The following is a 54,616-nucleotide window of genomic DNA, read 5'->3' on the forward strand; positions in this document are numbered from 1 at the left end:
ATAAGATCCAAAAAGTTTATCGATCCCAGGGTGTGCAGATCCATAATAGACATATAGAAATTATTGTGCGTCAAATAACATCAAAAGTGTTGGTTTCAGAAGATGGAATGTCTAATGTTTTTTTACCCGGAGAACTAATTGGATTGTTTCGAGCGGAACGAACGGGGCGTGCTTTGAAAGAAGCGATTTGTTACCAAGCTATATTATTGGGAATAACGAAAGCATCTCTAAATACTCAAAGTTTCATATCCGAAGCGAGTTTTCAAGAAACTGCTCGAGTTTTAGCAAAAGCCGCTCTACGCGGTCGTATCGATTGGTTGAAGGGTCTGAAAGAGAATGTTGTTCTAGGGGGGATGATACCCGTTGGTACCGGATTCAAAGGATTAGTGCACCGTTCAAAGCAGCATAATAACATTCCTTTGGAAACCAAAAAGAAGAATTTATTTGAGTGCGAAATGAGAGATATTTTGTTCCACCACAAAGAATTATTTGATTTTTGCATTTCAACCAATATACATGATACATCAGAACACTTATTTCTAGGATTTAATGATTCTTAAGAGCGGATTCATCCCCTTTTTTTCTATTTGTGTTGCAGTCATTTGATTTGGTAATAGTACTAAAGATAATAACGAATCGAAAAAATAAATAAAAAAATGACCGGCTTGGATCGTGTATCAACGGCCAATCTACGTTAGAAGAGAAGGTTCCGTGGGAACAATTATTTATTTCTATTTTCAGGTACCTCATCTCTTTTTTTTTTCAAAGAAAAAAAAGAGAAGACGTGTGGGGAGAAATGACAAGACGATACTGGAACATCAATTTGGAAGAGATGATGGACGCAGGAATTCATTTTGGTCATGGTACTAGGAAATGGAATCCTAAAATGGCACCTTATATCTCTGCAAAGCGTAAAGGTATTCATATTATAAATCTTACTAGAACGGCTCGGTTTTTATCAGAAGCTTGTGATTTAGTTTTTGATGCAGCAAGCAGGGGAAAACAATTCTTAATTGTTGGTACCAAAAATAAAGCAGCTGATTCAGTAGCACAGGCTGCAATAAAGGCTCGGTGTCATTATGTTAATAAAAAATGGCTTGGTGGTATGTTAACGAATTGGTATACTACAGAAACGAGACTTCATAAGTTCAGGGATTTGAGAACGGAACAAAAAACAGGCAGACTCAAACGCCTTCCGAAGAGAGATGCGGCTGTGTTGAAGAGACAAATATCTCACTTGCAAACATATCTGGGCGGGATTAAATATATGACAGGGTTACCTGATATTGTAATAATTGTTGATCAGCAAGAAGAATATACGGCTCTTCAAGAATGGAGAGATATTTTGTTCCACCACAAAGAATTATTTGATTTTTGCATTTCAACCAATATACATGATACATCAAAACACTTATTTCTAGGATTTAATGATTTTTAAGAGCGGATTCATCCCCCTTTTTTCTATTTGTGTTGCAGTCGATTTGGTAATAGTACTAAAGATAATAACGAATCGAAAAAATAAATAAAAAAATGACCGGCTTGGATCGTGTATCAACGGCCAATCTACGTTAGAAGAGAAGGTTCCGTGGGAACAATTATTTATTTCTATTTTCAGGTACCTCATCTCTTTTTTTTTTCAAAGAAAAAAAAGAGAAGACGTGTGGGGAGAAATGACAAGACGATACTGGAACATCAATTTGGAAGAGATGATGGACGCAGGAATTCATTTTGGTCATGGTACTAGGAAATGGAATCCTAAAATGGCACCTTATATCTCTGCAAAGCGTAAAGGTATTCATATTATAAATCTTACTAGAACGGCTCGGTTTTTATCAGAAGCTTGTGATTTAGTTTTTGATGCAGCAAGCAGGGGAAAACAATTCTTAATTGTTGGTACCAAAAATAAAGCAGCTGATTCAGTAGCACAGGCTGCAATAAAGGCTCGGTGTCATTATGTTAATAAAAAATGGCTTGGTGGTATGTTAACGAATTGGTATACTACAGAAACGAGACTTCATAAGTTCAGGGACTTGAGAACGGAACAAAAAACAGGCAGACTCAAACGCCTTCCGAAGAGAGATGCAGCTGTGTTGAAGAGACAAATATCTCACTTGCAAACATATCTGGACGGGATTAAATATATGACAGGGTTACCTGATATTGTAATAATTGTTGATCAGCAAGAAGAATATACGGCTCTTCAAGAATGTATCACTTTGCGAATTCCAACGATTTGTTTAATCGATACAAATTGTGACCCGGATCTAGCAGATATTTCTATTCCAGCGAATGATGACGCTATAGCTTCAATCCGATTAATTCTTAACAAATTAGTATTTGCAATTTGTGAGGGTCGTTCTAGCTATATACGAAATTCTTGATTAATAATAAGATAATAATAAGATAAGTAAATTATTTTTGGAACTCCATAGAATAGATTTATTGAATCGCACAAAAGAAATAAAAATAACTGAGGCTATTATGTGATTAGTTGATATTCAAAATATACAATTCAAGCGGGCAAGTAGAAAAAGGGATGGTTGAATCAAAATAATTCCTTTTAAATAAAGTTATATTTCTTTCAGAGGGTAATATGAATGTTTTATTATGTTCCATCAACACACTAAAAGGGTTATGCGATATATCCGGCGTGGAAGTAGGCCAACATCTCTATTGGAAAATAGGAGGTTTCCAAGTTCATGCCCAAGTACTTATTACTTCTTGGGTTGTAATTGCTATCTTATTAGGTTCATCCATTATAGCTGTTCGTAATCCACAAACAATTCCTACTGACGGTAAGAATTTCTTTGAATTTATCCTTGAATTCATTCGAGACGTGAGCAGAACCCAGATTGGAGAAGAATATGGTCCATGGGAATGGTAGCTTCAAGACGCGATAGAAAAATGGATGGAACATTGGAATATGTGGAGAAAGACGTTGGAGAGCTCAAATCGGATCGCGGAGAGCTCAAATCGGACGTCGGAGAACTCAAAGGAGTTGTCGGACAACTTTCGGTGGACATCGGAGCTGTGAAGGAATACATGAAGGAGCTTACTGATTGGATGAGATCGGGGAATGACGCGAATCCACCGACAGAGCAGGCTAGGGCTTCTGCTTTGAACGACAATGAAGGCAGCATCTCACCCCGGTTATGGATCAGCACCGAGTGGCAGAGAATCAAGATTTCGCCGAATGGAGATTCCTCTTTTCAACGGCGACGATCCGCTCGGCTGGTTGTTCCGGCTTGAGCGGTACTTCCAGGTCCAAGGTGTTGAGGAGGCGGAACGAGTGGTGGCGGCTGTTATCGGTCTCGAAAGGAAGGCGTTGAACTAGTTCCAGTGGATGGAATCCATATCTTGTCACATTTCATGGCCGAGATTCAAGGAGTCTGTGATACTGTGGAAAGTCGTTAGAATAGGCTGATTGTATAGCTGTAGTTTCCTATTTTGTAGGGATTTGATTTGTTTCCTGATTTCTCTAGATAAGAAGTTACCTAATATAGGGCTAAAATCAATGGATTTAAAACCGGCTGTGGTTATCCCTAATTGTATATAAATAGTGACTGTACATAATTGTTTTCTGGAATAATAAGAATTATTCTTTCTCCTAAAAACCTAAATCCGGCTCTAAGAATTCTTCATGGTATCAGAGCAAGGCTTCTGATCCGGTTTTTAGGATTTCTTTTCAAGCCATAACCCTAGTTTCGTTTCAGTCCTCAACCGGGAAAAACTAGTATTCCATAACCCTAGTTTTGTTTCAGTCATCAACCGGAAAAAACCCTAAACCTCATGGCATCAGAAACTGACAGCACTTCAAGAACCATGGCTGGTCAGGACAGTATTAATGCTGGCCGGTCAGAGGGGTCCCTTCTTCTCATCACTCAACACAAGTTGAATGGTCAGAATTATCTCCAATGGACCAAGTCAGTAATGATGTTTATCTCAGGCAAAGGGAAGGACGATTACCTCACGGGATTGGCTACAGCACCAAAACCGACTGACCCCCAGAACAAGATCTGGAAAGCAGAAAATAATATGGTGATGTCTTGGCTAGTCAACACCATGGACGCAGACATAGGGCAAAATTTCTTGTTCTACAACACTGCACATGAAATTTGGATGGCGGCTCAAGAGACTTATTTCGATAACGAAAACACTGCTGAATTATTCGAGATCAAAGGGGGCACTTCATGATCTACGGCAGGGTGAATCAAATGTCACTCAATACTATAATTGTCTCACTCATTATTGGAGACAACTAGACATGTTTGATAGTCCGGCTTGGGAATGTCCTGGAGATGAAACCCTCTACAAGAAAATTATAGAGAAAGAAAGAGTTTTCAAGTTTCTTCTAGGGCTTGACAAATCCCTCGATGAAGTAAGGGGGAGGATTCTTGGAACCAAGCCACTCCCATCCATTCGAGAAGCATTCTCGGAAGTCAGACGAGAAGAAAGTAGGAAGAAACTTATGCTAGGAAGGTTACTGCCCACAGGTAACGAAGCTTCAGCCCTTGCAGCAAGAGAGGAGTCAATGCAGCCCATGACACAAAACAAAAGAAAACTCGGCCTTGGTGTGATCACTGCAGGAAAACAGGTCACACTCGAGACACTTGCTGGAAAATCCATAGAAAGCCCACCTATTGGAAGCCAAGTCAAGAAAGAGAAGCCCGGAGTTTTGTTGCAGCCCCCGAAGACAAGGAAAAACCCACAAGCATGGAACCAAGTCTCTTTAGCAAGGAGCAAATCAAATGGCTGCAGCAAATGTTCAACTAGAATTCCAATCTTGGCCCAACTGTCTCCACGGGATCTGCTGCCCAGAAAGGTATTTTTTCAGCCGCTAATCATGTCAAAACAGAGGACTCCGCAAACTGGATTGTTGATTCAGGAGCCTCAGACCACATGATGCTTCATTATTTCAAGAATGTTGTCCTTGCCTTAAAGAGTATAAAGTCCGGATTGCTGATGGATCACTTTCTCCAGTAACAGGAATTGGAAAGTGGTCATCTCTAATACATTAACTCTTCAGTCCGTTCTTTTGGTTCCCAAATTAACATGCAATTTGCTATCTGTCAACAAACTTACTAAAGATTCTAAATGTGTTGCTAAGTTTTCACCCACTTCTTGTTTATTTCAGGATTTGGATTCGGGGAAGATGATTGGCAATGCTAAGAAAAATCAGGGACTCTACTGGATTAGGGACAAGGCTTATCCTCACTCTCGGGCCTATCACTCCATGACCTCCTCAGTTCAAAATTCGGATACTTCTATGTTTTTTTATTCAAATAAAGACAGTAGCATTAGGTTACTGCATTTCCGTTTACGACACTCAAATTTCATGTACTTGGCAAAAATGTTCCCTTCATTATTTATCAATAAAAATCCAAAATTTTTCTAATGTGAAGTTTGTCAACTTTCAAAGCATTGTCGTAGCACATACCTTATTCAAGGGTACAAATCTTCTCATCCTTTCTCTGTCATACACAGTGATATTTGGGGACCATCTCGGATTCCAAATATAACTGGTGCAAGATGGTTTGTATCCTTTATTGATTATCACACTCGAGCTATCTAGGTATTCCTTATGAAAGAAAAATCAGAGGCTGGACCCTTGTTTAGGACCTTCCACTCTATGATAAAAAATCAGTTTCAAGCCACTGTTCAAGTCTTTCGAACCGACAATGCTCGAGAATACTTCAATTCAATTCTAGGACCCTACCTTCTCGAGAATGGCATTATCCATCAAAGCTCATGTACATATACCCCTCAACAAAATGGAATCGCAGAAAGGAAGAACAGACATCTCCTTGAGTAGCCCGTTCTATCTTATTTTTCAGTAATTTACCAAAACGTTTTTAGGGGGAAGCAGTTTTAACTGCTACTTATCTAATTAATAGGATGCCATCTCGAATCTTGAAGTTTAGTACACCATGCCAAGTACTTCTCAAAATCTTCCCACAAAGCCGAGTGGTGAACACTATACCACTCAAGGTATTCGGATGTTCAGCCTATGTCCATATTCCCTCTCATCAACGCAGCAAACTTGATCCTAAGTCTCGTAAGTGTTTGTTCCTAGGGTACTTTCCTCATCAAAAAGGGTATAAGTGCTACTGTCCATCCACCAGAAAGACATACACCACTATGGATGTGACCTTCATGGAAAATGTTCCATTTTATTCCAAAACCGCTATTCAGGGGGAAAAAGTGCAAGAAGAATATCAGTTTTAGGATAGCATGATGTTAGATGAACCAATGAGTGATATCACCCATTTACATCCCGAGGCTGAGAAGGAACTCCTAGTCTACACCAGGAGGAAGAAGATCCCTAAACCAGTAGAACATCCGGAGATTCCTATGCCTTGCCAAGCAGACAACCCGAGTTCAACTTCAAATGAAGTAATACAAGGTAGCACTGAATCCGAGCCTTATTCTAATGATTTGTGCGTGCCTGATGATCTTACTAAGCCAATTGCTCAAAGAAAAGGGATTAGATCGTACACTCAACATCCTATCTCATACTTTGTGTCCTATGAGAAACTATCTCGAGTTACAGGGCCTTCACCACCAATCTAGACAGTATTCAGATACCAGGGAACATCCAAGAGGCGCTACTACATCCAGAATGGGAACAAGCTGTTAATGAGGAGTTAAGAGCCTTACAAAAGAATAGTACTTGGGAGCTTACACACCTTCCTCAGGGCAAACAAGCAGTAAGTTGTAAGTGGGTTTTCACTGTTAAATATAAAGCAGATGGAAGTATTGACAGGTACAAGGCAAGACTTGTGGCAAAGGGCTTCACACAGACTTATGGCATCGATTATCAGGAAACATTCGCTCCAGTGGCAAAGATGAATACCATTCGAGTACTACTTTCCTTAGCTGTCAACCTTGATTGGAACTTGCATCAATTTGATGTTAAAAATGCATTCCTCAATGATAACTTGGAAGAGGAAGTATATATGGAAATTCCACCTGGGCTCGAGCAATCACAAGGCGTCAAACAGGTGTGCAGACTTCGAAAATCACTATATGGTCTCAAGCAATCGCCAAGAGCCTGGTTTGACAGGTTTACCAAGGCAGTTAAGGAGCAGGGATATTTACAAGGACAATCAAATCACACGTTATTCATCAATAGAACTTCGGATGGTAGGATTACAATCCTTATTGTCTATGTTGATAACATAATTGTTACTAGGAACAATGAGGCAGAAATTGCTCAGCTAAAGGGAACCCTGAGTCGGGAATTTGAAATCAAAGACCTTGGAGCTCTAAGATACTTTCTTAGAATGGAAGTAGCACGGTCTAGCAAAGGAATTTCAGTCTCACGGAAGTGGTATACACTAGACTTACTAGAAGAAACAGGCATGCTTGGTTGCAAGCCTTTAGACACTCCTATGGATCCTTTCAACAAAATGGGGACTAAAGAAGATTCAGGTCCGGTAGATAAAGGAAGACATCAAAGGTTAGTGGGCAAACTAATCTACCTATCTCACACAAGACCAGACATCAACTTCGCTGTCAGTACGGTCAGTCAATTCATGAATAGTCCGAATGAAGAGCATCAAGAAGCAGTATACAAGATTTTGAGGTACTTAAAGATGTCTCCCGGCAAAGGTTTATTTTTCAAGAAAGGAACAAACAGGGGCATAGAGATCATGTCAGATGCAGATTGGGCGGGATCTTTGACTAATAGGCGATCAACCTCTAGATACTGTTCGTTTGTATGGGGAAACCTTGTCAGCTGGAGGAGCAAAAAGCAATCAATAGTCGCTCGGAGTAGTGCTGAAGCTGAGTTCAGGGCCCTAGCTCATGGAATTTGCGAAGGAATGTGGCTAAGAAGACTCCTAGAAGAACTACAACTCCCAATCAAGACTCCTATGGAACTGTTGTGTGACAATCAAGCAGCCATCAATATTTCGAAGAATCCAGTCCTTCATGATCGCACCAAGCACGTGGAAATAGACCGTCAAGTTATCAAAGTAAAGATAGAGGATGGAATTGTGGAAGTTGTCTACACGCCCACACGACAACAAACTGCAGACGTGTTCACCAAAGCCATTGCAAGAACTCACTTCGATACCCTACTATCCAAGCTGGGAATGATTGACATACATTCTCCAGCTTGAGGGGGAGTGTGGAAAGTCATTAGAATAGGCTAATTGTATAGCTGTAGTTTCCTATTTTGTAGGGATTTGATTTGTTTCCTGATTTTTCTAGATAAGGAGTTACCTAATATAGGGCTGAAATCAGGGGATTTAAAACCGGCTGTGGTTATCCCTAATTGTATATAAATAGTGGCTGTACAGAATTATTTTCTAGAATAATAAGAATTATTCTTTTTCCTAAAAACCTAAATCCGGCTCTAAGAATTCTTTAGATACAGTGGTTTCGGTCTTCGCAAACTGGCAACCATTACGAGGCTTTAATTGCTTTGCGACAAGACTCATCGGTGGCGGAGTTTCGTGAGAAATTTGAGCTGCTCTCATCCCCTTTGAGAGAAGCCAACGAAGAATCTCATGGGAGCCTTCTCGAATGGTCTGGCCGAGGAGATCAAGGCGGAAGTCAGAATGGTGAAGCCTGCCTCTCTCGTCCAGCTGATGGACTTGGCCCAAAAAGTTGAGGAAAAGAATTGGGCCCTTGAACGGGCTCACATGAAGCGGGCTTTAAGACCCAACCCGAGTAAGGAGGAAACTGGTTTTTTCAAAGATTATAATTGATTAAAGGGGTCTGTTGCGGGAGGTGGTCCTTCTGTGAGTGGTTCCAGCTGGACACCACCAAGACCGACTGAAGGAAAAAAGACAGCGCCGGTGATGACACGCAGCAACTCTCTTCAATCCAACGTGTCTGTCAACAAAGAACCTATTATTGCTCCATCTCAGTTTGTTAGGAAGAGTGAGAATTTCAGGAGGATGATTTCAGATGCCGAAATGCAGCAACGGCGGGAGCGGGGTTTATGCTTCCGATGTGAAGAAAAGTGGCGAGTCAGTCACGTTTGTAAAAATCCCCAGCTCCAAGTTCTTATTGCGGCCTAGGATGAAGAGGCCGTGGCTGAAGAGGACATCGAGCAACTGTTGACGCAGGAAGAAGAACCCTTGGAGCTCTCCATGAATTCAATTGTCGAGATTCCGTCCATTAATACCATGAAAGTGAAAGGTACGATCTTGAGCAGAGAAGCGGTTATTTTAATTGCTTCAAGGGCTTCTCATAATTTCATTTCTCGAGGAATTGTTGAGGAACTAAAACTTCCAATAGATGGTACACCTAGTTTCGGTATAATGGTTGGGAATGGCTACAAAGTGGCTGGGCAAGGGGTGTGCCGCCAAGTGGAGGTTAGTTTACAAGGGTTGCAGATAATACAAGATTTCTTCCCTATCGAGCTTGGTAGTGCCGATGTTATTTTAGGAATTAGTTGGCTTGGCATGTTAGGTGAAATACGTGCCAATTGGAAGAAATTAACTATGCAGTTCGACTGGCAAGGCAAACGAGTTTTACTTCAAGGCGACCCCTCCTTATCCAAAACATTAGTGTCTCTCAAAGCAATGCTTAAAGCAATTCAAGAAGAGGGCCAGGGGTTTTTGGTGGAATTTGGGCAAGTGTCCATTTTGGACCAGTCGGCTGGAAAAGTCGAGGATGCTGCTTTGGAGGAGTTGCTTACAGAATTTCATTCGGTTTTTGAACCTCCGGCAAGCCTTCCTCCTTCACGGTTTCATGATCATACAATTCCACTTAAGGAGGGGGCGGATCCTCCGAATTGCGACCATATCGTTTTCCTCAATTCTCAAAAGAATGAGATTGAACGAATTGTGAAAGAAATTATGGCAGCGAGAATCATTAAGCATAGTAACAGCCCGTTTTCTAGTCCGGTATTGTTGGTCAAGAAGAAATCCAGAGAGTGGCGCTTTTGCGTGGACTATCGCGCACTAAACAAACTTACCGTTCCTGATCGGTTTCCGATCCCCGCTATAGATGAATTGTTGGATGAGCTTGGGGGTCTTCTTTTCCAAGTTGGATTTGAAGTCCGGCTACCATCAAATTAGGGTGCGTGAGGAGGATACACCGAAAACAGCTTTTCAAATTCACGTCGGTCATTACGAGTTCCTGGTTATGCCTTTCGGCTTAACAAACACCCCGGCCACCTTTCAATCCTTAATGAACGAGGTTTTCCGACCTCACTTACGGCAGTTTGTCCTGATTTTCTTCGATGATATCCTTGTCTACAGTAAGGATTGGACTTCCCATATGCAGCACCTGCAATGTGTTTTTGCCTTGCTACAACAACACCAGTTGGTGGCCAACACGAAAAAGTGTGTTTTTGGGCAACGTCGGGTGGAATATTTAGGCCATATCATCACTGACACTGGTGTTCAAGCGGATCCGGCAAAAATTACCGCCATGGTTGATTGGCCCGTGCCCAAGACAGTTCGGGATCTACGGTTACAAACGTTTTGTGAAGGATTATGGGAAGGTGGCTAAGCCTCTAACACGTCTCCTTAAAAAAGATGCTTTTTTGTGGACTTCTGAAGCGCATGGCGCTTTTGAGGGGTTAAAACATCGGATGGTCACTATTCCAGTGCTCGCTTTACCGGATTTCACTAAAACCTTTATCATCGAGACTGATGCTTCGAGACACGGGTTGGAGGCCGTTTTGATGCAGGACAATAGGCCAATTGCTTTTATCAGCCAATCACTTTCTAATCGAGGTCGCGCCAAATCTGTGTATGAATGCGAGCTAATGACGGTCGTCTTGGCCACGAAAAAGTGGCGTCATTATCTTTAGGGAAGACACTTTATTGTGAGAATGGATCAATAGAACTTGCGGTTTCTTCTTGAACAGCAAGTTATGAATGAGGCTCAACAACGGTGGATTTGTAAACTCATTGGTTTGGATTTTGAAATTCAGTATAAACCGGGGAGGGATAACTGTGTAGCAGATGCCTTGTCCAGAAAGCATGAGGACCCCATTTGCAAGTGCTTTCAGTTGTGCACACACAGGAGTTGGAAGCTATTGAGGAGGTAGTGCAAAAGGATGATAAGTTGCGATTGATTATTCAAGGCCTCTTGGTCGACCCTCAATTCAAAGTCGATTATCAGCTCAAAGGGGGCCGCCTCTATTACAAAAACAAGTTGGTGTTACCACAGCATTCTCCCTTAATCCCAAAGTTTTTTCGAGAGTTTCACTCATCAGTTATGGGAAGACATTCTGGTTTCTTTCGCACTTATAAGCGTTTGGCGGATGTCTTATTTTGGGAGGGTATGAAGCGTGATATTTAGCGCTTGGTCGCAGAGTGCGACATCTACCAGCGGGTGAAGTATGATGCCCTTAAGCCGGCCGGATTGTTACAACCCTTGCCAATTCCGGAGCAAGTTTAGGATGATGTCTCTTTAGACTTTATTGGGGGCTTGCCTAAGGCCTTGGGACGTGATACAATCATGGTGGTGGTGGATCGTCTCACCAAATATGTGCATTTTTTCTCGCTATCTCATCCTTTTACAGCTAGGGAAGAAGCGGACGTTTTTGTGAACGAAGTAGTCCGTTTGCATGGTTTTCCGCGCTCCATTGTTTCGAACAGGGATCGAGTGTTCATCAGTCACTTTTGGAAGGAATTGTTCCGCCTGGCCGGTACCAAGCTTCGCATGAGCTCCGTTTATCATCCACAAACAGATGGCCAGACGGAGGTGGTTAACCGGAGTTTGGAGGATTATTTGAGGTGTTTTTGTGGGTAACAAACCACGTCTGTGGCCTAATTGGTTGGGGTGGGCCGAGATTTGGTTCAATACTACCTTCCATAGCTCGGCTGGCATGACGCCCTTTCGTGATTTGTATGGCCGTGAGGCACCTATTCTGTTCCGTTGGGAGGAGGATAGCTCAGTTGTGGAAGCTGTTAATCATCAGTTGCGTGATCGGAATGACATACTGCGGGAGTTGAAGGAGAAATTGACCATTGCCCAACATCGGATGAAGTTGTATGCTGACAAGAAGCGACAGGATGTCCAATTTAGGGTAGGGGATTGGGTTTTACCTGAAGCTCCAGCCCTACCGTCTACGGTCGCTGGCTCGTCAGCGCAATGAGAAGTTGAGGCCTCATTTTTACGGGCCATTTCAGGTGATGGAGCGGGTTGGCGAGGTTGCGTATCGTCTCTAGCTTCCTTCTTTTGCGCGCATTCATGATGTATTCCATGTGTCCCAGCTGCGGAAAGTGCTACAGTCATCTACTCCCGTGCAGCAGTTACCGGCTACTTTTACAGAGGACATGGGACTGGCAGTTGAACCCGCGGCACTGCTGCAATCTAGGAAGCTTTTGGATGGTTCGATTGAGCACCTGGTTCAATGGAAGGATCTTCCTGAATGTGACAGCACTTAGGAGTTGTGGGAGTTGTTGTCTGCTCAGTTTCCTCACTTGAACCTTGAGGACAAGGTTCTTGCGCATTGGGGGGGTGATGATGAGAATCGGGGATTGCTGGTCTATAGTAGAAGGAAGAACCGTTAGCTATTAGTGGCTGACATGGAGGTGGTTTACTGTGGAATCTTATTGAGAAAGCTTTCAGCAGTCTTGCTGGGGAAGCTTCTTTAGTAATAACTGAAATTGGTTAGTTGGTTAGATTTGTTAGTGTGTTAGCAGGGGAGCCTATAAATAAGTTCGGGCTCGAGAGTTTAGGGGCTTTTGGAATGTGTATAGTTTAGTGAGGACAGTAGGTGATCTCTCGGAAATCACCATTGTTGTAGGTATCGATTGCAGTTGAATGAAATTCATATTCTTTTGATTCTGTTCTTGCTGATTAGTAGAGGTTTCTATCACTTACCTGCTCTGCAATGAATGTGATGCCACCATGATTAACCATTTCATAGGTTTCACCAAGTATTGGATTAAATGGCTTCCATGGTCGTTCAAAGCAATAATAAACTGATATAAACCATGAAGCTGCAATCAACAATTTTTAGGTCAGTCACGGTAAATGCACGTTTAAACAGATATAGCAAGTGAGCAAAAGAGAGGTATTCTTACAAGCATACACCAATCTCATATAAGGATCCTCACATTCATCTGCCAGATCTAACAGGTAAGAGTACTCCATCACCTGTGGAAAAAAGTTTTATGAGATCATTGGGCAAAATAAGCTCAATAAAGAAAAGCTCACCTCCAATTACAACCAACACTAACCTCTGACATTCTCTGCAGCATAGACATTGGCTCGAAAATAAGTACCGGTAGAGTAACCATTGATGTGACATCAGATCCTATATACTTCTGCATCATCTTCCAGTAACTATCTCGATCCTAAGAAAACAAGAATAACTTGATAATTGAGTATGAAATAGATAACTAGCAAGTATTAAACTGAAAATTACAAGAACATAAAATAAGAAGTTAAGAATTTTGGTGATATACTAAAAAAAGTATTTGGATATCCTTGTATAAAATGTCTTTGTTTTAGCTGTGAAAAGAATTCGAATTAAAATTTAGAAAATCAATTAAATATTGGTAGGTATTGGACTAGGCCAGGTCTACTATGTAATAAACAATTTTAGTTTCTATCGCAAACCACAATAAGCATATCAAACTTCAAACCATAACTGTATAGTGTATAGTACTTCAAAAAAAATTCATTTTTTTTCCTGAGGAAATATATTTCGTATACAAGAAAAATGCGAAAGCAGGAAATCACCTCCTGTTTCCATCTTCCTTTCCTTGCTTCCTCTTCACCATCTTCTGTACCTCCTTCTGGGTTAATGACTTCAAGCCCTTCATAACCCAACAAACTGGGTATCAAAAGAAAAAAAAAAGAGCAGATCGTCAAAACACAATCTTGGACAAAACAACGTATACACCAGAATAGCCACGAAAATTAAACATCCTTCTACCTTAATTACTTGTGATTATCCCATTACTAAATTAAATGCTAGAATGACTAAAAAATAATTAAGACGCCCACTGGAAAATTAAATTTAAGAATACAACAATCTAAATTTGAAAACAAGAGCGTTCATTTCTCGGGCCTGATCAAAATTCACCAAACTTGTTGTTACTGAAATGAAGATTTTACAAATTACAATCTACAAGTGGAAAGAAAAGAGCTAGATTGAGATTCTCTTGATTCCAACTACAAAATTGGACCTCGGAATCATCGATCCAAACACCGTTTCGATCGGAAAACAAAATCTGAGCAAGAGAATCCAAAACCAAAACAAAAGCTCCAATTTTCCTGGGAACCAAACAGGAATAGAAAAGAAGAGAAAATGTGAATGAATACCCATTGACGGATTTGGTCATGGCGGAACCAAAATTGGATAAACTGGAAGCGATGGAGGCGAAGAAACCTCCATTTTTCTTCGGATCATTTGAAGCCATCTTCGATCGATCTTCGAGAAACAGAGAGAGAGAGAGGAGAACTGGAGAGAGAAACAAGGGATTGGGAAATTTGAATGAAAGAAATTGGGGATTTAGAATTAGAATATTTATTAATGAAGAGAACAGCGAATAAGAGCAGGAATTCACGTTGGCGGTACTTGGATTTGAAGTCAAAAAATATTAATATTTGGAAATTTTTCTTTTTGTTTAATTTTCTCTTTCTAGTCGACGCGTAAGCGCGTGAGGTCTAGAGTGGCGGCTAGCTAGCGAAGCTTCTTGCTTCGTGGATGACCTGGTTTCCTTTCCTTAGCCGACAATTATTTACAACAATAATAAGAACAGATATATATCGAAAACAAGAACGGCAAAATCGAATTGTAGGAGCTCTGAGGTTTGTGTTTCAGACGGTGTCCTTAAAATAAATTCGTCTCCTCACCACAGTGTATGCGGTTTTGCGACCTCTGTTTCTTAAGAAATCACCACTTCACTTTAAAATAGTGCTTCAAATAATGCCTAATTCCACTTTAAATGTCATTTCTCCAATAACACTTTTAATTTTTTAAGTTTATATATAAATGTTGGAAAAGTTCCATTAGAAACCCCATTGTGTAGGGTTGTACATATAACTGTCGAATCAAAATCAGCCCTCGGGAATTATCACTACTGACCAAGCAAAATTGACAGATTCAACCCCACGTTAGTACTGACGAACGTCCATTATCGAACCGTATCTGCCAAGTATTGGGAAACTTGATAGCAGTTAGTGTGGCATATGAGACTCAGTTAGGAACCAACCAAGTCCTCAGTTCTTCTTCCCATCTTTAAGACTCTGTTCTTTTCGCTGATTCAAATTTAGAATTTGAGTTTTGTTACAGTAAAAAGCTCTCAAAAACAGTCACATCTAACTTTTTTGCTACAGTAAAAAACTCTCACACAACATCACATCTCAACTCAAATTAAAAATTCGAATTAACAAACCGGACGGGCCTTAATTTTTTTAAGTTATTATTATTATTATTATTGCATTCTTTTGTATAAGTGAAACTAGTCATTTCACTTTTAGTTATATATACATATATGATATGTGAAATGACGATTGAAGAGACGACGACAGCGGTGATTGATAGAACAACAAAAGGCTAATGGCAGCGTCGAACTCAGAGAAGAAGGGCCAAAAGGGGAAGGGGTGGCACATGTAATATGTTAGGGATTAAGGTTTTCTAAAGCAATGCCAAACTGCTTTAACTTTGAGATTGTTTTCCCTCCAAACTCTATGCACTAAGGTGATGTTTGGTAGAGGGATTTGTTTCTTGATTCGAATCATGATTCGTGGTTCGATACAGTATTTTCTCTCACAAAAAATACACGTAAATAAAAAATGGTTCTAATCACGTGGTTCTAATCCATGAACCAAACGGACTCTAAACTTTGTAGTCGCTATAATAAAAGAAAATAAAAAACTAAATATGATTGAACCCAGGCAAAATAAGAGAGGTGGACTCAAAGAAAATGAATTGAGGATGAATTTTCTACTTCAGAGTTCTGAAAAACGAAGGATTTACAGCCACTTTCAATCACCCACCTTCAATGTTTAGCTCTTTTCAAACGAGTAGTCGACTGGGTTACTTGGTTACAATCTACTAGCGGCTAGTCTATTGAGTAACCGTTAAGAGTATGTTTGGTAGGAAAGAAAAGTAGAAGGAAGGAAGAAGGTGGAGAGATTTTGAGAGATAAAATGGAAATGTAAGTTGTTTGGTAGGAGAGAAAAGAGAAAAAAAGAGAAATTTGAGTGGAAAATAATACATGTGGGTCCCACCATTTTTCTTCTTTTCACAAGTGGGCAAAAAATGGGAACAACTAATTAAAGTGAGCAAAGTTACTAAACTACCTTTTTTCCATCAATATCCAAACAAAAAATTTAAGGGTATAAAAGTAATTTACGAGTAAATTTTTTTCTTTCCTCTCAATTTAACTTTTAATACCAAACAAGTGAAGGTAAACTCATTTTCTTTCCATCTTCTCATACTAAACAACATAAAATAAAATCAATTTCTTTTCCATCATTATTATTTTCCATCACTTCCATATTTCCTTTCATTCCTACCAAACATAGCACAAGTGTCAAGTAAACTAATAGGTGACCAATGAATATTCAGGTGGGTGACCGTCATGTGTCCAGGACACCAATGGATGAGCAACGAGCAATGGGAAGCTAGATTCATGAATGGCTACTTCCCAGTAGTAAGCGGCTGCTACCCACTTTTACGGTTGTGATTGATAGAAGAGTCATCACAATTTGTGTTGCAGAAAGAAGAACTGTCTCCGTTGGAATTGTAGGAAGAAGTTGTGACATTTGAAAGGTTTCTGTAGAGGTAGAAGAGAGAACAAAAATCAACCAAATACATATTATTGGGATACTGAGAGCGCGTTTAGAACTCATTCTAAAATAATTTTATTTTTTGCATGAAAACGTTTTTAATCTCAAACATAAATTATTTTTAAAAATGCATTGATAATTTTATTAAGAAATTATTTTTAATCTAAAAAAAACTCATTAATGTCCTTGTTTCTTTCTCTCTCCTCGAGATATGAGAAAACAAAAATAAAAAATAAAAAAATCATTTTTCATTTCTCTCTCATTTTACACTAAACTAAAAAATCGTTTTCATTTCTGTTTTTTGTCTTTATTGCGCCAAACACTGTTTTAAAAACGTTTTCATTTTCTTTCTTAAAAAACGTGAAAAATAAAAACGAGATCAATTCCAAATACGGTCAAAACCTTTATGTTCATGGCACATTCGTATGGGCTATATGGTCCTTTCTTTCGCTTCCTAATGCATTCAAAGAAAAGTTATTTCAAGTGAAATTGAAATCACACAATTCAAGCCTTAAACTAAATGAGATCTTGCTTTAAGCCAAAACTTGTAAATTGAGGTGATCGGAATTGTAATTCAAACTATCATTTGAATACGCAAGTAAATTATAAAATTTGAATATGTATTTAGATAGAATGTTGTAAATAGTCATTTGAAAAAAATTTTAAGGACTCTTCATTTCACCGATTCGAGTTTTCAGTTTTAGGTTTCTACAGTAAAAAGCTCTCAGAAAATGTTACATTTAACTTTTTTCTACTACAGTGAAAAACTCTCATAAAATGTCACATCTCAGCTCGAATTAAAAACCCGAATCCACAAAGTGAACGAGGCCGTAGTTTGTTAACAAAATTTACAAAAACTCAGGGCTTGTTCTTTTGAGTGAAAAACTCAAAAAAATGCAACTCGAGTTACAACTTTATTCGAGTTCATGTTCTTTTAAGTTTAAACTCGAGTTCAAACTTGAGTTTAGGACTAAAACTCGAGTTCAAATTTCCTCTTCAACTCGAGTTTAGAAACTTGAACTCAAATTAATGAACATGATTTTTTCTATTATTAAAAATGTTATAACTTTTTCGTTTTAATTCTAATTAAAATGCATTTTTTCTATGCGTTGACAATGAAAAGACGAATAAAACCCAACCCATATACCCTATTAAAATTTTTCATCAGCATTGAGTTTTTATTAAAAAATTATCTAAATACAAATTCAAGTTTTGACTCACTCAAACACAAACTCAAAAAGATTCTTATCTTAAACCATAACTCAAATGTACACAACTAAACACAAACTCAAGTTACAAGTTCAACTCAAATTATAATTCAAATTCAACTCAAGAATTATACTCAAGTTAAACTCCAAAAGAAGAAGCCCTCAATGTTAATGGAGGAACTATTTAAGATATATGGATATGGATTTTTTTCACTCTGAATGCAAGAATTATCTCAAGGTAAAACGTATAAGCTATAAACATTATAAAGCATGAGTTTTTATAGAGATAACAAATAATGAGAAAAAAAATAAAAATAAAAATAGAGGCAATCGATTGCACTTCTAACATCGGCACACAACGAAATTTTTGCCCCTCAATTCACAATAAACGTATAAATTATGATCGATGGTACACAACGAAATTCTTGCCCCTCAATTCACAATAAACGTATAAATTATGATCGATGGTCTAAATTAAAAAGATGAATCGATACGTTAAACAATTATTAACGGACCATATATACATGCAAATAGTATTTAAAATAGAAGAAAGACCGAAATTAAAATAGGTGGGTTCTTGTATATACAATTTTTGAACGTTTTGTTTATATTTACCATCAAAAGAAAAACTTTTTGGTGTTTTATAACTTTTATTATTTTTAACTTTTTGTGTTCTAACCTTTACTAGTTGAGTGGGGAATAAATAACTTTGATCTGCGTCAAAACATGTAGCCTTTTTAAAAATTAAGTTCATTAATTAGAGTAAAAAGAAAAAAAAATATTTCAAAAAAATCACATAAAAAATGAATTAAAATTACATAAGAGTTTTGAAAAAAAAATTATTTTAAAAAAATTATTTTAATTAAAAGAAAGTATTTTAAAGAAAGATATTATAAAACATGAACTGTGAAAGATTTTTAGGAAGAAAACAAGAAAAAAAGCGAAAGAATTGAAGAAAAAATTAAAAAAGAAAAAGAGAACAAGCTAAAAATAAACTATATATGAGTTTTTTTTTTTTTTTTTTTTTTTTTTTTAAAAAAAAAAAAAACAAAAAAAATAAGAATCAAGAAACCAAAAGGGAAAAGAATCGAAAAAGTAAAAAACGAAAACATAACATGAAAGAATAAATGAGATGTTGACATGCGATTAATGGTGGTCAATGGATAAATAATTTTTTTGGCCTTGTGTTTATATTTCTGTATATACATATATATATATATATATATATATAGTAGAGTTAAAAAAAAAGAATCAAGAAACCAAAAGTTTGAAGAATAAAAAAAAGTAAAACATAAAAACATAACATGAAGGAATAAATGAGAGGTTGACACGTGATTAAAAGAGAAGTAATTTCTTTAGTTTTTTTATGTGTGTTTAGATTTAGATTATTTTTCAATTTAGATTAGATTGAGATGGAAAGATTATCAGGGGAAAAAAACAATAGGCAAAAGGAAAAAGAGGAAAAGCTAAAAATAAATTGTATAAGAGTTTAAAGGTTTTACTTTTTAAAAAAGAGAAGCAAGAAATTGAAAGTGAAAAGAATTAGACGAGTGAAGACATCCTAATTAGTTGTAAAGTCTTCTGCCCTAATTATAAATTAAGAGTTCGAGTCACGTTAAACCCCACTTAAAAGTGATGACATTCTTTCCCGCTTAAAAATGATGACATTCTTCCTCCCTTTATATAAAAAAAAGTAAAAAGAATTAGAAAAAGTATATAAAAAAAACAGAAACAAAACATGAACAAATACATGAAAAGTTAACACATGGTGAAGAAGCAACCTTTTTAGCACATTATGTTTAGATTTAGATTTGATGTTTAGATTTAGCGGATTAGATTTTCAATAATTAATTTTTATTATTTTATCAGTTAGTATGATGAGATAAGTGAAAAAAATAAATAAATAGGGATAGTTGTAAAAGTCATCAACAAACAAATGAGAAGTTAACACATGGTCAGAAAAGAAGCAACTTGTTTAGCACTTTTAGGTATGTTTAGATTTAAGGGATTAGATTTTCGATATTTAATTTTTATTATTTTCTCGTTAGTATGACGAGATAAGTGAAAAATTAATAATAAATAAATAGGAATAGTTGTAAAAGTAGTTACTGTTTCGTTAACAATTCCTCTCTATTTAGTTGACTTAATTCGTTAAAAGCATTCATGGATTGAGTTGAATAACTTTTAGAAACTCATGCGCATTTAAAACTCGGTCTAAAATGATTTAATTTTTTATATAAAAATAAAAAAGAAAACATTTTCAATCTCAGACGGAAATTATTTTTTAAAATGTGTTTAGAGGACGTTTGATTGATGGATTCAGAATCATGATTCAAAACTATTCTCAATTTAAGTGTTTTTTGTGACAAAAAATACTATAGCGAGCAACGAACCATGATTCGAACCGTAGCACGAATCCTTAAACCAAACACACTCTAAGAGATTATTTTCAGTGTAAAAAACTCATTAATGTCTCTCTTTATCTCTCTCTGCTCGAGATAAGAGAAAACGAAAATAAAAAATAAAAAATAAAAAAGTCATTTGTTATTTCTCTCTCATTTTACACTAAAACAAAAAATCATTTTCATTTTCATTTTTTATCTTTATTGCACCAAACGCCGTTTTGAAAACATTTTCATTTTTTCTTTCTCAAAAAACGTAAAAAATAAAAACATGATCAATTCCAAACATAGCCTTAGTTGTTTTTCATTTTCTCTTCCCTCGAGCAGAGAGACATTAATGAATTTTTTTATATTAAAAACAATCTCTTGATAAAACTACCAAACATATTTTTAAAAATGATTTCTGTCTAAGATTGAAAACGTTTTCATTTCTATTTTCATATAAAAAATAAAATCATTTTAAAACGAGTTCCAAACGCACCCTATGTGTCAAACAGTGAAGGTAGAAAGTGACAGAAAGAGTTATGCTAGCATATTAGAATATAGACTCAAGACCACTCAACCAATTCAAAGAAACAAATTAAATTTTACCCAAACTAACCGATCACTTTCATTTAAAAAAAAAAAAAAAAAAAAAAAAAACCCTAACCGACGATTTGTATTCAATGTCCACTATGGCCTTGACACCCCATGGCGTTTCCTGATCAATAGCGGAACAAAAAACATAATTCTTTTACTTTACATTTCTTTGTTCTTTCATTTTTACCCCCCATAAAAATGGCGGGGACAAAAAGTTTCTTTTCCATAGACCACCAAGATATTAACTGCTTCTGTACACTTACAACAGTATCAAACACTAGGTGGCGTTAGAGCAATGGCCGTAAGGAAACACCTTTTCCCAATCGCATTTCCCTCAGTTTCTTGCCAACCCTGTCCTTCTTTGTAGCTTTCAACCTGTCGCGTTCCAGGAGATTAAAACCTGCTTCTTTGAATATAACATTATACAGCTTCTCTATAAAAGGAAAAGAGGTTCAATACGTTACTTACGACGTCAACTATGTTATAACCATCTTTCACTCCTCCAATCACGTAGACAGTGTCATTGACAACAGCAGCAACTGAATACCCTCTAGAGTAGTTCAAAGATTCCCCAGGCATCCATGATCCAATTCGTGGATCGAAAATTTCTACACTCGTAACCATTGTATTTCCATCGTAACCGCCAAGAGCATACCTGCAAAAGTTGGAAGTCCGTAGAGCCATACATCTATCAGACAAAACTCAAAACTCAATCATGAGAAATGGAAACTTGTATCTGAAGCCACATACTTTTTATTACCGGTCTTAAAGCAAGAAACAGCAAAATGAATCATAATCAAAATCTGTTCAAACTTATTCTTGCATTATAAGATATAACAAGAAAGAAACTAAAAAAAAAAACTCATATTTGGAAGTTATTTGGGCACTTGGTAGAAGCATAATGAGGCTCTACATACTTGTTTGTAAATATCGCTTCATGTTAAATGTCCACCTTTTGAAATTGTTTCCCTTAGAGCTTTTTATTGAAAGTTAAAACTAAAAGTAAGTGTTATTAAGTTGATGCGCTATACACAAATTGATATGTCAGATATAAATTGCCGCACAATCTCTTACACCAATGTTATAAGGTAATGAATAGACCTTGAAAATGCTGATTGAAACAAAGAGAAGCATGATCTCACACTTTTTCGTTCAAAACAACCAATGAATGGCAACCCCTCCTTGTATTCATAGCAGAAATATTTGTCCAGCAATGCTCTCTTGGGTCAAACCTTTCAGCAGACCTGAAATAGTATAAAATACTCATTCAACTACTTGTACAGAAATGTTACAGAAAATATCCACAATATTCTAGATGCAGCATTTGTTTATATCGAAAGAGAGGGAAAAGAAAATGCAGATTATCTTTTCTTTTCTGGTTCAATTTTTTTTTTTTTTTCACACATGTATACATTATTAGGAAAGATATCCATCTAGAAATTAATTCAATTTTTCCATCTAGATTTTGTGCAAAAACAAGTGTTGGACATTCGCATACACAGGTGTCTAGAGAGTTCCAAGGTGAAATCGCCTATAGAAAGAAGTGTCCTACAAATTATAACACGGCCCCAAATTTCCTTTAAACATGATGGATGCCTAAAATGCTTTGTGCATCGAATGCAAGATTGCACACCAATCGTGAGCCTGCTTTTCCAAACAAACATGGGTACATGTTTATACGCCAAGGTCGAGTGTTTGTGTATGTTATATGTTCATGTAAAAAGACAGCACTAAAGTTACAGTAACAGTACTTTGTATTTGCATCACATTCATATGGATTGCTGAACCACACACACTAAACACGTTTGTTTCTGTATGAAATGCAACATCTTACTTCAAATAATCATTCCCATCAAATCCGCCAGTAGCATAAATCACACCATTGAGTTCTACTGCAGCAAGTGCAAATCTCTGGAATAATAAAAGCAATAAAACCAGAGGTAAGTGTTGAACCAATTGTATAAACCAAATGAATAGTAGGAAAGGAATATGCAGATCAAGAACAAGATAAAACAAATGATAACATATTTGATTGTCCCGAAAGACATTTTATTTTTCACTTCCTCCTCTTTCCAACTACAGTCCACATGCCGTTGATATTTTTAGGATTAGAGGACGGAACTCCATCAATTTTGATATTATATCACCACCCTGCTCGTAATATTTTGGACCAACCATTGTGGTAGAGAAAACAGAAAGCCACATTACTTCAACTCCTAGTACCAAATATTGATAGTCTTGCGGTTCCACTGTCCTTCGACGCATGCAGATATGGCTATCCATGTAACTCTCTAATGTGAATTATGCTAGTAAATGGTCACAGTTAAAAAAGAACTTGTAAGTTTTGCAACACAAATACAAAAAGAAGTTACGTATATGTCATACCTTTTGCAGCATCGACCGTGTATTGATCCATCGGCCAACATCTAAATCAAGCATCTCAACATTTGAAAAACATTCAATACCATTCCCACCACCCATTGCAAATATTCTATTGTTGGCACAAGCTCCGGCCAAGCTTCCCTTTTTTTGGCTCAAAGAAGGGCATAAAGTCCACTGGTCTTTAGCCGGATTGTAGGATTCAACTTTAGCATAAAGAAATAAATTAATAATTAAATAATTAAGAAAAAAAAGTAAGCTAATATATTTTTCTTGAAGGAAAAATGTTATAACAAGGAGATATACCTGTGTCATACCAAACCTGACCATTGCCACCACCCATGACATAAACTTCACCATTTAACTGCGCAACTGAAGCATATGAACGGACAGAGTTCATTGGTCTAAGAGATTTCAACACATTCTGGGAAGGATAGAATGAGTCCAAGTCCGACAACCATAATTCACTGTCATATCCTCCCAATAGAAAAATGGATTCCTTGGTGTCCAAAAGCAAGTCATCAAATGATTCAATAACCTTCTCATCTCCAAGCACGGTGGAGGACTTAGATTCAGATTCCAACATGAGACGTCTCTTTAACACTTGAATTTCCCTTTCTGCTCTCCCCTGAAGTGTAAGGTAAACCAAATCTATTAAGGGGAACGAAATTAAGGCACCGTAGGCTAAAAACAGTTATAGCTCTGCAGTAGCATGGTCTCATAGAGCAGGGAAAATTATAAATTTTAAAACTGCACCATGGAACTGCAATTATAATTTGGTCTTAGCAAAGTAAAATAAGAACAATTTATATTTTTTCTTCAAGAGTGAAGATATAGTATAAGCCATAGGTTAGTTGTAACTTATATAAATTGAATGATTATCTTGACATTAGAAGGACCAATTGTTTAACCCAATTACTATAAATTGAGGATTTTGTTTAACAACAAGAGCAATTCTACAGGAAATATCAGCAACAAAGAGCAAATAAAATGAATGTATCTAGCAGAGACATGTGAACATACACATCCCTCCAGGAAAATGCCGATAGTAAGGTCCAAAAATAAAAAAATAAAATTTACGAACTCAATTGAAGCAGCAGCTTTCGATATCATCGCATAGATTTTAGCTTTATTTGTACTTAAAAAAAAATAATGATTTTTTTCAGCATGTTGATCAAAATAAATTCGGTCATTATCGGCAATGGATGATTTAATACACCTTAAGGCAGGCAACAATTTTATTTATTTAGGGGAAAAAAGACATAAGGAAAAGAACAATCACCAGAAAGAACAAATCAGGGATAAAGAAATTGCATCACGTACCAGCTTCTGTTCAAAAAGGCGAGTATGTTCTGTTTTAAAAGTCTTTAGCTCTTCCACCTCTCGAATTAACTGCAGAAATACATGAGAATATGAGAATGTTTGTACTAAAACCAAATGTACACGAGCCTGCCTATATGGGAAGTGTGAAAGATCGAGATAAAAATCTACCCGAGTTATAAGGGACTGATACTCAGATGATGCACTAGGAGTCTGTTCACAATTATCTTCTACACCCAACAGTTCTCCTTGATATCCTTTTTCCTTCAAGGAAATATCATTGATCACAGACGGATTTGTTACAACACCTATCACGGGTTCCTTTGGACAATCGTTTTCCCTGATCGGCATACCGTTTGATATAACAGTATCTTCTGCATCAGCCTTATGTTCATTGCTAATATGATCTTTAAGAGCCAATGCTTTGAGTTTCATGTATATAAGATCTTTCTCCTCTTGTTTAACTTCTTTCACATCAGATTGAGATTCCAATGACTGGTTTTCTCCATCTAAAGATGAGGCGACATCCGTAGAATCTGATTTCTGACTTGATTGACTTAAGTGCTCTGCCTCTAAAGCAAGTGTTGAAAACTCTTCACTTACCTCTCTAGTGTAACGTGAGGGAATAGCTCGGAAAATAGTTCTTGATTTCGCCATATTCTGCAATGCAGATGTACCGGGAGCAACTGCTAAAGAAGCCAGCAAACTTAACATCTTATTTGTCTGAGCATGGTCAAGCTCAAACCAGAAATGATGCTCATTGTAGTAGTTGTCTGCAATTATTGGTCTAAACTGACTTTCAAGAAGTGGTTGGCACTGTAGTCGGATGCGAATTTGAACCTTAAGGAGAAAACAGAATAACATTAACATTTTCTGTTGTCCATGAGCAAGTATCTCAAATATAATTGCAACTCAGACAAGTAGACCAATATGAGAAAATTTGATCTAGTACCTGTGCTGGATACAGTGTCCTATCTGAACCATCAGTGGTCCACCCATATGGGTTAATATTCATTTGGCCAGGGCAAGCAGCCTCAAATATTCCATGAAGTTTCCTATCACTGTAGTTGAACAGAAAAAGTGGCAATCCGGGATCAATATTCTTTACATAAGAAAAGTGATGAGCTGGTAAGCCTGAAAAGTATAACAAATATGTCTCATGAGTTCTTGAGGCGAAAAAAAAAAACAAAGAAAACGATAAATAAACGATTCTCCCAGCGCACATACTTAACAGAATGCACTTAAATATATAGATATTTGATATCAAGAATATTTCCAGGCGATACTGCAGGGGAATCCATGGTAAAATAGCAAAAATTTTACGTAAAGATAAGGAAAAATACATAGAGTACACAAAATATAAAATTAGATCACTCACCCAAGAGTTGTTTAAATAGACATTCCTTCATTGTGCTATTCTTGCAACCAAATATAACACCACCAAGCTGACTCTTCCTCAAATTTCTTGCCTGTAAAGAGCCAACAACCATGTTTGGCGCAGAAGGCGAGCTTCCATTGACTATATAGGTCTGTATTTTCTTCCCAGTGCCCATTCTAAGGTCCAAAGCAACAAAATACAAATCATAAACCCGAATTGCGAATAAACTTTGGTGGCATAACTTGAAAAATATCACCAAGAAAACTAATACATAATAGAATAACTGCCCTTAGATTCTGCACTTATCCGTTTTACATGACAGAAATAGCATACTTCGGTTCCAAAAAAAAAAAAAAAATCTCAGAAAGATTTCAGAAGAGAAGTTACAATCCATTCTTCGTTCAACCCCTAATGGCAAACCGCTACATTACCCGGTTAAGGACAAATTTGCTTCATAACAAAACAAAAACAAAAAACAAAAAAATAAAAAAGAGAGCACAATATATATATATATATATTTACATATATATATATATATTCATAAAAGAACAAAACTATCTGTGTCATATTCAAAAGCAGTTAGTTAATCTGGGGCCAAATTTGCCAAGTCCAACACATTAAGCTAAAGTGTAAAACATGTTATCACTAATTAGGCATGCCAACCACATTCATCAAGAACAGTACAACTTAATAAACAAAAATGTAATTAGTTAAATGTTAACGGAAACTATCCACAGACGTGAAATTTGTGAAAGTTTTAATTTTGATCTTTAGAAAATTATTCAAACGAAAGAAGAAACAACATTATGATGACACAAGATTTGTCTAACATATTCAACAACGTATTAATAAATGATGGCCATTGAAACACAACGTAGTGAAAAACAACAGGACATTAGCAAACGAAAATTCAAGAAGCATTGTGATGAATTCCGATCAAAATGAAAAATCAACGGCATGAATCAAACAAAGAAATGACTGCAGTGCAAAATAAAAGTTGAAAAAGAAGAATCGGAAAAAAATTAAAAAAACAAAAAAAAGCAAGCGATTAAGTTGAAGTGTAAAAGAAAATCGAAAACTTTGAAAAAGAATATAAATCGAAACCCTAATTTAACCAACGAAGATAAACGAACAGCAAGTTGGTTTCCGAAAAGGCAACAATTTTCCAGATTAGCGGAACCAGTGAAAATAAATGATTATACGATTCCTAGAAAGCCATTGCATAAGATTAATGTGAGAGAGATGCAGTCAGTGAGAGAGTGAGGAGGGAGAGAGAGACGTACTGTGGGTATGGGAGCGGGAGAGAGAGACAGAGAGAGAGAGAGAGAGAGAGAGTTTGAAGGGAAAACGAATAGAAAGGGCTTGTTGGTTTGCCTTTGGGTTTGGGTTTGCCGAAAAAACGAACGCAAAAGCGCGAAATGAGACGAGGCCGTACTTGTTTATTATTAGGGTGCGTTTGGAACAAACATTGTGTTATAATATGGATCATAATTTATGATTTATTATAATATATTTTCTCACAAAAAAATATATGTACATTAAAAATGATCGTAGGCCCGTTCACTTCGCTTATTCAAGTTTAGAATTCGAGTTTAAATGTGACTTTATGTGAGAGCTTTTTACTGTAGCAAAAAAGTTAGATGTGATTATTTGTGAGAGCTTTTTACTGTAAAAAAACTTGAATTCTAAACTCGAATTAACGAAGTGAACGGAGCCTTAAATTATGGTTCTGAATTTTACGTTTGGTTCATAGATTTAGAATCATGATTCACAATTATTTTTGATTTATGTGTATTTTTTATGAAAAAAAAATACTATAATAAATTACGAATTATAATTCAAATCATGACATAAATCTACCAACTAAACACAATGTAAACCAAACGTTCTCTTAGGCCCCGTTCACTTCGCTGATTTGAGTTTAGAATTCGAGTTGAGATGTGATTTTATATGAGAGTTTTTTACTGTAATAAAAAAGTTAGATGTAATTATTTATGAGAGTTTTTTACTGTAAAAAAACTTAAATTCTAAACTCAAATCAACGAAGTGAAAGTAACTTTACAAACACCATTTAACACTGCACCACCCTCCGCATCTTAGCAACAAATCCTACAATTGATACCTCAAATAGTCAATCCCATTCTTATATCGGTGAGTTTTTTTTTTTTTTTTTTTTCCTGAGACTTTCTTCTGCCTTCCTATGATATATCACTTTTTGATCCTTAAAATTATATTTAATTAAAAATTATGTAGAATATATAATTTTTTATATATATTTAACAATTTAAAAGTAAAGAACTATTAGTATTCATTTTCTCAGTCTTATAAAAACTCTTTTTTTATTTTTTAATAGGATAAAAATTATTTTAGTATCTCTTATTATAATGAAACATTTTATGTATGATATGTTTTTAATAATATTAAAACAATATATTCATCTTTGAGAAAAAGTTTTTTTAGTACTTTGAAATTAATTTTTGGGACATAAAATAGTACAATCTTGAAAGTGAAAAGTTAAAAACAAAATATTTAAATTGCACAATTTTATTGAATATGTGTACCATATAAATAATATGACGTGATATATTTGTGTATTAAGAGTCCGTTTAGTTTATTGATTTAAATTTTTAATTATAATTGAGATATAATTTTATGTGAAAATTTTTTATTATAATAAAAAAATTAAATGTGACTATTTATGATAATTTTTTATTGTAATAAAACTCAGAATAATTCCTCCTAATATTTCATTATACATTGTACAGTGAAATTTATCTCTCCAGAATACCCTTTTCCTTTCTTCCCTTCTCCTCATTCTAGGTGGGGGCATTTTCGTCATTTGATGCTACATTGGATGGGGGTGTTCTGGGTGGTTCCTGCCTTGCCTCCTTTATTTTTTCATTTTCGATTTGGGGCCATTCTCGGTGCTTCTTTCCTTGTCTCCTTTATTTTTTCATTTTCCGTTTCATATTTTTGCTCATTTCTCCGTAAATGGAGCCCTAGCCTTTTCTGTTTTTTGAGTTTCCTCATTGTCCCTCTTTTTTGTTCGATTTCTCCATATGATTTCTCTGTAAATAGAGCTCTAGGGTCTGTTGTTTTTTTTTTCGATGGTTCCTTTCTTGCCTCTTTCATCTTCTCATTTTCGGTTTGATTTCTTTGGCGATTTGTTTGTAAATGGAGGCGTTGGCTCTTTTGGTTTTTGGGTTTGCTTATTCTCCCTCTTTTTTGCTCGATTTCTCCATTTCCTTCGGTGATTTCTCTATAGATAGAGCTGTAGGGTCTTTTGTTTTTTTTGTTTTTATTTCTTATTTTCTTCATTCCGGATGCTCTTCTCGCTCATTTTGGTTGGACGCTGTGCATTTCTCCTTTAATGCATGCCATTTTGGATAATTTTCTCCTTTTTTTGTTCTGCCTTCTTTGGTGGTTTTTATTTGTGGTTTTGGTTTGTTTTCTTCCTGTGATTTTGGCGGACGCTGTCCTGATTCATTTGGGTTTTGGTGCAGGTTTTTTTTGCATTTTCTTGTCTTATTCATCTGGGTTTGCATTTTCCTATCTTATTTGTCTGGGTTTGCATTGTTTTTTTTTTTGGATTTTTTTTTGTTTTTTTTTCTTCTGCCTTCTTTGCCTGTTTTTATTTGTGCTTTTGGTTTCTTTTCGTCCTTTGATTTTGGTTCCCGCTGTCCTCATATATTTGTGTTTTGGTGCAGGTTTTTTCGCTTCATCTACATTTTGGTGGAGGCTTCTTCCATTTTCCTGGTTTGCCTTTATGTTCGTTTAACTATTGATTTTAGCTTCAAGTTTCAGTTTTCCTGTGCTTTTGGAGGACTGCATTTTCTATGCTCTTTTCCTTTCTTCCTGATTTTATTGCTTTTCCTGCTGGTTTTGGTACTTACTTCCTTTTGTCGCTGGTCTGTTAAATTTTTCAATATTTATAGAAATGTGTTATAATTTTGGAGTGGCTGATTGGTACAATTTTTGAAAGTTTTTTATATGCTGCTTTATTTATCCCCTCGATTGATTCTTTTCTTCAGAGAGAAACTTCTATGCAGATGGTTCCATGTTTTTATTTTAAAAAAACTTATCTTCGTCTTTATTTAATTAATGTTTGTATGTTGAGTTCTATGTAATTTGTTCAAAAATTGTTGTGAATATCTATTTCTCACTTAGAGTCAGCTTTTCTTTATTGTTTTCTGCAAAGCTTTCTAGATTTTTCGTCCTTTTTTTAAGGGGAAAAACTTATTCTGCGCCTTTTGCCCTTTTGGTATTTACTGTTTTATTCAAAAACTGTTTATACATGTACTGCCTCTGTTTTTCCACTGCTGAGCCTTGACTTTTCCATTTTGCTGTTACCATTGGGAAAAAAAAATATTCAAATTGTCCAATCCTTTTTGCTATTTACTGTTTCATTCAGGACCTCTTTGTACATGCAATAGCTTTCTTTTTCTGTTACTCACCTTCGGCTTCCTTATTCCATTCCTATCATTTCACATACACAAAATTCCCTGCAGGAAAAAAAACCAAAAGACAGACCTTATTATTTCATTCTCTTCTACTTATTCTATTCATCACCTTTTTGTTCCTCTATTTCCTATTGTTTACTATCTCTCTTTTCTCTACTTTTCCTATTTTATTTCATCATATAATCTATGTTACACTGTGCCTCTTATGTTGTTTTCTCCTTTTTTTGGCTCTATATTTAATTCACCTGGTAGTCTTTGAACAACTTTACATCTTACTCGAGTTATCTATTTTGTGTCACATGCAAATTATAATTTGTGTGATAGATACAATATGTCATCCTTTTGTGAAGTTGCCCTTAGTAGGCAGCCACAATGTATTTATCGCACATTGCTGAAAAGATTAAATACCTGAGCCACCATTCCAACATAAAGATACTATCATATTTATATTTATTGATTTTTCAGTCCCTTTTTTTTTTCTTTCCACTGCCCGGCTACTTTATTTAGTCACTTATTTATTTATTTCTATTTCACAAGATTTTTACTATTTCTTGATTCATTATGTTATTCCTTCACCGAAGACTATTGTTGATATTTGGCCCGCTCATATGTGCCACTTTACCCAAAATCTGAGCTTTCACCTACTATTATCAACCGCTGTCCATAACTTTTAAATTTTTTATATTGATATTGTATTTATGACTTTGCTGAAGTTGTATTGATGTTTGCTGTTCATCTTTCATTATTTGCTTCCATTTTTTCCCCTATTTGCCTTATACAAGACGTTCATATATTCACTTCCTTCTTTTTCTTCTTTCCTTCTTCTTAGCAATATATATATATATATATATACGTATATGTGTTTACTTAACATTTGTTAGTTTTGGTAACTTCCTTTATGTAGCAATGATGACTATAATTGATTTGACATATTCAGTTTCATAATATTTATCTATACATTGTTACAAGTTCCCTTGCCTTCTTTGGAATATGCTTTTATCCATTCTTCTTAGCTCAAATATTTTGATAATTTCTTCTTTGTTGTTCTTAGTTATTCTATGTTTTTTTTTTGCGTTTTACGTTTTTGTTACTTCATTAAATAACTGTCTTTACTTCTATTAGTTTCCTTTTTCTACTGCTGAAGCTTCATTTTCCAATTTTATTGTTACTCATTCATACAAAAAAAAAAAGGTCATCCTTCATCCCTCTTTGGCATATAGCTTTTCTTTTTTTCCCTTTTTTTTTTTTTTTAAATGAAGCCTTTATAGATGTATTACCTTTATTCTATATATAGCTTTATTCGACCCGTTCATATCCACAACTTTAGCCAAAATCTGAGGGTTCCGCCTACTATTATCAATCTCCACCCATGACTTTTAAATTTTATATATTGACATTGTATCTATGACTCTGCTGGGGTGGTATTGATGTTTGCTGTTTATGTTTGATTATTTGCTTTTATTTTCTTTTCTATTTGCCTTATACATAATGTTCACATATTCACTTCCTTTTTTTCCTTCTTTTGTTCTTCTTAGCAATATATATATGCATATCTATCTTTAGTTAACATATGTTAGGTTTGGTGATGACTATAATTGATTTTCACATATTCAGTTTCATAAAGCTCATCTATACATTATAACAAGTTTCCTTGCCTTCTTTGGAATATGCTTTTATCCATTGTCCTTAACTCAAATATTTTGATAATTTCTTCTTTATTGTTCTTACTTATTGTATGCCTTTTGCCTTCTTTGCTTTTGTTGTTTCATTAAGTAACTGCCTTTATTTCTATTACTTTCCTTTTTCTACCATTGAAGCTTCATTTTCCAATTTTATTGTTACTGCTTCATACAAAAAAAAAAAAAAAGCATTCTATTGTTACAATTCCATAGAAAAAAATTCCTAACATGCAAAAAAAACATATGTTGGTGTTTTATTTAAATCACTCTACGACATTATCCATCCTTTTATTCTTCTATTTGTTCTTTGTTAATATATTTCTTTCATTTTGTTATATAAAAATTGTATTATACCTATCTTCATCAACTTTTTAAGCTGGTTTTGTTTTTTCTTTATTTATTTATTTACTCATTTACTTATTCATTCCTGTTTATTTGTCCAGATTTTCTACAATTTCTTGTTGCTTTCTCTTATCCCTGTGTGACTAACTGGTATTGACTTTTCACCGCCTCATATTTGCTACCTAACACAAGGGCTATAGCGTTTGAGGTATTATCAGTATTTTTGTCCACAATTTTTAATTCCCTCTTATTTACATTTCATCTATTGATTACCTATGCTAACTGCAAAAATCTACTATTTATACTTTATTACTATTGCTTACATTCGATTTTTTTACCCTATTAATAAAATATTGCTGGTCTGAAACTTTGACAAAAATTGTATTTCAGTGTTAAGAAATGTTATTACTGCTATAAATGTACTTAAGAAGAACTGGAATTTATTGTTCATACAGACTCATTTTACCTACGATAGCTCATCTTTAATTTCCATCATTTTTGCAACAACTTCATATAATGTAAAATTATCACCTGCTGCAACGCGCGGGCACATCACTAATTATCTTGAAAGTATTGATATTGTTTGGACCAATTGCATGTTCAAATTCATTAAAAAAAAAAAATGCATGTTCAAATTATTGTTATATTTTTACTTCAACTTGTGCCTGTAGAATTATTGACGTAGAAGTAAAAAAAATAGTCAAAATTAATGTTATTGATAAAATGATCATAATGTTAAAAAAGTTAAACCTTGTTTGAACCAACTGCATAATCAAGTAGTACTATATTTTGAAAAATAAATATTCGACTTTGAATTTTTTTAATAAATAACTCTTTGTTTATGAAGAATACAGTTTAACACTGTATTATTTGATTTTTTTTATTTTTTTTTAAAGTCCCTCTTTAAGTAACAATCTTGATCGGAATTGAGGCATTAAGTATCAATTTACCCTGAAATGTGACAACTATTAGGTGTTAACTCGGATGGGTCTTTAATCTTTATTGTTCTATTGACTAAATAACACTTGAGTTGAAAAATAGAATAACATATTTGCGAACTGGCATTTTTGTGTGAATTAGACACTAAGATCTCGTTTAGCTCGCAGATTCGAGTTTTTAATTTGAGTTGAGATGTGATTTTATGTAAGAGTTTTTTATTGTAGCAGAAAAAGTGAGATGTAATTTTTTATGAGAGCTTTTAATTGTAGTAAAATTAGAATTGAAAACTCAAATTGGTAAAATGAACGAAGGCTAAGATTATTGAATTACTGCAATATCCTTGTTCTAAACTTGGGAACTTTTATTCATTTGCCTTTTTATTTGATAATTGAGATACAATTGTATTTAACCTTAGGAAATTATTGATGCTAGTTTTTTTAGTAATTAAAAAAAATGCAATGACGCTGGTTGTTTGGATATAAATATTCTTTTTTCCTGATTTCACCAATGATGTGTCACATGAGGGAAAGATTTACAAAATATATATATAATATGATATTTGTATTTTTTTTTTTAGATAAATAAAAGTTTGGTTTAAAGAGGAGATTTTTTTAATTTTTTCAAACTTGTCCCAATCGAAAATTTCATTTGCGTCTTACGGTGGCTATTGACAAAAAAAGGTTACTAATTTAATGCACGGTTCTTTTTAGGAATAATTTAATGCACAATTCAATCGTAATCTTTTATACTAAATGTTAGAATAATTGGTGTGGATGATATTCAATTGTAGACTCTTTTGGCCTAAATTGATTCGAATACGCTTTCGGATTTAAAACTTCAATTAAAGATCTCACTATTTAACCTAATTCAAACCTATAATAACTCTACATATAGAAAACAAAGAAATGGTAATAAATGGAACGAATATTACAAAAGTTTATGCTCGAATTTCATTTATAAGAGTGCTCGTTTTTTAATTTTTGTCCAAATAGTACATTCAAACCGCGTTTCTAAAATTTTAAATGCTTATTGTAAACTGTAACGCGAATTTAAGAAAATATAAATACCACATAATTTTCAATTCAATTTCTAATATCAAATTTTAATGTTTGAGTAGAATCGTTAGACAATCTTAAGTCTTAACGGTCCATTTAGTTCGTTGATTTAGATTAAGATGTAATTTTATGTGATAATTTTTTACTGTAATAAAAAATTTAAATGTGATTATTTTTAAAGTTTTTTATTGTAATAAAATTTAAATTTTAAATTTGAATAAGTGAAATGAATGGGGTTAAGACACTCATTGTCAAATCGTTAAAAAAAAAAAATCAAGAACAATATTCTTAAAAACCTTGAGAGAGAGAGAATTGTTAAAGGGAAAAGCATAAAGTAATTACTAAACTCTAAAGTAGAAGAAATTGCCCGCAATTTGCGATAGCCAAAAAAATCAAACAGTGCCTTAAAAGAAAAGAAATAAATAATCAGTCGGCGACAAAAGAGCAAAAAAAAAAAAAAAAAAAAAGGGGGAAGCGAAAAACGTTGACTAAATAGCCTTGTTTCTTTGACTACGTAAATACCAACTCTCTCTTTCCTCTCTAATCATTACTCTCTCTCTCTCTCTTCTATTTCTTCACATTATCAATAACTAATCAGACCATCTTCATCTTCATTATTTCTTCTTCATCGATTTCAATGGCGGGAAATCCGGCCTCGTCGGAGATCCAGATCAGGGTGAATTCCCGGCGAGGCTACAACGCCGTACATCCGGTGGAGATCGACGCAACGACACCTCAACAGCCGTCGTCTGCGGCTCCGAATCCTGTCGTTTTACGAGAAGTGAAGCATTTCAAGAAATGGGTTCCTTGGTTGATCCCTGTATTCGTCGTTGCTAATACCATTCTGTTCGTTATCACCATGTACGTTAATAATTGTCCTGAGAATTCCGATTCTTGCATCGCCAAGTTCTTGGGAAGGTTCTCTTTTCAGCCTTTTAAAGAGAACCCTCTTCTTGGTCCCTCTTCCACTTCGTGAGTCTCTCTTTCTCTCTCTCTCTCTATTTTTTCTTTTTTGAGAAATTTATGTTTCTTTTTATGGTTTTTATGTTAAAATGTAAGTAGCTTTTTTCTATTTTTGACTTTATGTATCTTAACAAATGTTGAAGTAATCCATCTGCCTGTAATTTTTAGTAATTTTCTGGGTAATTTGTGTTTTTTTTAGCATTTCTGTAGTTTTATATTTCTTTTGATTGTTGTTGTGTTAAAAGTGTATAGGATTATTTTTTATTTTATTTTTTTGCTAGTTTTGACTTTATGTTTCTTGTTAAATGTTGAAGAAATCTGTGTATCTGTAATTTTGGATCGTTTTGAGTCATTTCTATGTAATTTTCTGTTTCTTTATATGGTTGTGTTTTTATAGCAGCCGTTCGTACAAGAAATTTTTACCACTTTTTTTTTTTTTTTTTTTTTTTTTTTTTTTTAAAATGGGGTGAGTTGAATATTTAGGAATTCCAAGTTCCTTTTAGTAATTTCTATCCCTTATATTATGTTTAGTTGCTTGAAAAATGCTAAATAGTTTCTCAACCTGTCAGAGTTTCTTTATCCTATTATGTTAATATGAATTAATTAAAAAAAATTAGTTCTTATGATCACTACTGGTAATGCATGTTTGGATATATCTTTGTTTTATTGTTAGTTATTTATATTTTTTTTATTATTATGATTGATTAGGTTACAGAAGATGGGGGCTCTTGATGTAAGTAAAGTGGTGAATGATCACCAGGGATGGCGCCTCTTATCTTGCAATTGGTTACATGGAGGTGTTTTCCATATTTTGGCTAATATGTTGAGCCTTTTGGTTATCGGAATTCGGCTTGAGCAAGAATTTGGATTTGGTATGTGTATAGAAGTTAATTCCTAAGCTACATTCCTATGCTTATTTTGATAAGGAGGTTACGAAGTGTCATTCTCAGAAAAATGCAATCTTGGATGTTTGTAACTCGGTATTTTTTAGTGACTTCTTTTTTTTTTTTTTGGTTGAAATGTTTCTTGTTAGTCAAAACTACTGGTTTGATTCTGATTATGCTATATTGTTTGTTAATCCTATCATCAAAAATAGGTTTGGCATATGGTTGATGGAGTGTTGCAGTTAACTAAACTAGTTTCGTATATGCGTTTAAATGGGTCTTAGTAGTGTTCAGTGATTTTTTTTAAAGCTAGTTTTGTGTTGTAAAAACTTGTGTTATTCTTTACAGTTTTATAAATTTTTTACTCTAAATACTGGAAAATCTTTCATGTGGTTCTGCTTCCAGTCCGGATTGGATTGCTTTATGTTATCTCTGGATTTGGAGGGAGTCTGTTATCTGCACTTTTCCTGCAGTCGAATATATCCGTTGGTGCTTCCGGTGCACTTTTTGGGTTACTCGGAGGAATGCTTTCTGAACTCATCACCAATTGGACAATCTACGATAGTAAGGTGCGTTGAGTTGATTTCAATCATATTGTTTATTTCTTATAGTTGACACTCATGGACATAACATCTACATATATTTCAGTTCGCAGCACTTTTCACCCTTGTGGTCATCATAGCTATCAACTTGGGAGTAGGTATTCTCCCACATGTGGACAACTTCGCTCATATTGGCGGATTTTTGACGGGCTTCCTTCTTGGGTTTGTGTTTCTGATACGCCCCCAGTTTGGATGGGTTAGCCAAAAATATGCATCTCCGGCATATAATTCAGCTACGGTCAAATCCAAATTCAAGACATACCAGTATATACTATGGGTTGTTTCTCTCATTCTTTTAATTGTTGGGTAAGCCTCTAACTCTGCGTCTTCATTTTAAAGATGCTCTTTTTCTATTACTAGATTGGTCTTTGAAATAAATGGGTGAGCTTGAAGTGTTTCGAAAATTCTGTTTTGGAGAGAAACAACTCATTTCTAACTTCAATTCCCTAGAACTTGGATATTTTCGGAAATTAGATGGCTTAATGTGGTGGCACCAAAAACATCATGTAAAAGTTGACAAAAAACTGTTTTTGCTGATGATATCCTCTTGGATTATTTTCCTCTCCACATTTTTCAATTGTGATTTTTTTTTTCCTCCAACTTTGACAGGTTAACCGTCTGGTTGGTCATGCTACTCCGGGGAATCGACGCTAATGATCATTGTTCTTGGTGTCACTATTTGTCTTGTGTCCCCACTTCAAAATGGAGCTGCAAGACTGAGCCTGCTTACTGCTGGGTTAGTAAACTGACTATTGCTTTATACTCCGCTGAAAAACTCGAGCTTTTTTTTTTGTTTTTTTCCCCTTAATGGAGCATGCTATTTTCAAAATAATATTTACACACCAACTTGTGATAATTGCACCAACCTGATTGCTTTGTTAACACATCGGTGGCGCAGTCGAACCAGATCGGTGACCAGCTTAACTTGACATGTTCAAGCAACAACAAAACCAGCACATACACAGTGTCAAACCCAAGCAGTTCTAGGATCCAGGGGTTATGCACACAGCTTTGCAGTTGATTTATGCAATATGAATGAATTATGGACATTGGATAGAGCTGAATAATCTATAGTGTATATTGCTTTTGTGTGGCATGCTGGTGTATGTTGTCTTTATAAGGTATGTTTATTCCCTCGTTTTTTTTTTTTTTTTTTTTTGTTGTATTCTTGTATCATTCATTTACGGAGAGTATTATTTATATATATTTGTTTTTGCTAAATAGCATTATTTATATTTAAACCCTGTGAATAATTTATATATGTTTTTCCTAAATAGCATAATTTATATTTAATCCCTGTTAATAATTGTCTTTATAATATTAGGGGATACAAAAGAAAAAGAATAAAAAAGTGAGAAGAAATAAAAATGAAGGATCAAAAGAGGTAAATAGAAAAAGGGGATTATCTGGTAGTGTACTGGTAAGTCAGGTTTTTTTAACCGTTGAATCTGTATATTTTTTAATTTCTACGTGATTTTATACAGCTCTACGAACAGAAAACTTGATCTACTATTAAGTTGGCAATAGTGTTGAAAATTTGGGCCGGGCTAGACAGGCCGGCCCAAAGCCCGTTATTGTAGGCCCGGGGACTGGCCCGAAGCTCGTTATTGTGGGCTCGGGGACCGGCCCGGCCCAAATCCGTACAAGCCCGAGCCCGGCCCGGCCCTAGTGTAGGGCTGGGCTGGGCTGTAATTCTAGGCCTGTAGGCAGCCCGAGCCTGGCCTGGAGAGCCCGGCCAGAAATGGCCCAAAGGTCTAAATTTTTTTTTTCTTGGTTACTTGTTTTTGGCCCATCGGTAATATTACCATTGGGTTGACTCACTGCCTCACGGCAGTGAGTCTGAACTCTGAAGCAGAGGGCAGCCCTCTGCTATTTTTTTTTTCTTTGTTACTTGTTTTTGGCCCAAACAGTAATATTACCGTTGGGCTGACTCACTGCCTCACGGTAGTGAGTTTGAACTGAAGCAGAGGTGTTGATAATGATGACAATTTCTAAATTTTGGCATGGTGGAGGCTACAAGGTGTAAGATTTTCAGTACTTTTAATATTAGCACGTGATATCTTGACTATTCCAGTATTAACGGTGTCTTCAGAATCTGCCTTTAGCACAGCTAAGAGGATAATTGAAGAAAGAAGGACTTCGTTGACTCCAGAAATGGTTGAGGTGCTAATATGTCTAAAAGATTAGGAAAAGGCTTCTTTGCGAATGCAACACACAGCTAAAGACAGAGATTTAATGGATTAATTTTAAAACTTATACATTGACGATAACGCTTCTGATGCCGGGAGTAATGTAGCAGGCAGTTAGATATTTTTGTTTCTTAAGTATATATAAATTGTAACTGTGAAAATAATACTGCATCCTTTTTTTCTTACCAAGGTTTTATCCCAATGGTTTTTTTTGGTAAGATTTTTAATGAGGCAGTTATAATTACATAAATAAAGTCTTATTCCATTAAAATTTTACAATATTAACTATTTATTATAAATTTTGTTATCTTTTTTTAAATTTTTATAAATCATGCTCGGGCTGGGCCAAGCCGATTCGGGCTGGCCCGGCCCATGATAGCCCGGCTCGGCCCTAGGCCCGTCGGGCCTTAGGGCCGGGCTGGGCCTATATAAAGTTATTTAGGGCCGGGCCGATTAAAACTACGGACCGGGCCTGCCCTAACTACCCTTTCGGGCCGCCGGGCCGGGTCAGGTGGCCTGAATTTTCAGCTCTAGTTGGCATACTGAAAAAGTTCTCAATAAGAAAAAAGGGAGGATATGAAAACAAAAAAAGGCACGCCACAAAATGTTTCGTTAGTGGGAGAAGAGGGTTAAAAAAAAGGTAGAGATATGCATGAGAAAAAATTGAAAAGCCAACATCATGTCAAAAATGACTGGTCGGTCGATTACCATTTTAAGTGACATTTGTTTCAAGGATTTTGCATGGTTTAGGATCATGATTTTTGGTTCTGCTACAATGTTTTTCTTTCACAAAAAATTTAAATTTTAAAAATTAAAATCATGAACCATAGTTTTAAATCTATGAATTAAATGTCACATTAGTGATTTGATAGTTGGTCGGTGATCGAAACTGACCGATAACTTTGCTTAAAAAATTAAGGGAGAAAGAGAAAAATAGATCAAGACTTGAGATGAATTAAAATTAATAGACTAATAGTTTACATAAGTTAATGAATAGGCAAAATTACTATTTTCGTCCATAATTTGTCTGGTTATGAACCATAACTTGACAAGTTATTGTCCATAATTGTCCATAACTTTTCTGATTATGAACCATAACTTGACAAGTTTGTCCATAACTTATCTGGTTATAAACCATAACTTGACAAGTTATGACCTATTAATTTCTATAACTAAAAATTGGTCTACATACTTTCTTAAACTTTTCATATTGACATATTTTCTACTATTTCCCGAAAAATAATTTTGAAAAGCACTAAAGACGGGCCTTATCACTAACCCACACCAATAGATGTGCAATTTTTGAGTACTAATAACATTTATTACGGTTATGCATGTATTAATACTCCAAATTCCAAAACGTAATACCTAAGGTGCTCATGTCAAATGCTATTTCTTGCGTTCTACAAGATTTATCCACCTCTAGTCACTCTATAAACCTTTATCTGAATTTTTATTTTTCTAACAATTGCTACTCTCTCTTCTTTGTGTTCTTTGTAAGATGTACTTTTCAATCTTAAAAGTTTTATCTTTTATACTAAAATGTATTTTGATCTTTTAGATTTTAAATTTATGATTAATTTTATATTTTCTTGATTAACCGTTAATTTTGGTTAAAATAAAAACAGTCGAACTTAAAAGAAGAAAATAAAATAAAATAGAATTTTCAATACGTGAATGAGATTTAAATGTGTTTGGTTCAAGGATTCGTGTCATGGTTCAAATCATGATTTGTGGCTCGCTATAGTGTTTTCTCTCACAAAAAATACACGTAAATTGAGAATGATTCTGAATCCATCAACCAAACGTTTAGATTTTTCCTATAGTCAATATTAACTTTAACTCAAAAAGATAAGATTCATGTGAGTTGAAAATGTGCGTTATAAATATCAACTTATTATAAAAGCCGTAATCGGCTAATGCCTTTCCTCCTCGCACGTGGGGGACTCCATTGAAATAATTTTTTTCGAACATACCCTTAATCAAACATTTATTTCCTTCTCATATGTACACTGGAATTTGTTTTTTTATTTTTATTTAGTTTTTTAAATATATTTTATATTTAAAAAATAACCATTACTGAAATAATTATTCTCAAATATGCCATTATTTAAACATCTTTTTATTTCTCTATGTACACTCTAATTCATTTTCTATTCCAAATCAAAATATTTCTTTTAATATGTTCGATTTTATTTATGAAATATTAACATTCGATAGAAATATACGTTGTGACTGAAACACACATTTTGATATCATCTATTTTTTTAAAATATAATTGTTTAAATTATACATGTTTAAAATTATACATCTATTTACTTGTTTTTTAATCTCTTCTACTGTTGTGTGTTTAAAATCAAAATTACTTTCTCGAATAGACTACTCAATGACTCACACACAACAACATGTGTGGAGCACATCCTCAAAATTAGTATGGTATAAAAAAGGATTAGTCTCATCCACAGTACTTAAATTTGAGTGTCATTTTCAGTTTGTACCTCAAACTTTAAAAACTTTACTAAATTTGAGTGTCATTTCTACTTTGTGCCTCAAACTTTAAAAACTTTACTTTATCCTCTCAATTTTTAAGTTAGTCATATTTAACCCTATCTGTTAGAATTTCTATTTACAGACATAAAAAAAAGAATGTGATGCCTCAAACTTTAAAAACTTTACTTTATCCTCTCAATTTTTAAGTTAGTCATATTTAACCCTATCTGTTAGAAAATATGTTTACAGACATAAAAAAAAGAATGTGATCACGTGACTTTTATATTAGAATTTGAGTTAAAAATAAATAGAAAAATATCATGTAATCACATTTAACTCTCTTTTTTACGATTGTTTTTTAACTAAAATTCTACTAAAGGACGTATGATTGAGATAAAATCATAATTTAAGAGGTAAAGTGAAAGTTTCAAAAATTTAGGAAAAAAGTCGAGAATTACCCTAAATTAGTAGTATAGATGAAAATATCAATATTGGTGGAAATATTGAAAAATATTGTGGAAACTAGAAACATTTGTTTTGACACTTAATATTTGTTTTAGATATCTTATAATATGATAAACATAAAAAAGATAAATAAATAAATAAATTTGTACAAATACAATACGCTAGGACCTCTAAAATGTTTTATTTTTACTGATATATTTCAATATTTACCGTAATTTTATTGAAAATTATGAAATATCTTCGATATTTTTGAAATTACCACTAAAATTTCAGAATTTTTAACATCCCAAAATATCTTTTAGGTATAAAATAATTTCTCTAAAATTTTTTGATAACTTTCAGTAAATATCAAAAAAATTCTTTTACACCTAAAATTATTTTAGGATTTTTTATTTATGAAAATTTCAGGAGAAATTTTAGAAATATCGGAGCAATCTTCGCCATACTTAGTAGCACATGTAAGATTAACAAAAAAACTAATTTCTTTTTTTCCAACTTAGTTTCTTGTTTTATCGATTCGAGTTTAGTATTTAAATTTTATTATACTAATAAATTTTCAAAAATAGTTACATTTAATTTTTTTTATTATAATAAAAAATTCTCACATAAAGTCACATTTTAACTCAAATTAAAAACTCGAATCAGTGAACTAAACGAGCCTTTAAACTCTTTTTACTAAGGCATTCTCGTAAATTCAATAACTTTTATGTGATATTATTTTCTCCAACGAATTTAAATTATGATTTGGATTGTGAAAAATAATCCACCCACCAAGAAAACTCTCTCTCTCTCTCATAAATCGTAATCTAAAAGATTTTAGAAGACGTTTGGTTCATAGATTAGAATCATGATATTATAATTATTTTTAATTTATGTGTATTTTTTGTGAGAAAAAATACTGTAGCAAACTATGAATAATAATTCAAATTATGGTATAAATCTTCTTACCAAACGTCTCCTAAATGTTAATTTACTGATTTGAGTTTTTAATTCGAGTTGAGATGTAATTTTTTTTAAATTTTTTTTATTATAGTACTGTTTTTTAAAAAAAATTTAATGTAATAAAATGGATGAAATAAACGGCCTAAGAATCCCAAAGCAGAACTTCCTGACTTTCACAGTCCTCCATTCCTCCTCTCCTGTCGCCGGATTTTTATCTCGTCTCCATCTCTGGACTCTCTCCGCAGAAAAACCTAGCTTTCCATCAGAACTTCCATGGCGGTTCGAGCCGTCAACGGCTGCTCAATCTTTCCCCTCATCGCCTTCCGACGCCGCCACTTCCCCTTCAAGACCTCCTACTTTCGCCGTTGCTCTCAGCAAGGGTTTTCATTTCCTGTGTCTCCTTCCGGGAGGAAAGTTCTCGATCATGGCGGTACTTGGAGCTGCTCGGTTCACAGTTTGGTCGATAGCGTCATGGAAGAGCTTCGGACCTCCCGCAAACGGAGGAGAATTCGCGCCACCTCAAGGTTGGTTCACACTTTACTCATCATTTCTTCTAATTTTCTTGCAATTATTGTTTGTAGAAAAGAAATGGATGAATTCAAGTTCCTTTTCTTGTTTTTTTCCTCCATGGTAGAACGTTGAACTTCAGGAAATTTTGTTGCTTGATTAGACATTGAGTATTTATTTTTTGAATTCCAATTCTTGGGGTTGTGAACGATAATTCCACAAGTGAGGAAGTTTTGGCCATATTTTGCTTCTTTTAAGGACTAAAAGTGTCTTGAGTGAAGCGAATGGTTGCTTTTCTTTTTCTCTACGGGATCATTTTTCTGCCAATTACTTAAGATGGAATACAGTTTTCAGGCTTAATTCGTTTTACAATATGAATCACAACTCAAACTTTTTGCTATAGTACTTTTTGCTATAGTATTTTCTCTCACAAAAAGTTAAGTTTTCAACTCGAACCGTGAAATTTTTTCCCATTGATTTCTCACAAGACATCTGATAATGCCAAATCCCAGATATTGGTTGGATGTTGCTGTGTATAAAACTCTGTGGGTCCCATAACAGATGTATGAATATGTGATTGATTTGAAACCGGACGGCAATGATCACCAGTGGTGATACATTGCATTGTCAATTTCTTATAGTTGTTTGAAGAGAGTGAAGCTAGCTACCATTTTTCTTTCTTTAATTGTTTGTTTCTTTTTATTTTATTTATTTTTGGTTTGTGGTGACGGTAGTGGTCATGATAATCTTATCAGTAATGCTATAATTCCTTTTTTTTTTTTTTTTTTTTTTTTTTTTTTTTTTAAAAATTTCTTTTTTTTTTTTTTTTTTTTTAAAAATTTCTTTTTTTTTTTTTTTTTTTTTAAAAATTTCTTTTTTTTTTTTTTTTTTTTTAAAAATTTCTTTTTTTTTTTTTTTTTTTTTAAAAATTTCTTTTTTTTTTTTTTTTTTTTTAAGCATTCATTTTTTTTTTTTTTTTTTTTTTTTTTTTTGATTTTGAAGCATTCACTTGTTTTCTAGTTTTCGTTCTGTTAATTTATGTTATGCATAATATGACTATTAAATATAAATGACTGGGCAGAGTGGAAATAGCAACAACAGGAGATACTCTTGAAGGCAGACTTGAGAAACGAACACTGCAGAAAGGGTTGCTGCTAGAGTTCAAGAAGGAATCAGATAGAGTATTGCTTGCTGTTGCTCAGAAACCTGATGGCAAGAAGAACTGGATGGTCTCTGATCAGGTTCTACTACAAACAACTAATGCGGCATGTTGAATAGGTTGCTAGGAGTTGGAACTCATATTTCTACTTTTACATGTGGAGAAGTTGACATTCCTTCGAGTTTAACATTTTGTTGTAACTTTTTTCCTCAATGGCAGAATGGTGTGACATCATCCATTCGACCTCAACAAATTACATATATTGTTCCTGGTGTTGAGAAGTTCAACCATGAGGACATTGGGGACTTCATCCAGAAAGCTCAAGATAATTTGGTTGGTTTGGCATAAACATTGTAGAAATATATTGTAGTTTTTTCTGACGTTGTATGGTTGAATATATTGTAAACAAGCCTGGAAAATATTATAAACAAAACGCTCTTATTTATTATAGGATCCTTCATTGCTAGAATTTGCTTGGGTTGAGCTTCTTGAGAAAAACAAGTCAGTGACAACAGAAGAATTAGCTGAGGTACCTTACTTATCTAGTTTCTTGAGTTTTGTTTTTCTCCTTCAGAGACCTTAGCTATTCTACAGATGATTTTTGGTAGTGCGGAGCCTCTGGAGAGTTACTGTGCCCATCTTTTGCTTTCAAAAGATGAAATTTATTTCACTGTGCTCGAGACAAAAGGTTCATTCTCTGTGTATGGACCTAGACCTACCGTACAGGTACATTTTATGTAATGGCCCAAATTGTGACATCGTTGGTTTCAGAGATAAAATTTATACCACATTCCGCTTTCAGTCTGGAGTTTCTGGCCTTGTGTGTGTGTGTTTGCATGCATAAGTATATACTGTTATGATGGAATACTTCTGTTTAAAATATAGGTAGAGGAACTTCTACGTAGGAAGCTCATGAAGGAGGCTGCTGAGAAAGAGCTGGAGGAGTTTGTTCAATTGCTGAAATCTGCTCAGGCGATGCCTATGGATGTTAAACCTCCCAAATCAGCTTGGAAGGCTGACGAGAAAATTAGACACAAAATTGAGTCACTTGAATCATACGCTATTGATGCATGCATGAACGATGACCAAAAGAGAACTGCTGGACTGGTATCTTACGGCAGCTTGAATTTGTAATATTTTTCTGTGTAATTTGTGCTAACACTGTCTTTATACATGTGTATGCATTTACCTTAATGCTGGAAGTTTATTTTATTTTATTCTTCTTGAGTTGAAGACCTTATAATTATATTCTCAATGCAACTGTTCTTTATGGCATATGCATAGCATGCCTTGTCTCATATTTTTCATTCCTTTCAGATTCTGAAAGCAATGGGTCTGGCAAAAACAGCATCATCGGCAGTAAATCTCCTCATAGATATTGGCTACTTTCCTGTTCACGTTAATCTAGAGCTGTTGAAGCTAAATATTGACACCGAGCATTCAGAAGAAGTGATAGCAGCTGCAGAAAGTCTTCTGGCAGAGTCGCCTGATCCAGATAAGGTCAGCCTGCTAACCTTTTTTTTATATAAATAATTCTGAAATAACATGAAGGTACATAGAATCAGGTTAAAATTTACAGGGCGATTCTTTTATTTTTAATAATGAATATTGAAGCTGTTAAAAGTCAAAGAATCAGAGATAAATTGTTGGAAATATATATTTTCTTGGTCAACGAAAAATTTGCAATGTCTTATTAAAAACGTGCAGAAGTTTCTACTTATTTTGGAAATGGCATCCCTATGACTGTGGAGGTTTTTTATGAAGTCGACAAGTTGAAACTGTTGAAACAATTCTCTGCTTTTAAGACTGTTTAAACAATTCTCTCTGCATGAAGACCTTTGCAATTGCTTTTTCTTTAACTAGACTTGGGGGTGAAAAGAATCTGCATATAACAGTGTCCATGCTATTACGTCTTGAACTATTTTTCCCACACATGCTTATTTTGTGTTCTTTGTTTAGCTTATTAGGAAGGATCTTACTCACTTGAAGGTTTACGCCATTGATGTCGATGAAGCTGATGAGGTAAATTTACTCTCTTTTCAAGAATGCTAGCTATCATATTATGCTGTCAAACTATTTTAAACTTCTGTTACATCGGAATTGGGACCTTCCCATTTTAAATTTGTAGCCGTGGTATAATTTACCAGCTTGATGATGCTCTGAGTGCAACAAGGCTCCAAGATGGGCGCATAGGAGTTTGGATTCATGTCGCAGATCCTACTAGATTTCTTCATCCAGGGAACATAGTTGACAGGTAAAAAGTAGCCCGCGGAACACCATGACATATAAAAACATTTCTTGGTTTCACTCATTTCTGATCCATGTGTGATGTAGGGCTGCAATGAAAAGAGGAACTTCAATTTTCTTGCCTACAGTCACATATCCTATGTTTCCAATAAAACTTGCCATGGAAGGAATGAGTTTGAAGCAGGGAGAGATTTGCCATGCTGTATCAGTATTTGTTGTGCTTCGTTCTAATGGAAGGTAGAAGCTAATATTTTGGCCATTCTCCCCCCTCTTCAATGTGGCGTTATTTCAATTTTCAAGAAGATCTGGCATTTTACCTTCAAATCTTTGATGCCATTTATTAGGATTTTATAGCATTAGCTGTATTAGAGCTTCCTGTGATTTATTAGTAGCTTCTTTATGATATACTTTCACGTTTCTTTTCAAAAGGAACATCCTGAGTGAAATGGAGGAAGTTGATTTGTACCCTTTATTCTACGTTTGATTTCTTTTTGGGATGTGGTAGATTCTTTCGTTACCTGGGACCCCCAGGCACGGTTGGTAGAATTCACCTACTGGTTTAAGGGAACTTCAACCATTTTAGAGAGATGTTAGTTGGACTATTGGACAACCTTTGTGCAGTTATTGATGCTTCTCTAAGTAGCAAGTACCATACTTATGGTTAATACTTCTATAATCTAGTTTTCTTTACAAAATCTGTTTTACTTTCTGTGGTTCTGTAGCATTGCTGAATATTCAGTGGACAATACATTCATTAAACCAACCTATATGCTGACACATGAGAGTGCATCTGAGTTACTTAATCTGGATCTGACGGAAGAGGCTGAGTTAAAAATTCTGTCTGAGGCTGCTACTCTACGATGGAAATGGCGATGCGAGCAGGTTGGTTTTATGAATTATATAAAATTTGAGGAATCTATAATCCGAAGTTTCCTAGAACTTATTTTCTCATGATTTTGTATGTTTAAACCCCTTATTGATTGGTGGGTTTTGAGTTCTGCAATCACTCTTCATTGTCTTTAATATCGTATTACTTGACTAATGAGATGTTGTTTCTATTGTTTGTATTGGTTATCTGGATATATTATGTTATTTGCGGTCAAAAAAGTTTGCTTAATAAATCAGGAATTTATCTCTTCGTCTTCTTGTAAGTATTGATTTTGTTTAATCAATACAATTCATTTCTTGTTACCCCCCCCAAAAAAAAAAAAGTATTTTACAGTTTTACTATTTATTCTTACTCTGAGATCTCAGTGTCATTTAATGAGAAATAGACAGCGATAAACATGAATATAGTAAAATACAATATATCCTTGGTTCAGGGAATTATATGTGCTATTTTGAAAATTTGCATTTACATTGTCCGATTCATCATTCATGTTTTATGTGTTGCCTGCTAAGACGTTGATGAAAATGTGAGGTTTAATACCTTCCTAAAATAATGAAGTCTGGCCTACTAGATAAGTCACCCAAATCATTATAATTTATAATATATTATGCGCTTTGAAATTTCAATTAGAATGTTGGTGTTATCTTCTATTCAAAACCTCATTTTTTTTTCCCACCACCTTCTGACAGATTTGCTACTTGCATTCGGACAAACTACTGCACCTTTTATTTAAAATAGATGGTCTAGTGTAGCTCATGATCTCTATTTTGTCTCTAATTTTTCCAACACATTGAACATCTGCATGTTCTTGATTTGTTGTGAGTTTTGTTTGCTTGCAATTCATTTGAGCCATCACCTCTGTTTGCATGTTCAGGGTGCTACTGATGCGGCCTCATTAGAGACACGCATAAAAGTGCCTAATGCAGAGGATCCTGAGCCTGTGATTAATCTCTATGTCGAAAACCAGACAGACCCTACTATGAGACTTGTATCTGAGATGATGATACTCTGTGGAGAAGTTATAGCAACTTATGGTTCCCGCAATAACATTCCTTTACCTTACAGAGGACAGCCACAATCAAATATTGACACATCTACATTTGCACATCTTCCAGAAGGACCTGTTAGAAGTGCTGCTATTGTTAGAATAATGCGTGCTGCTGAATTTGATTTCAGGAGTCCTATCCGCCATGGAGTTTTAGGGGTTCCTGGTTATGTTCAGTTTACATCGCCTATCCGTAGATATATTGATCTCCTTGCTCATTACCAGGTCAGTTCCCAAAAGTCTTGTGTGTTAACACAATCTATAAACTGCGGGTTGCTCAGATGTTGTAACCTTTTCCATTGCATGCCGTTTTCTTCTTTGTAATGTTTTGATGTTATTTCTTCCAATTACTGCTTTTGACACTTGCCCGAAAAGGAAATTGGAAAGAAAAAACAAAAAAGATAAGACACAACATTTTAGAGCTTCTTAAGTCATGATGGACTATGCTGTCATTGTGTGCCTTTGAGTAGCAAATTTGAACAATATGTGGTTCTGGTGAACATTAATAGCATAATTGCATGGTCTTGTGGAGTGTTATTGGCCACAGGCGTGGGAAATGCAAAAACTATGAAGTTGTGTTATGAGAATTGTGCCTTCTTTCAACGTCCTTTTTGTTATTTATTTCTTTTTTCACGAAGTTGTGTTGTTTTATTTTTTTTGCAGGTTAAGGCAATAATTAGAGGTGAATCTCCTCCCTTTTCAGCTGGTCAGCTGGAAGGAATTGCAGCTACAATTAACATGCAGACTAGAGTATCAAGGAAGCTCTGTAACAGCAGCCTTCGGTATTGGATTGTAGAATATCTCAGAAGGCAACCAAAAGAAAGAAAATTCCGGGCATTGGTTCTTAGGTTCATCAAGGATCGTAATGCAGCCTTACTGTTAATCGAGGTAAACTTATCATTGATTTATAGTCATTCATTGTTATTGTTGTTCTTAGTATGAGTATTAGTGACAACAAACAAATCAATGGGACAAAGCAGTGTAAGGTATTAGACAACTAATACAGATATTCAAGTCATGTTAATGTAGCACGAGATGTGGTCAGCAAACTCCATTATCTGCAGAGAGATTTGTACTGCCTGTTTCAGATGTTTAATATATCTGTATTGCCGCCTCATTTGGCCCGGTTTTCTTCTGTCCTATGATTAGAAATGTGTTACTACTTAGGAGTTAGGCCCTTTATTTTTAGCTTCACCTAAACAAGCATGTAATACATGTCTGTTGAGTTTGAAAGCACCTATTCTATTTCTTTTGACAGCAAAATTTAACTGTAGAAACAATGGGCAATTAGATAGTACTTTCTAAACCATAAGTGGCGAGGCAGAAACTGGTTATTTTAGAAGGACTTGTGTAGAGTTCTGAGTTTCCCCTTTTTTATTTTTATTTTTTTTTTCTCTTTCCTGGTGTCTTCATGGCATATAATTCTGTTTCCACTGCTCCTGATTATCACCTTTAAGCTTTGCAGGTGGGATTTCAAGTGTCTGCATGGGTGTCTACTGCACAGATTGGAGATGAAGTAGAGGTTCGGATAGAGGAAGCTCATCCGCGTGATGATGCAATCCATCTTAAGGAGGTTGTGAATTAAGGAGGTTGTTAATTGAGAAATACAAAGAGATTCTTATGGTCGGAACTTTGTGTCAAAGGAACTATGTTGTACTGGATTTGCAAGTCATTTCTTTTTTCTTCCCGCCACTGGCAAGTTATGCTTCTTCAGCTAGCGGGAGAATTCTCAGTTTTAACATGGCCTACATCGTTCTCGGGAAATGCGCGCCAATTCAAGTTCTGGATCCAAATACTTTGGAACACATGAATTTCATCCAAGTCAGAATCATTCTTGCTACACCAGTTGACTATGGTTGTCCAAACTGAGTAGCATAGCAGGTTCTTTGTTGAATCAGTTTTGAATATATGCCAAGTCTAACAAGCAAGATTTTCAATGAGGTTTCCGTTCAGTTATCTGACATCCGTACGTGACGACTGAGCAGACTATCAATATGTGACATCCAGTACGCGTGAGCATACCATTCATTGGAGTTTCTTGTATCGGTAATAATAGTATGTAAGTTATCTGATCAATTAGCTATTCAACGGTTTGTATACTAGAATAATGTTACAGATACAGAGTTGCTCCTGACCATATTTGATATTACATGCACATTTCTTATGTACTGATTAGTCTTTTGAGGGCGATGAATGTTTATAGCCGGGGCCTGTTTGGTACATGGGTTCAAATTAGAGTTCTTGATTATAGTTTTTGAAATTCAAATTTTTTGTGGGAGAAAAACACTGTAGCAGAACCTAAACTATGGATTTGCACTGCAGTAGAACCTATATACCAAACATCACCTTAATGACTCTCTGGACTACAAAAGAAAAATTTTGAGGATCAGCAAGAGATGCAAGGTTAAATTGTCCTAGCCATATCACATCAATATGGATTCAGTGAGCTAACAGGAAATGATATAAAAATTTGTATACGCGCATTGAATTGCTTCATTCTCTTTACGGGACTCTTCAGAAGATCCTTCTTCACGAGCAAATTGCTTCTGGGTAATTCTCGAGGATCTATCTTCACATGTTGTAAAGGTACTGCATTTGATGGTGCCAATTAATGGGAGTATGGTCACTCATGCACAACACCTGTGGGATGTGCTTTTGCAATCAATGTACTAGTTCGACTTCCCTTGACTACTGAATCCATGCATTGTTTTTTTGTCTCCAATTTATGAGGCTCTTGCCTCTTGTTGGCTATTTCGGAACACCGCGAGACGGGCGGTTAGGCAGGTAGTTATGGTTGTTGGGCCTCTTCTTAGGTTAGTAGCCACATGACTAATGAGAGATTTGCTAAATCCACTTAGGTGATGATAGTAATAGATTTCAAGTATGAAATGAACCTCACTTTTTGTTATTCCATGTTGTAGGGGGTCTTCTTAGGACAGGCAATAACATGTTTGGTAAGGGATGTGAGAAGAATGTGTCTGCTATTTGTATAGAAGTTTATTTGGAATAGCTTTTTGGTTGAAGAAGATATAAATATATAACTATATATATACACACACACACATTTATATATTGGAACTGAGATGGGCAATTTTTGGTTCTGCTTTGACTAATATGCCTTAGGCTAGTGGCTCTTCCAAATGATGAAAGTTTTTCTAGTTGCTCACTCAAATACACACGTTAAGACTAGTGAAAACTATTGTAAATTCACAATATGTCAAAAGTAACTTAAGTTTTGGTTAATAATAATAATAAATAAATAAATAAATAAATAACAGCAGCTTAGACTTATTTGACATGTGCTTTGTTTTACATCAAGTCACAATCAGAAAATGTCATTAACACACACAATCTTCAAAAAGCATGTACTATAACTCTCGCTGATAAATCACATCTGAAAATGACCAATGATTAAGGATGGCGGTCCAATAAAACCACGTTTCAGGATTTCTTAGACGAAAGTGTATGAAAGCTGCTTCTTCTTTCAGACAATCTCACTCCCATTTTAGCATCTTAAACTCGCTTACTCATGTGTTTTCTTAATTTGGCTCATTCTGTACTCATTTTAGTCTTTTTTTCAAAATACAGCTGGACTTGATTTGAACTTTTAAGGCCCTATTCATTTTACCGATTCGAGTTTTACTATAGTAAAAAGCTTCTATAAACAGTCACATTAAACTTTTTTGCTACAGTAAAAATCTCTCACATCTCATCTCGAATTAAAAACTCGAATCAACGAACTAAACGGGCCCTAAAGAAACAAAAAAAACAAAAAAAAAAGTCTCCTAACTACACATGACCTGACAAGTAACAACTATGCATAGTGCTGAAACTTTGGACGGGCCGCCCGTGACCACCGAAAAGTCTGAATTTTTGCCCGATGACCGAACCCGAAATGGCCAAAAATTTGGGCTGCCCGACCCGACCCGAAAATTGCCCATGGACGGACTTCGGACAGAGGATGCCTGCCCGTGCCCGGTCGGGCTGCCCGATGCCCGACTGGCTGCCCGAATTTTTTTTTTATATTATATTTTTATGTTGTATAATAAGTAATAAGTATTTGTAATAATTTGTATAATTACAATGTGTATATTACAATTTGAAATTTGAAATGAACACACGAACTATATAAAAAAAATTACTTCTTCATTGATTTTTAAATTTGTAATTACGATTGCCTCGTTAAAAACCTTACCAAGAAAAACCCAATTGGGATAAAAACTTGGTAAGGAAAAAAGAGTGCAATCATTGTGGGATGAATTACAAATTTGACGAACTTACAAAGTCTATACAAGATTACAAATTACAATAAACACTATACAAATTAGAAATTATAAAGTAAATAAATATTTACAAATTAGAATAATAAAATTTAATTTGAAGTAGAAGGATCGTCTTGAAAATTAAAAGTTAATCTATTAAATTCGTCGATCCATTCTTGGTTTACCGGTGAGATTGTATCGTGTAAGCGTTGGTCGGAACGGTCTCAATCCTTGATGCACACCAAAACTTCAACAATATCCTGCTGCAATGCGTTTCTCCGTTCTTCAAGTATTCGGCCGGTTGTACTGAATGCTTGTTCGGCTGCAACAGTGGAGACCGGGATCGAAAAAATATCCATTGCTAGTCGTGTTAGGATCGGCCAAGTTAATACTCGTGCCCTCCACCACTCAACCAAATCAAACATTTCACTACTGTCTATAACTAAGCCCTCACTCAGGTACGCCAGTAACTCGTTGAATCCGCCGCCACCTCTTGATGAAGATCCACTTCCACTCCCAGATTCTTCTTGACCTTGACACATCGTCGTCTTCTTCTTCTTCTTCTTCTTAGACAACCCGAAAACATTCAAGAATGAATGCAGATTGTCGTCTCGTTGTTGCGGTTGGTCAACACGAGGTGTGTTTCTAAACCTACTTTCGTAAGAGATATATAGAGAATATATTTTTTCCTTTATAATAGGAAACTGGTCAGTAGTGTCTATAGCTAAAAATTCACCTAAGTTATCTAATCCACTTTCTAAACCTTCTAATTTTAATCTAGGGTCAAAAAAAACACCGAAACCATACAACATGGGTAATTTAGACCAATATTTTTTAAACTTCTTTTCCATAGAGGCGATAGGAACTCCTAAAACCTCATGTGTCCTAAATTCACTAAATAAAATAGACATTCTTAAAAGTTCTCCTAATGCTAATGGTGAAGTTGGGTAATAATTGTTGAGAATGGTGTCCTAGAAGCATGAAATGTAATAGGATATTTATTATTTATTTAATAAAATAGTTTATTCATTATTTTATGTGCATATATTTATGAATAGAGTTCCATCTTATGGGCATATCTAAGGCTAATGCTCTAGGATTTTGATTACATGCTTGTAGAAATCTAAACCAATCTTGTATTCTTTGATTACTACCTTGAATCCAAGCAATGTTATCTCTAATTCCTTTAATATGACCTGACATTGATTTTAAACCGGACTTTACTATTAAATTAATTATATGACATGCACAACGTTGGTGAAAAATATCATTATTACTAAATAAACTTAAATCATTTTCAAAAAGTTCTATTGCTTTAGTATTCGCAGTTGCATTATCTAATGTTATGGCCATTATTCTATCTCTTAAATTATATTCATCAATAACAGATAAAATTGTGTTATATATTAAATTGGCAGTATGTGATCCTATAACACATTTGAAACTTAAAATTCTCTTATCCAAATCAAAACCTTTATAATAATGTCCGGTTACAGCTAAATAATCCTT

At 34.9% G+C, this 54,616-nt stretch overlaps 4 protein-coding genes across 6 annotated transcripts in view; 2 read left to right on the top strand and 2 right to left on the bottom strand.

The window, feature by feature from the left end:
• Window positions 1–14,646, bottom strand: part of LOC21404134 (oxysterol-binding protein-related protein 3A) — a 25,952-nt gene extending 11,306 nt beyond the window's left edge. The window contains exons 1-5 of the mRNA XM_024175472.1: window positions 14,248–14,646; window positions 13,663–13,756; window positions 13,158–13,274; window positions 13,002–13,074; window positions 12,799–12,917 (exon numbers count right to left, since the gene is read on the bottom strand). Of these exons, the coding sequence (XP_024031240.1) occupies window positions 12,799–12,917; window positions 13,002–13,074; window positions 13,158–13,274; window positions 13,663–13,756; window positions 14,248–14,345 (501 nt within the window). The 5' untranslated portion in view covers window positions 14,346–14,646. The remainder of the gene's footprint in view (window positions 1–12,798; window positions 12,918–13,001; window positions 13,075–13,157; window positions 13,275–13,662; window positions 13,757–14,247) is intronic.
• A 6,334-nt stretch (window positions 14,647–20,980) lies between these two features.
• Window positions 20,981–27,344, bottom strand: LOC21404138. Of its 2 annotated transcripts, XM_010113152.2 has the most exons (11): window positions 27,272–27,344; window positions 25,989–26,164; window positions 25,563–25,744; window positions 24,782–25,450; window positions 24,614–24,682; window positions 23,597–23,918; window positions 23,297–23,496; window positions 22,746–22,822; window positions 22,054–22,155; window positions 21,380–21,566; window positions 20,981–21,286 (listed from the first exon to the last, which is right to left on the bottom strand). In XM_010113152.2, exons 2-11 carry the CDS (start codon window positions 26,161–26,163, stop codon window positions 21,182–21,184), a joined length of 2,088 nt encoding a protein of 695 aa, XP_010111454.1. In that variant the 5' UTR covers window position 26,164; window positions 27,272–27,344; the 3' UTR covers window positions 20,981–21,181. The 2 variants fall into 2 exon arrangements, with proteins under 2 accessions (XP_010111454.1, XP_024031256.1); XM_024175488.1 differs by lacking the exon at window positions 20,981–21,286 and having other exon boundaries at window positions 21,390–21,566; window positions 22,056–22,155.
• Window positions 27,345–34,963: 7,619 nt separating this feature from the next.
• On the top strand, window positions 34,964–38,147 carry LOC21404139 (RHOMBOID-like protein 1). Its single transcript, XM_010113153.2, has 6 exons — window positions 34,964–35,435; window positions 36,135–36,298; window positions 36,716–36,879; window positions 36,959–37,218; window positions 37,522–37,648; window positions 37,811–38,147. Exons 1-6 carry the CDS (start codon window positions 35,101–35,103, stop codon window positions 37,931–37,933), a joined length of 1,173 nt encoding a protein of 390 aa, XP_010111455.1. The 5' UTR covers window positions 34,964–35,100; the 3' UTR covers window positions 37,934–38,147.
• Window positions 38,148–43,156: 5,009 nt separating this feature from the next.
• Window positions 43,157–51,218, top strand: LOC21404140 (ribonuclease II, chloroplastic/mitochondrial). Of its 2 annotated transcripts, XR_002903567.1 has the most exons (15): window positions 43,157–43,522; window positions 44,587–44,746; window positions 44,884–44,997; window positions 45,116–45,193; window positions 45,259–45,390; window positions 45,550–45,771; window positions 45,982–46,164; window positions 46,624–46,686; window positions 46,812–46,918; window positions 46,999–47,148; window positions 47,634–47,793; window positions 48,675–49,070; window positions 49,509–49,733; window positions 50,311–50,904; window positions 51,168–51,218. XR_002903567.1 is itself a non-coding variant. In XM_024175463.1 (14 exons), exons 1-14 carry the CDS (start codon window positions 43,272–43,274, stop codon window positions 50,428–50,430), a joined length of 2,361 nt encoding a protein of 786 aa, XP_024031231.1. In that variant the 5' UTR covers window positions 43,157–43,271; the 3' UTR covers window positions 50,431–51,119. The 2 variants fall into 2 exon arrangements, 1 of the variants encoding a protein (XP_024031231.1); XM_024175463.1 differs by lacking the exon at window positions 51,168–51,218 and having other exon boundaries at window positions 50,311–51,119.
• The last annotated feature ends 3,398 nt before the right edge of the window (window positions 51,219–54,616 follow it).

Source organism: Morus notabilis, unplaced genomic scaffold (assembly GCF_000414095.1).
Source record: "Morus notabilis unplaced genomic scaffold, ASM41409v2 Scaffold256, whole genome shotgun sequence".
NCBI lineage: Eukaryota > Viridiplantae > Streptophyta > Magnoliopsida > Rosales > Moraceae > Morus > Morus notabilis.

What these genes read in the sequence shown, in the direction of transcription:
- LOC21404138 (XM_010113152.2), bottom strand. Translation starts at nt 26,163, where the DNA reads ATGGGCACTGGGAAGAAAATACAGACCTATATAGTCAATGGAAGCTCG. An exon ending in ATCAGTCCCTTATAACTCGG is followed by an intron (nt 24,683 to 24,781) that starts GTAGATTTTTAT and finishes GTATTTCTGCAG; the next exon opens with TTAATTCGAGAGGTGGAAGA. An exon ending in GTTATAACATAGTTGACGTC is followed by an intron (nt 21,287 to 21,379) that starts GTAAGTAACGTA and finishes GGAACGCGACAG; the next exon opens with GTTGAAAGCTACAAAGAAGG.
- LOC21404139 (XM_010113153.2), top strand. Translation starts at nt 35,101, where the DNA reads ATGGCGGGAAATCCGGCCTCGTCGGAGATCCAGATCAGGGTGAATTCC. An exon ending in TGAGCAAGAATTTGGATTTG is followed by an intron (nt 36,299 to 36,715) that starts GTATGTGTATAG and finishes TTCTGCTTCCAG; the next exon opens with TCCGGATTGGATTGCTTTAT. An exon ending in GGACAATCTACGATAGTAAG is followed by an intron (nt 36,880 to 36,958) that starts GTGCGTTGAGTT and finishes CATATATTTCAG; the next exon opens with TTCGCAGCACTTTTCACCCT.
- LOC21404140 (XM_024175463.1), top strand. Translation starts at nt 43,272, where the DNA reads ATGGCGGTTCGAGCCGTCAACGGCTGCTCAATCTTTCCCCTCATCGCC. An exon ending in AGAATTCGCGCCACCTCAAG is followed by an intron (nt 43,523 to 44,586) that starts GTTGGTTCACAC and finishes ATGACTGGGCAG; the next exon opens with AGTGGAAATAGCAACAACAG. An exon ending in CAACAGAAGAATTAGCTGAG is followed by an intron (nt 45,194 to 45,258) that starts GTACCTTACTTA and finishes GCTATTCTACAG; the next exon opens with ATGATTTTTGGTAGTGCGGA.